Source organism: Primulina tabacum, chromosome 10 (assembly GCF_025594145.1).
Source record: "Primulina tabacum isolate GXHZ01 chromosome 10, ASM2559414v2, whole genome shotgun sequence".
NCBI classification, from domain to species: Eukaryota; Viridiplantae; Streptophyta; class Magnoliopsida; order Lamiales; family Gesneriaceae; genus Primulina; species Primulina tabacum.
The window spans coordinates 34,797,059-34,869,147 of NC_134559.1; the positions used below are offsets into that span (position 1 = coordinate 34,797,059).

Here is a 72,089-nt window from a genome sequence, read left to right on the forward strand (position 1 = left end):
GCGGGTGTGGATATCCTATGTGATCTGATGAAATTATAGTGCGTGGAATCTCTGACCAGAGTATGAGATGTACGTTAGAGAAGGAGTTCTCCAACCATACATGTGATGCCACTATTTATAGTTATCACATAGTTATCGAATTAATATGCAACCCTCCGTGAACCAATGGTTGCATATTCGATCGGGATATATGAGATGAAGGGACCGTACTGTATGCTAATCATAATCGACTGGTTCTTGCAGGCACTATCAGTGATACCTAGGAATCTTGGGGCGATGCTACTAGACGCTCTTACCATGGTTCGATGGGTTTAATCAGAAATATGATTTCTGACATTCTCATGATCAATTGTTGATACATAGAATGGGGCAAATAAGGGTAAGCCCGCATAAAAGATTATATCCTAAATCACAAGGAGTTGTGAACTCACGGCTAGCTGTATCCCTGAACCATTAAGGGTCACACAATCAGTGGATCGTTTGTTCCCGTTGAGAGAAAATAAATTCAAAAGTTAAATTTATATTATATAGTAAATTAAAGGAAGTGAATTTATGATAATTAAATTTTGGGAGAATAGATTCAAGGAGTTGGATTTGTAAAATTTGAGAATTTAATTTATAAAACTCAAAAGTTGGGTTTATTAAATATTAAATTTTGTAGGTGATAAATTTAAGAAGTTGAATTTATAATTTAAATAATAAATTAAAATGTTGAATTTATAATTGATTTAATTTATTAAACTCATAAGTTGAGTTTATTAAATTAAAATTGGTGGGAAGTATGTTTAATGGGCTTGTAGGAGTACAAGTCCAACGTACTAAATAATTAAAGTTCTTAATGGACTTTGATTAATTAATTAAACTAGTTGGATTAGCCCAATTAATTAATCAAGCCCATTAATGTTAATTAAAAAGCTCGTATATTATTTTATGGTAATTAGGTTATCACTCAATTATAAATAATGGTTGATGAGCTCCTAGCCTCCATGAGACATAATTTTCGAAATTCAACCTCCTTCATCCTCAAATATTTTCGGCCACTTCCCTTTGCAAAGAGGGTTGAGCCGCTTCTCATATTTTAATCTCCAATGTTAAAACTTCTTCCAAATTTTCTAGTGCAATTTGGAAGATGATCAAACGATCTAGCCGTGGACTTGATAGGAAGATTAAAGAAAGCAGATCTGAAGAACATTCGTAGGGATTCACGAAGAGCTATCTCCGCTAACCCCGAAATAGTTGGAGCCACGTGATTTATTCACCAAAGGTGTAACGATTTTAACGCCCTATGAATGTTGATTCAATAAACCATACAAGTGCCCAAATAAAACCTATTTTGATAGTCAAAATAAAATATAAAATTTTTAAAACTTCCGCTGCGTTTGGAGGCGTAGAAAACCGAGATCCAACACATTATTCATGTGAACATGTATCTCATTTGTGATAGTTATTCTCGTATAGTGATTCTATTAGGGTCGCTAAGTCGTACACTTTCGATATACGATAAGACATTGGGAGGTACCGCAATGGTGGGGACCAAGGCTACGATGACTAGGATACTTGATATCTAGCATCGAGATGAGTGTGTGTGCTACTCAGCGGATTTGATCCCAGATGGTACTGCTCAATCAAGGATCTTAGTTTGAGCAGGATTGATATAGTTAACCCAGTTCCTACTCACATCATTTGCATGTGTATGTAAGTTTGTATACTCATACCTTTCATACTGGACGTTAGTCACTCACGTCTTTGGTATTATATTGGACACCCCGTCGACATGGCAGCCTTAGGTTGGACAAGGCAAGAGGCTCGAGGCAAGGTTAGAGTCGGAGCCAGTGACTGATTATAGAGGTTATTTGTTTCTGTTTCTATTGTTTTCTATTGAGTTTTTAGATATTGTTCGATCTAGTTGTATAATATTGATTTTCGTTTTGTGATCGGTTGTATTCTGTTAGATGGTTTATCGATTTTACCGTTTGTTTAAGTTTCCGCAATTATTCTCTGATTAATTTTTTCAGTTTAAATTAATTTCATGCTTAAGTTCGGTCTAGCTAGTAGGTGATCTGGGTCAGGTCGTTATATTACATGAATGTGATATATTCATATTTTAAATTTATTTTCACTGATATTTAATATTAAAAAATAAAGATCTCAAAATATTATATTTTTTGAAATTCTTAAAGATGATTATCAAAATAGAAATTTTTTTAAAAATTAGTTTTTATAATATTGTTTAATAATAAAATGAGATATGATCAATTAAAACATTCAAAAGTGTTGATAAAGATGAAAAATATTTATTAATTATTATAGATATAGATAAATAAAAATATTGACTAAATTAGATTTTTATAATATTTGTTTATTAAATAAATATTTTTGTAATTTTATAAAGGTATTTTGTTTATCACAAATTATACCATGAATTGGGCCGGACCTTCTATGAGGCCAAGGAGGTCATTCCCTCAGGGCCCGATCTTTGAAAGGGCCCAACATTTATATTTTGAGTTGGCGGCCTACCGAAAGAAAAAAATTGGTCAAATATTAAATAAATGTTATGTTTATTTTGTGAATCCAATTCAACCTGGATAACGGCTTTCCATTTTATCCAGTCCTATCGATTTTTACATTCATCAAATGATTTTGGTTCATGATCATCATTGTTATTTATGATGTCAAATGCCATATTGTAAGAAAATATCTCATCAATTTCTTTTATATTTTTTCGGTTCCATATTTTTCCAGTATTAATATAATTGATAAAGATTTCACGATTCTCGTCAGTTTGTGGTGCTGAAGGAACATATTTATCAACATGTATTTCTATTGGAATATGATTCTCTATTTTGTGATCATCATGTTTCTCTATGCTTTTTCTTTTTCGAGGATTTTTATCCTTGGAACCTATTGGTCTTCCACGCTTCAGGCGTTTAATGACATCATGAGTGTCTTCAATTTGTTTCTTTGGAATTTCAATTCAAGCAGGGGCATTTACAGCATGTATATATGATTTAGTTACCCCTTTTGTGTCTGCAAATGCATCTGGTATCCGATTTGCAATTCTTTGCAAGTGCACAATTTGCTGTACATCTTTTTCAAATTGTTTAGTTCTTGGATCCAGATGTAACAATGATGATGTATACCATGTAATTTTCTTTTCGATATTTTTCTTTTCTCCCTCTAACATTGAGAAGATTTACTCATTAAAATGACAATCAGCAAAACGTGCTGTAAACACGTAGCCTGTCTGAGGTTCAAGATATCGAATTATTGATGGGCTATCATAACCAACATAAATTCCGATCTTTCTTTGAGGTCCCATTTTTGTTCGTTGAGGTGGTGCAATAGGCATATATATCATACATCCAAAAATTCTCAGATGAGAAATATCTGGTTCTTTACCAAATGCAAGCTGCAATGGGGAGTATTATTAATATGTACTTGGTCTGATGCGAATTAATTCAGCAGCATGTAAAATTGCATGACCCCATATAGAAACAGGGAGTTTTGTTTTCATAATCATTGGTCTAGCAATCAGTTGTAGACGTTTAATCAATGATTCAGCTAATCCATTTTGTGTATGTACATGAGTCACTGGATGCTCAACAGTGATTCTCATTGACATACAATAATTATTGAAAGTCTGGGAAGTAAATTCACCAGCATTATCAAGTCTAATTTTCTTGATTGTATGATCGGGAAATTAATTCTGCAATTTTATTATTTGAGCAAGTAATCTTGCAAATGCCACATTTCGGGTTGATAATAAATATACATGTGACCATCTGCTGGAGGCATCGATCAATATCATAAAATATCTAAGTGGTCCACATGGTGGATGAATTGGCCCACAAATATCACCCTGAATACGTTCGAGAAACATAGGTGATTCATTTTTTATTTTAGCTATGGTCTTATAATAAGTTTTCCAAGAGAACATGCTTCACACATTAAGAGACCTATTTATAGAATTTCTTTGAAAATAATCCAAAAATAAATGCATCATTACATACATTATCACACACTAATTTTGAATATTTACAACTCTTATTTTCAACATTCAATTTTCTTATTTTCAATATTCAAATATTACAACTCATTTTTTTCAACATTTATGATATTCTTTTATATTGGAAAATGATGCAACTTACTGTACTCTGTTTTTTTAGTAACATAGGTACGTTAATTAAGATTTGAAAAATATATCATGTTTTTTAAATAAATTATCTAAAAATATAATAAATAATTAGTCGTAAGATTTTTATGTTTTCAATAATTTTTTAAAAATGTGTAAAATAAAAAAACTGTAAATAGAAAAAAATATATTATCAGTTATCGTTTATTGAGATCGATTATATTTGGATTATTGGATTTTTAGTTAATGATGTAAAATAATCTATTTATATCAATTTGACAATAAATTTTGGATGGAATAATGCCTGAAACCGATAAAGTGATCCCAAACTGATTACTTATATTAATAATAGTATAGATAGTATAAAAACTTATTTTATTAAGTTTATAGTTAATCCATAATTACAAGATCTTGAAGGATCGAGTGTGCTAGTTCTTTCGAAGGCATTTCGAACACTATATTCTCCAATAAGCTGCAATATCTCGTGTTCTAAGAATATTAACACCGATGAATTAAATCGAGTTTGGTTAAAACCAAGCGGAAGAAATTCGAAGTAATCCTTCGTGAAGAAAACTGTTATATTAGAAAACATTTTAACTTATGTAAACTGAATAACCGAAAAAGGGTAGATTGGTTTTTGCATTCATCAGTTCAGTTATGGTGACAACTGATTTGACGGATACTCTAACTGATCCAAACAGTTTGAAAACAATAGTCAATCAGTTAAATACACAAGATATGTTTATGGATGTTCGGAGACTTCAACTGCTCCTACGTCACCCCTTCTACCGCCTCGGGTAAGACCACTAGAAGACTTTGATTTATACAAACACTTGTACAAATCCTCTCAGCTAGGACTTACATTACTGCCTAAACTGAACTCCTAGCTACGACTGAAGACAGCACCTTCCAGCCAACACTTCTTTAACGTCTATGTGTCAAAGACTACATACACAAGTTTAACGTCTTTGTGCAAGACTGTATTTGAGTGGTTGAGAGTGTTTGTGTGTGAGAACTGAACAAGGATGTTCCAATACACCGAGAGAAATAAGTTTCTTTTTGCTCACTCTCCTTCTTATTGAGTCTTCACTGCTCTTCTCTTTATATAGGCGGGAAAACTGAACGTACAGTGAGACTCATTTTTTGTATCTGTTGCACCTTGAATTCATTTCTTGGACTGTGTCTCGACTTTTCAACTGCCCTTCTGAAACTTTTTGTCTTTAATGCTCTGATTCAACGCCCATTATTGTCCTTTGACTAAACAATGGCTTTGTATCTTCACGTACAGCTGGACTCCACTGAAAGAGTTTGTCTTCATCCATAACTGAAAGATTCTGACTGATGCTTCGAATTGGTCAGTTGAACTGATCTTCAGCTGGGCTGGTGAAATCAGTTGAGTCGTCAGTTGAACTGATTTCACTTTTGTTCAGTTGAACTGATCAGCTGGGTTTCTTCATCAGTTGAGCACTCCTTCAACTGGCCAGGCTTCTGAGGTTCTCCTGCTGAACCACCTATCAACTGGACAATCAGCTGGACTGCTCAATTGATATAACAGTTAAACTGATTCAGTTTATGCGATCAGTTAGGTCTTCAGCTTGCGATGTAAACAGCTCGTGAGTGATCCTAGATGCTGCACACTAAGATAGATTATTAGTAACACAAATTAACAAGTTTTGTTATCATCAAAATCAAGATTGCGAACTTGAAAAGTTCCAACAGATCTTATCAACTTTTCAAGATTTAAAAAATACACACATCGTCTTTACAAAACTAAAAATATTTATACTATTAATTAAAATTAAATATCTCATACTAATCAACCTTTTGGTATGTTGGTGAAAGTTTTTCATAATTCTAAAAATGTCATATATCCATTCAATTTCATATTTTGTGAATCTCTTTTCATTCTCTCTTATATTAAATCATTTGTATTTCAAAAATTGATGAATTTTATTCTATTTGTTTTAAAAAAATTCTTTTTTTAGGATGACATGTGTCGCATGTGTCACGATGTATTAATATTTAATATCATTGAATCATTATTTTTCTTAAAAAATCACACACAATCCAATAATTACAAACCATAAAAAATTATCATAAAGATTTTCAATATCTATACAATAATTAAAGTAGAGAGGGGTGAAGCCTAATTGAAAATCACAGTTGTATAATCATTCAGAGTAGGTCTCTTGTGAGACGGTCTCACGGATCTTTATCTGTGAGACGGTTCAACCATATCGATATTCACAATAAAAATTAATACTTTCACCATAAAAAGTAATATTTTTTTTATGGATGACCCAAATAAGAGATCCGTCTCACAAATACGACACGTAAGACCGTCTCACACAAGTTTTTGCCTTTCATCTATACATGCAATATATATTAATAAGGTTATGGGGTTTGGAATAATTAACTTATTTGAAATTTATCTATAAATATAATATATTATCTAAAATGAGTAAATATCTTTATCTAAAATTTTAAATATTTAATTTATCGTATCTCTACCTGTATATCTCTATGCTGTATTAAGTGTGAGGATGAGTGATTTATAAGGATATTATTACCTCAATGTTTTTAAAAAACTTTCCATTTCTTTCCTTTTATTTTGGTTTTTCCCTAATTTCTTTGGCCTTTTTCCCCTCAAATTTTTGTATTTACTATAGGCTTTTTGTATTATTTTTTTTTACTTACCATTTATTTTTTTAGTTTTTAGTTAAAAAATGAATCATACAATCACACAACATATGCATCCGAGTACTAATATTTATAATTTGGGTATGTCTCATATGAGACGGTTTGACTCGAGTCATATTTACATTTAAAATAATACTTTTGACATAAAAAATTATAATTTTTCATAGATCGAGTATAGTAAAATATGTCTCACAAAATTGACCGGTGAAACCGTAACATATGAGTTTTTTATGTTATAATGCATCTATAATTAACATATCTTTATCTATTTTAAAATTTTCCAAATACTAAATAATTTTTTATCTTTATCTAAAATGTCGAAGAAGAGACATCAAAGAAAGCTATAGTTGGACAAAATTCGGCTGCCCAAGTAGAGTCAGACGCTCGAGTGTGTAGTTTCTAATTTGTCGCTACTATTGAAAAAAAGCCGAGTGGCAAGTAGAACCAGACGCCCGAGTGTGTAGTCTCTGATTCGTGACAAACAAGGTCAGTCTCTCAAACTGATCATGACATTGGACATTAAATGTTATGGGCCACCTTAGCACTCTGCATCGTAGCACCATTGGATGGCTCCCAGTACTTGATCGGACATGGCCTATTACCATCCCTACCAACGTACGAACTCCAACTATCAACATATCATCAACGCATAGTAGTCACTTGTAATACAGGTCCACTAAAAAGTCCAAATATCAATAGTAATAAGGGGTGTATTCAATGTAGGAGATTTATTGACTTTTAATGACTTTTATATTATATATTTAAAAAGTCTAGATGTATTCAACTTAGACTTTTACATACACTATAGAAGTCTAGTGGTATTCAAAATATACTTTCATATAGTTTTAAAAAGTCAAGTGGTATTCAACATTGACTTTTAAAAACTATATAAAAGTCTATAGGTATTCAAAATTTCAATAGACTTTTAATAACTTCATGAAATTAATCAACATACAAACATTAAAATCTAAGGTACAACTATAAATTGTCAAAAATTTTATTTGGTTCAACTCAAAGATTTAGATGGATTTTTAAAACTTCTAACTCATTCACAAGCTATTTATTTCTCTCTCTGACGCTTCACATAATCTCTTTTCTTATCTTCTCTCCTTTCATCTATCTCTATCACTCTTTCAAATTTTAGAAGTGTATCTCTATATATATTTTCATCTTTCCTTTTTTAATTTTTCATTTTTTGGTTGATTGTTCATTTAATAATTTTTTATTTTAATATCATAGAAAATCTTGAATTTCATAATTATTTTGTGATTTTTAATTTATGATTTATACAAATTAATGTAATATGCGGTAATAATAAAAGATGATCCAAAAAAATATTGCTTAATTCTTAATAATTGAATAGCCTTGCAACAACCATGATTTTTAAAATTCTTTTTAGCGTTTTAAATTTCAATTAATATGTAAGCTATGATATTTTTATACAAAATTATATCCACACAAATATTCTTTTGACATGTATATTATCAATTTAAAAACAAATTTACAAATTAATCAATTGATGTATTTTAAAAAAATTTACAAGCATACATACAAACTCACATATATATACATATAAGGATTAAATGATTTAACTTTTAAATAAGTAAATTCATTTATTAATATAAATATTGAAAAACTATTTTAAACTGAATATGTTATATATGTTAATTAATTATTGGTTCAAAGAAATTAATAAAAATAATATGTTATAATTAAGTACAAATTTTTTAAATTCTTTAAAAAAAATTTGAAAAATTTATAAAAATCTTGCAAAAAAGTCTACATGAATTCACATAAATAGGTTTATAAATATGTGAGATTCTGTAAAAGTCAATAAAAATCTATCAAATCCATAAAAATTTATCATTTGAAAAAGTCATTAAAAATCATCAAAACTATGAATTGAATACATCTCACTAATATAAACAAGTGTAAGTATAGTTTTAAAAAATCCTCACTCTCTTCCTTTTCGTTGTGTTTTTGTTTCTATCCACATCTCATAAGATTGCTTTACGAACTTCAAATATATATTAGCAAAATTAATCTCAATCTTAAATAGTGGTGTTTGTGTACATGAACTGAGCTTCCAACTCGCATCCAAGTCGAGCAGATTTTCCGATCAAAATCGATTGCTTGTTGAGCAAATTCTATAAACGATTTCATTTCTTAACCAACGGTGTGAACGAATGGTGCTTCCAACTCGTATATCTAAGTCGAGGATTTTTTTCCATTAAAATTTAATTGATTTTTGAGAAAATTTTTATAAATGATCTAATTCAATCTTTAACCAACGCAGTACAAGAACTGAGCTTCCAAAATTTTTATGCTCATATGTCACAAGTGTTTGAAAAAACATATATTGATCTGAGATAAAACTTGAGCTCAAATAAAACAGTTTCGGAGTCAACGTGGCTCATCTTATCCTATTCCTTCATCCCAACAGAAGAAAAAATAATATTTTCACACAACCACGATAGTAGGTCTCTTGTGAGACGGTCTCACGAATCTTTATCTGTGAGACGGGTCAACCCTACCGATATTCACAATAAAAAGTAATACTCTTATCATAAAAAATAATATTTTTTCATGGATGACCCAAATAAGAGATCTGTCTCACAAAATACGACCTTTGAGACCGTCTCACATAAGTTTTTGTCTTTCCACAAATGTCATTCAACTTAAAAAAATCCTAAATTTAATTTAAAATAATAAAAAAAATTTCATCATACAATGTCATCATGTAATTTTTATTCCTTACAATTACAATGATCACATTTATTATTATCACTAGTACTTGAGTGCACGTGTTCCGTGTTTATATAATATGGGTTTTTAATAGAAAAAATAAATGGTAAAAAAAATTCAAAAACGACGTTTTCATAAATAATAATCCACCAAAAGGAAAAAAAAGATAATTTCGTAATTAAATAACCATTAATTAAAGAGTTAAAAAATAGAGGATGTCATACTAACAAACCAACCCTTCACACTTAATCTATAATAGATAGAAATAGAGATAGACATTGAGGTTATTATTATTTTAAAATGAATAATCCATTCTTTTCTTCTACTGCTGGCCCCTACATCCCCGACTTTCAGTTTCCTTTTGTCCCACATCGTTCAACGTAGGTAATTGAAGAGTACTATGAGTTATAAAGGAAACGCAAATCCATAAGCATGGATTACTTCATCCTATACCTACCCCTGCTTGCAGGGGTACATCTAAGGATTGAAATTTTTTCTGGCCCAATTTTTTTTTTTAATTTTTTTTTCTATGAAGTGGAATCTCAATCATTTATATGGGGTGTGGACACTGCCCCCACACCCAGGATCGAACGAACCGATAAGCACACAGCGAACTATTCTTTCGCCTTTTACTAAAGAATAATGTGTGCTTGTCTGCTATAAAGAGCGGTATACGCTACTTTTTGGAGGGGTTATTCATACGTGGAATACCCTATCAATTGTTGTGTCATAAGTTTTTTTGTGTTTGAAACACATCATGAGTTATAAAAATTTTATTTGGTATTCTAAAAAATTTGTACGGTTAAAAAAATATTTAATCAGCAGAAATTATAAATATTTTATTTGGCATTCTAAAAAATTTTGTATGGTTATAACAAAATTTAATCATTTATTCTATTTAACATATATATCTTTAGTGAATTAATTGAAACCAAATATTCTGGAATTGGTGTAAATAGCTAGTAATTTTTATGAATAATCTTCTTAAAATCTTCTTTCTTCAAATACAAGTACGTGACTGGAATATTTGTTCCTTCTCTAAATTGCAATAGAAAGTATAGAATATATTTAACATTTGTGATCAAAAATTATTGACGGCTCAAACCAAAAACCCTTCTTGAGGTGGCCGATTTTTTTAGAGAAATTGAGAGGGTATTTCAAAAATCATCAAGTGGAGGCCAGGGTGTGTGTCTCCTACTTAAATCATGAGCCCTTGACCTATTTTCTCTAATTATAGGTTTATGGTTATTTAATTAATATTAATGAGATTAGTTTATTAATTTAACTAATCCAACTAGATTAATTAATTATACTATTAAAATCCATTAAAAACTTAATTATTTAGCATGTACAAGCTCATTATACATAATTCTCATAACATTTAATTTAATATTTTATAAACTCAACCTTTGAGTTTAATATTTTTAAACTTTCAATTTTCATAAATTCAAAATTTATTCTCTCAAATTTTAATTATCATAAGTTCAACTCATTTAATTTACTTTGTAATCATTTTCTGATTAAACTCATCGAATTATGGTAAGAGAGTCTAGTAGCATCACCCCATCTGATTAACATACAGTGCGGTCCCTTCATCACATAAATCCCGATCGAATCTGCAACCATTGGTTCATCGAGGGTTGCATATTAGATTTAATAGCTATGCGATACAATCATGCATGAAATATTCATAGTGTCATCGCATTCACAACTAGAGAATCTTTGTCCCTAATGACATCTCATACTCTAGCAAGAGATTTCATGCAATACTATTTCGTTAGATCACATAGGATATCTGCACCCGTAGATGAGCGGTGAATTCCCGACTACAATGCAATGACTCCTACACATGTCGCAATTGCACCCAACCTTGCCACCTTGTGACCCTCGCGGAGTCGGTAAACGAGTCAAAACAAAATCCTAGTATGTAGAGCCTCACTGTTGTCTCGGGTCGTAAGGACTAATGATGTACAATCACAACCACAAACTTTTTCTCTCAATGAATGATACACAATTGGAAATTCCGAGGGAGGGTTGTTCAATACAATCATCATATGATTATACATCTGCATGATTAGATATATATATGTCCTTACCATGAAACACGGTATACAACATCACAAATGCTAGTCTCAAGCTCAAGCGACATTTATCCTTGTTTATAGGCGACTGAATCGACTAGGAACGAATTTAAAATATATTGTGTTTACAAATGAGTTTCAAGATCGAAGTACGATTCATTTGTATTAAAATATAATCAAGTCCTTTATCTATGTCGATTGTATGAGTATACAGATAAAGTAAAACGAAATCATGAAATGTAAACTATATTAAAATAAAAATTGTTTATTACAAATAAGTCAATAAATTCCTTAGCCAGCTGTTGGCTTACAAGACATCTACTCTAACAATTCCTCACTTGTCCTAAGCCAACTACTCATAAACTTTAATCCAATTGTTTCTCGACGCTTCCAAAACAATGGTCCTGACAAGGGCTTTGTAAGTGGATCAGCAATGTTATCTGAAGAGACGACTCTCTCGATTGAAATATTTCTTTTTCCCATAATCTCCCGGATGATTTGGAATTTCCTCAGTATATGTTTGGATCGCTGATGAAACCTTGGTTCCTTTGCTTGTGCAATGGCACCAGTGTTGTCGCTGTACATCGGGACTGGATCAACTCTATTAGGAATAACACCCAACTCTTGGACGGAAATTCCTCATCCAAACTGCCTCTTTGGCTGCAGTAGATGCAGTAATGTATTCAGCTTCAGTGGTGGAATCTACAACGGTGTCTTGCTTGGAACTCTTCCAAGAGACAGCCGCATCATTGAGCATGAATACAAAACCAGATGTTGATTCCGGATCATCTCCGTCATTTTGGAAGATATAAATAATGTAGCCTTCCAATTTTAATTATCCACCCCCATAGACTATGAACAAGTTCCTAGTCCTCCTTAGGTACTTAAGAATTTCTTTCACAGCCTTCCAATGCATTGGACCGTGGTTCACCTGATATCTGCTTATAACACTCAGAGCGTAAGCAACATCAGGGCGTGTTGATATCATACCATACATGATAATACCAGTGGCTGACGCATATGGAATACATGTCATCATCTCTATCTCTTCATCAATTTGGGGCACATTGCTTTAGATATAGTAACACCGTGACACATTGGTAAGTATTCTCTCTTGGACTCTTCCATAGAGAATCTTTTCAGAATGATATCGATATAAGTGATTTGGGTGAGCCTCAACATCCTCTTTTACCAATCTCAATATATTTGTATTCTCAATACGTAAGATGCTTCACAGATGTCTTTCGTAAAGAATTTATTTGCTAACCATACTTTAGTTGACTGCAATAATCCTTTATCATTCCCAATTAGTAGGATATCTTCAACATAAAGTACAAAGAATTTCATTGCACTCTCACTAACTTTCTTGTACACACATGGTTCCTCAGGATTCTTAGCAAAACCAAATTTCTTGACAGTGTTGTCAAATCTGAGGTTCCAACTTATTGACGCTTGCTGAGACCATATATTGATCTATGAAGTTTGCATACATTATGCTCACTTTCTACTGATGTGCATCCCTCCGGTTGAGATATATAAATATCTTCGTTAATGTCTCCCATCCACCCCAAGCTTTCTTTTGTAGATCCATTTGTATCCTATGTGAATGATTCCATCAGGTGGATCCACTAATGTCCAGACTTGGTTCGAATACATAGAGTCCATTTAAGACTGCATGGATTCAAGCCAATTGGATGAATCAGTATAAGATATTTCTTCTTTGAAGTTCATTGGATCACATCCATCACAAAGCTCATCATGGCCTTGTTCAAAGTGTATATCTAGCAAGTGGTCTAATAATCCTATCAGACCTTCTAGGTGTGCATACTTCAACTATTGGCTGTTGGGAATTACGTTTAACTTCTATTGTTGCGGGAGTATCTTGAATTTCTTCAAGTTCTATCATCTCACATTTTTTTATCTAATAGAAATTCCTTCTCTAGGAATGTGGCATTTCTTGAAATAAATACTTTTGCTTCCTTGGGATGATAGAAATAATATCCAATAGAATTCTTTGGATATCCCACAAAGTAGCACAAAATGAATCGACTATCTAATTTGTCTTTTACTGTCTGCTTTGCGTAAGCAGGACGCACACATATTCTTAAGTACTAATATTTAGTAGTTTTTCCCATCCATATATCATATGGTATTTTATTCACTGCTTTTGTATGGATATTATTCAACAACATTACCGCAGTTCAAACGCAAAGCCCAAAACGATGTAGGCAATTCCGTGAATCCAATCATAGATCGAACCATGTCCATCAAAGTTTGATTATGATGTTAAGAAACACCATTCAATTATGGTGTCGCTGGTGGAGTCCACTGTGAGAGAATCCCATTTTCTTTTAGATAATCCAAGAATTCAGTCCTCAAGTTTCTCCATCTCGATTAGATCAAAATGCCTTAATAGTCCTTTCTAATTGTTTTTCTACTTCTAATCTAAATTCGTTGATCTTTTTAAATGTTCAGATTTGTGTCTCATCAAATAGACATAAAAATACCTCGAATAGCCATCAGTAAAGGTAATGAAGTGGGATTGCCCATATTTTGTGCTAACACTTAGCGGGTCACAAACGTCTGTGTGGATCAAATCCAGTAGACCATGTGCACATTCCACATTTCCATTGAATGGAATCTTGGTTATTTTACATTTTTGACATGATTTACAAGTAGGTAGAGAATTTATATCTGAAAGCCAAACATGTCTTCTCCCATTAGTTTGTACATCTTTCTTTGGGAAAAATGACCACTCTAGCGTGTCATATTTGTGCGAGAATTGGATCATCTAATTTTCTTTTGCTTCTTGTTGTTTTTATATGTTCTTGGATATTGTTCAACGTAATATATTTTAATTTTAAGTTATAGAGATCAATCATTAATTCGCCGCTTCCTATCAAACATTCATTCTTGTAAATATTGCAAACACCTTTAGCAAAAAAACAAGAATAATCATGTCTATCAAGCATAGAAATAGAAATAATGTTTTTAACCAACTCATGAACATTTAAAACGTCTCTCAAAAGTAACTTAAAATTATTGTTTAAAATAAAAGTAACATCTCCAATGTCAGTTGCAGCAACCCTTGCTCCATTCCATAATCAAGAAATGTCTCGCCATTTCTAAGTCTCCTGCTTTTCCCATCACCTGCAAATCATTGCATAGACGAGGAACACATATGGTATCTGATACCCCATGGAAGACAGGCCCATCAAGGGCCCTATTATCCCTGGCACATCCATAGCCCAAGTGGAAAACAAGCCCATCAAGGGCCTAGGTATTCTCCTATAAATACCATGTTTGAGCATATGATTATTCATTCACTATATTGTTTTCAGCAGCACCCTTAGCTGCTCCCCCCATATATCCTCAGTCACTGACTCGAGCGTCGGAGGGGCTACGCCAGGACACCCTCCTGGCCCCCTTTAACGGTCTTTTTCGTGATTTCAGGCTCAGGACAATTTCAAAATCCTGCGTCTGTACTAGTGACACTTGCTGGGAGCGGACCCTAAATTTCCCGTGAGTATCACTTGGCGCCGACTGTGGGAAAATTTGAGTTAAGACGTAGAGATGGTAGGCAAGAGAGGGAGTAGAAGAGCTACCTCAGCATCATCGCGTCCTCAGAGGGGACCCGAATAATCTCATGTTGAGACAAGACAGGAACAACCGCATCTTGAGACGGGACAAGAACAACCTCGTCAAGAGACAAGAGCTAAGCAGCCCCTTCATGAGACAAGGGTCGAGCAAACCCGTCCCAATGAGAATGTGGAGAACTTGACCCTGGAACAGTTGGGCCAATTTATCACCCGGATAGTGGATGAGGCAATGAAGAGGAATCAAGAGTTTATGTTTGCAGAAGAGCAGGCCGCTCGCCAGGAGCAAGAGGAGAATGTGAAGGGCCACCAGAGCCGGGTTGAAGAGACGCATCCCCTCCAAAGTGGGGAGATTAGTGAGATGGGGGAGATGTGGAAGGAGATATGGAGGTTGAGGGAGCAGGTAGGAAGCAGAGCGCCGGCCCCCAAGAAAGGAAGTCCTTTTTCGCTTGCCATTCTGGAAGAAGGACTTCCCCCGAATTTCCGACAACCGAATGTTGGAGAATATGATGGACATTCCGACCCCAAAGAGCATTTGGGGAGATTTGAGAATGCGGCTTTGTTGCATCAGTATACAGATGGAGTGAAATGCCGGGTGTTCTTGGGCACGTTGGTGAGGTCAGCCCAGCAGTGGTTTAACACCTTGCAGCCTAACTCCATATGTTTTTTTGAGGACTTTTCAGTCGATTTCTTGCACCGGTTCGCCTAGTAGCAAGAGCAACAGAAAAATTATTTGAGCCTGTTCGTGATGAAATAGCAAGAGTCTGAGACTTTGCGAGAATTTGTCCTGCGTTTTAACAATGCAGCGCTGGAGATACCAGCGGCTACCCCGGACATCATGATAAATGCCTGTAACGACCCGAAAAAGTAAGAGTCTGAGACTTTGGTTCTATTGTTAATTTTTTTTTTTTTGTCAAGTTAAGATTTATTGCATGTGTCACATATTAGTAGTAAGTCGCAGCAAGCCTGGGAGCAATCCAACTCATCCGGTAAAAATAAGGTTATAATTATATTACGTGCATAAAAATATAAAATGTTTATTTTTGAGATATATGCTATATGCTTGTGGCCACCTTATGCTTATGGGTTTGGAAGTCGGTAGGCGCAACCGAGGACCTCTCCGCCCGGTGACTTACGACCGGTTTATGATTATGTATGGGTACAGACATCCAGTCCAAGGGCTGTGATTGATCTCTACCGCCCAGTATACTGTGGTTTAGTCTGATCAGGCGCTTACGTTATATTATGGGCCACTTGCTTAGAAACATTATCTCTACCAGAAAATTATGATATGACATGACAGAGCTCTATTGAGCAAAGCTTTTACGTATGATTTTCAGATATGCACGTAGTTATAATTATTCATGATGCTATTTTCACCGTACGCTTTACGATACTTTATTTTTACGTTGCATGCGATTTTATGATATATTTACTTGTTATTCACGATATATACATGTTGAGTCTTTAGACTCACTAGACTTGATTGTTGTAGGTATTGATGAGGTCGGGACCGCGGACGGAGACCAGTGAGCGATCTTGGGACAGCAGTAGTAAACCCGAGGACCTCATGATTTAATCTATGCACCTTTTATTATTCAAACTCAGTTTTAATATGTTGGATTATTTTTAAGTTGATGTTTACGTTGAATTATTTTTAAATTGTTGGTTGAAAACAATATTTGCTTCCGCTGTTATTTTAAAGTTAAAATTATTTACATATTTACTTTAATTAAATGGGTCAAGATAATTCTTTATTTAGAAAAATTTTTATAATTCCGCAAAAATTATGAATACGAAATACGGGCCTTGACAGTGCCTTTACCCAAGGCCTGAGAGGAGGGGAGTTTTTTAAGTCGCTGGTCAAGAAGCCTTCGTCGAGCTATGATGATCTGTTGGCTCGAGCTGAGAAGTATATAAACTTGGAGGATGCCCAACGGTACAGAAGGATGGAGAACCGGCCCGGAGGAAGTAGAGTTGATGGAGTGGAGAAAGGGGGAAGGAAGAGGGGTGCGGGGGAAAGAGAGGAGGACAGAACTAGAAGTAGAGGACAATTCTCGTCACATGTTCCTCTCAATAGGAATCGTGATAAATTGATGGAGGTAAGGGAGCTAGAGGGAAGGTGGGAGAAGTCGCAGAGAGCGGAGGGCAGAGTTAGGATGCCTCCGATGGACAGACGAGAGGGATCCTCATCCGGGGGTCGACCAAAACCTCGCCTGTCTCCTACGCGGGTTCGAGGTCCTCCTTGGATCAACCAGAGGGTCGGAGAGCCGAGAAGAGAAGGGCAGGGTCAGGATGCTCCTGGGGAACCTGTCGAACCGAGGAGGAGAGCAGATGAAGATAACCACCCCACGAGAGGAATGATTCACATGATCTCGGGGGGTGCTACTGATGGAGACTCTGGGCGAGCTCGGAAGGCACATGGAAAAGGTTGGAGAAATTTGAGATATCTAGGGGTGAAGACTTACCACAAGATCCCATCATCGGCTTTGGACCGGAAGACCTCCGAGGCGTTGTGACTCCACATAACGATGCCTTGGTGGTGACGGCCACCATTGCCAACTATGATGTGGCGAGGATATTTATTGATAATGGAAGCTCCGTAAACGTCTTGTTCAAGAGCACGTTGGATCAAATGAAGCTAGAAGGATTCGAGTTTGAGCCGGTCTCCACCCCGCTGTATGGGTTTGCAGGACACGCCATCCCGCCTTTGGGTCAGATTGTGCTTCCCCTATCCTTGGGAACTGATCCTCAGCGGGTAACAAAGATGATAGCGTTCACCGTGGTGGATACTTTTTCAGCGTATAATGGAATTCTAGGACGGCCAGCCCTGAAGGATTTCAGAGCCGTAGCTTCCACTTATCATCAGAAGCTTAAGTTTCCTGTGGGAAGAGGAGTTAGAGTCTTGTGCGGGGACCAAAAAGTCGCGCGTCGGTGTTATGAAGGGGTAGTGAGGGGGGAGGAAAAAAGATCACGTGTGGAGCTTAACATGATTGGGAAAGGAAGAAGTGGGTAACTTTGTCCTATTGAGGTACAAGAGGAGCAGAAATGAAAGTTGGAGAATGCGCCGGGCAAGGCTCTTAAGAGGCTCGGGAACGCTTACCACCTTAGAGAATATTTATCTTTACTTGAATTTTGCTGTATTTCATTTCTGAATTTGTCTTGTATTATCAGTGGAAATTTAATAAAGTCAAGTTCTTATATTAAGTTCGTGGATGTTGTTGTATTGTGAGGATGAAATGAATTAAATTTTCCTGCTAAGGCATCGCCTAGCAGAGGATCAGAGTTGGGAAAGAGAAAAATTTTATTTTCCTGCTATGACATCGCCTAGTAGAGGAGTTAGAGGGCGGGGGTGGTAAATTTTTATTTTCCTGCTAAGGCCCGACCTAGCAGAGGAGTTAGAGGGTGGAGGTGTCGAATTTTTATTTTCCTGCTAAGGCATCACCTAGTAGAGGAGTTAGAGGGCGGGGGTAGTGAATTTTTATTTTCCTGCTAAGGCCCGACCTAGCATAGGAGTTAGAGGGTGGAGGTGTTGAATTTTTATTTTCCTGCTAAGGCATCGCCTAGCAGAGGAGTTAGAGGGCGGGGGTGGTGAATTTTTATTTTCCTGCTAAGGCATCGCCTAGCAGAGGAGTTAGAGGGCGGAGGTGTTGAATTTTTATTTTCCTGCTAAGGCCCGGCTTAGCAGAGGAGTTAGAGGGTGGATGTGGTGAATTTTTATTTTCCTGCTAAGGCCCGGCCTAGCAGAGGAATTAGAGGGCGGGGGTGGTGAATTTTTAATTTCTTGCTAAGGCCCGGCTTAGCAGAGGAGTTAGAGGGTGGAGGTGGTGAATTTTTATTTTCCTGCTAAGGCATCGCCTAGCAGAGGAGTTAGAGGGCGGATGTGTTGAATTTTTATTTTCCTACTAAGGCCTGGCTTAGCAGAGGAGTTACGAGATGATGAAGCGAGAGTTTTATTTTCCTGTTAAGACATCGCCTAGCAGTGGAGTTAGAGGGTGGGGAGGATGAAGTTTTATTTTTCCTGCTAAGGACTATTTTAGCAGAGGAATCAAGAACACGGGGAAGTGAGAATTATTTTCCTTCAAAAGCTTAGTAGAGGAGCAAAGTGGAGTAGAGAAAAAATTAAATTTTCCTGCTATGACATCGCCTAGCAGAGGAGCAAAGTGGAGGAGGAGAATTAAATTTTATTTTTCCTACTAAGGCATCGCCTAGTAAAGGAGCAGAGTGGAGTAGAGACAAAATTAAATTTTCCTGCTATGACATCGCCTAGCAGAGGAGCAGAGTGGAGGAGGAGAATTAAATTTTATTTTTCCTACTAATACATCGCCTAGCAGAGGAGCAGAGTTAGGAAGGAGAAAAGAAATCTTTATTTTCCTGCTAAGGTATCACCTACTAGAGGAGTTAGAGGGTGGAGGTGTTGAATCTTTATTTTCCTGCTAAGGTATCACCTAGCAGAGGAGTTAGAGGGTGGAGGTGTTGAATCTTTATTTTCCTGCTAAGGTATCACCTAGCAGAGGAGTTAGAGGGTGGAGGTATTGAATCTTTATTTTCTTGTTAGAACATCGCCTAGTAGAAGAGAAGGAGAGTTGGATATTTTATTAGCCCTGGTGGTTTAATAACATCAAAGATAAACTTGTGAGAAGCAGTAAATTCAAATGCAAAATACTCAAAGGACAGAACCGCAAGAACGAACAAGTGAGGAACCCGAGGCGGAAGTGCGAGCACTCGGCTGGGGCTGGGCGAGCGTGCGGAGGAGCTATGGCGAGCGGGCTGGGCGATCGCGCTGTGGGCGCGCTCGGCTGGGGCGAGGCGAGCGGCAGGTATGGGCGTGCGGCGAGCTGGGCAGTGGGGCGAGAGGCGAGAGGTAGTGCGTCATGTGGGGCTGTGGGGCGAGGGGCGAGCTGGGCAGAGGGGCGAGCTAGGCAGAGAGGCGGGGGGCGAGGCGAGCGGCAGGTATGGGCGTGCGGTGAGCGGGGCAGGGGCAGCGAGGCGAGCTGGGCAGAGGGGCGAGCTAGGCAGAGGGGCGAGGGGCGAGCTAGGCAGAGGGGCGAGGGGCGAGGGGCGAGGCGCGAGGGGTAGCGCGCCGTGCGGGGCTGTGGGGCGAGTGGCGAGCTGGGCAGAGGGGCTACGCCAGGACACCCGCCTGGCCCCCTTTAACGGTCTTTTTCGTGATTTCAGGCTCAGGACAATTTCAAAACCCTGCGTCTGTACTAGTGACACTTGCTGGGAGCGGACCCTAAATTTCCCGTGAGTATCAGTATCCAATACCCAAGAAGAGGAATTAATTGAGACATTTTACTTCAATAAAAACATACCATGGCCAGAACTAGGGATGTAATCGAGTCGAGCCGAGCTGAACTCTTGAATGTTTGAGCTTGGTTCGTTTATAATCGAGCCGAGATCGAGCTTTATTTAACGAATATATGCATGGCTCACGAGCTTATTCAAGACTTTATCGAGCCTAAACAAGCTTAATAAATATGAATTATACATTTAAATTTTCATTAAATTAATTAAAAAGTAAATTATATATTTAAAGAAAAATATATTATTCTTATTAAAATTTGTAAATTTATTATAATAAATAAATTTAATAGATTTTTCTATATATTTCATAAATAATATGCAAAATCAATAAATCAAATATCAAAACTATTATTTTTTCATCTAAAAGATTACTCATGAACTTACCAACGAACATGTTCACGAGCTAACGAGCCGAATACTGTAAAGCTTGAGTTTGGTTTGTTTATCTTAACGAGCCTCATTAAACGAGCCAAAACGAGCTTTTATCGAATCGAGCTTCGAATAGCTCACAAACGGTTTGGTTCGTTTACATCCCTAGCCAGAACGCTTCTGGGCAAGATACTCTGTGCAGTTATGCCTCCAATGTCTAGACGTGTTCCAGTGGAAACAGATATGTTCTGACTTTTCGGGCTTCTTGGGCCCAGAGTGGGTTTCTTGTATGGCTTCTTGTTGGGTTTGTTATTCTTCAGTAGGGCAGAACGCTTCTTCCCTCTATTTTGGGATCCTTTTTTCTTACCGGACGACTAGCCCACTAGAAGAACAAGTTTTTCCTTTGTGATTGTGGCCTCATAGGTGGTAAGCAAGTTGACCAACTCTTCAAGGGTGACCTCAAGCTTGTTCATATTAAAATTGACCACAAATCTATCGAACGAGGGGGGTAGTGACAGCAAGAGAATATTAGTCGAGAGCTCACTAGGAATAACCACGTCGAGTCCCATTAGCTTCTAAATGAGCTCAATCATTCTAACACCATGTTCATGGACCGAAGTCTCATATCGCAAGCAGTGTAGTCATGAGTTCTTTAACAGTAGTATGTCTTTTTGAGCAAATTTTTACACCATAAATTTCTTTCAGATGAAGGTGAATAGACATTCAGTGCCTCCTCAAATCTCATTTGAAGTTCATTCGACATAGAAGCTAACATGTAGCTTTTAGCTTGAAGATCATGGTCTCACAACTTCTCAAGCTTAGCCAATTCAGTCTTATTGACGTCCTGAAGGCGCTTCACTCAGTGGCTTCTTATCAAGCTCATACGCAATCTTTTCCGAGTTCAAAACGATCTTTAAATTTCGAAATCAATCATTATAGTTAGAGGCAGTCAACTTGTTTTGATCGAGAATGAATGAAATCGGGTTAAGAGTCGTCATCGTAAATATACTGAAAACGAAAACAGATAATGATTACTGATTATTTTAAAATAATTTTAAGATATAAAATATGATTTTTATTTTATAAATTTCTATCCCACTATTTTGATATTTCCACCACCCTCTTATGAAAAGAAAATCGGATTTTCTTAGTGGACATGTAAAGCCCAATTAGACAATTATCATCCCGAATAAATATAAGCTAATTATAATTTTTAAAAGGTAGAATCCAATTGCATCCCTATGCAACCTCTCTGTGTTTCGCCTTACGTTTAATAAGAACCCAATAATATGACGCCATTTATTTTTACGTGTCAAACCGACCCATGAATATTGAATTGTAGTGGACGATTGCCCTGAGTTTCCTCAATAATATGAGTCGAAGTCATGTGAGTTCCACTCAATTCACATCATATGTGTAGAACCCGTTAAATCAGACTGCGTATAAGCCATGCATAATTACTATTATTTAAATTAAAATGATTTTTATGCATGAGGGTTTAAATTCATTCTTTTTAAATTTGTTGAGTTATGATTATTTATTTTACGCAGAGGTTTAGTTTTATCTTTTCGGTTAAATAAGCGAGGTCGGACTGGAGTTGGAGTATTGAGATAAAATTTAATAGTAAGAAAATATTCCTAAATTTAATTTAAGCAAAAGAATAAATTATTTTAATGTAAAAGAATGTTTAAGGATTTATTCACTTAATTGGAGTTAAGTAGTAAATAAATTCTTTTATGTCCAATACTTAATTAAAAGCATAAATTAAAATGTGCAACCAATTGTGATAAATTAATCTAAGCCTATTTTATTCAAGAAAATATTACCCTTACATGTTAGTAAATTTAATTTAAGAATTAGCCATGCATGCAAGAAAATTACTATCCTAAATCAATTTATTAATTCACTAAAATACATACTAAGTGTTTAAAACTTTAAGGAGTTAAAATTCAATAATTAAGCAATATTTTTCCTCCTTTATCTAGCAAGATTTCGGCCACCCCATTGTAGACTTAATTTTGCTTGGCAACCCTACATTTTTTATTCTTTTCTTAACCCTTCATGGTAGAATAATTCCCTCAATTTTTAATCACCAATAATTAATGATTTAAGCAATATTCTCCCTTGCTTTTGATAATCAAATTTTGGCCATCCCCTCCCTCAAATTTCCCTCAATCCCTTGATAGCACATTTCATTCCATATCTCACTAGCAACTAAGATGGAATGAATTGAATTGCCATTCTACCACCCCATTTAATTAGTAGACTTCCCATTCTTTTCCCTAGCAATTTTCCCCTCCTCTCATTTGAATATTCAGTAGCAAATCAGCAGAAAAATCGAGAGAAGCACAAGAGAAAATAAGAGAGAAAACAAGAAAGAAAGGAACTCCGTCTCCGTCGCGCCGTGTCGTCGTATAGTTTGTTTTCTTTTCAAACAAATTTCCAGGCATGTTTATATTGTTCTTTACTCTTCAATCAAGTCATATAAATATTTTAAAACATCACATGTACATGATTTAAAAGGCAAAAACCGAAAATATGACAACAACTTGAACAAAATTCTGCACAGATTTTTCGGCCATCCCTTCATGCTTCACGGGTGAATTGTTTTTGTGATTTCAGGGTGTGGCTCGGTTCCAGGCGCTCAAAGCTGCATATAGACACGTACTAGGGTGTGTTAAGATCATGTTGGTTTGGTTCGTTGGTTCCAGCCCATGCACGTTAGAAAGAGACTTGACTGCAACTTTCCCCATAGTTGCAATATGTGTCTCGATTTTTGTTGTTTGGATGCCTTAAGTTGGGGTTTGGATTGTGGTTGGCCTAGGACCTGTAGCCATGGTTAGAACCCTTCCCTAGCATGCCTAGGACGTTACCAAGTCAGCCTTTAGAGCTTGGTTCATGGTTCCATCGATTTTTGAAACAAAACAACACAAGTGTCCCTCGGTTTCTTTTCCTGTTTTGGGTGAGTGAGTTTCGATTTTATGGTGTTGGGTGGATCTTGGTTAGCTTCTAGACCTTAGCCATGGTTCACACAATACCTCATGATGTCTAGATCGAGCCATGGTTGATCAAATGACTACTAGAACGACCCGAGACAGCAAGCAATCCAAACCATCGCACAACACAGAATTTGTTTGGCATTCTCGGTTTCAAGCGTTGGGTTGTCTTGGGTGTTGCTTGGATTGTGCTTGGCCTAGGGCCCTTAGCCATGGTTCAAGCCACACCCTAGGATGTTGGGAAGAGGCTCTGGTCAGTGGTTCAAGCCCCAATGGCCAATAGCCTTGTAAACGAAGCGATGCAAGCACAAGTGCCGTGACTGTAATTGGACTGCAGCTTTGTCATCGGTTCAGAGGTCATGTACGAGTTCTTGGTTGGCTTTTAGCCTATGGCCTTGGACTGGAGAGTACCTCAACAAGTTAGGAAGGTCACATTTTTGGTTGTTTGTGATTTGGTTAAGTTTAGAAGTCATACGAGAATTTACGGTGCAATGTGCCAAAGTGACTCTCGAAAGAGCGTTTCACGATTTTGGCCTCCATTCACTATTTTCGTGTATTAAAGCCCTATGGTTATGTTTTCCAGTATTTTTGGAGTATTTTAATCATGGCTAAGCGTTGGTTCCATGTTGGTTCTGGTTGGTACGAAGCCATGGTTGAATACTAAGTTTGTTTGGCGTAATTGTCTCGTTTCTAGTTCGATTATGAAGTGTTGGTCATGTTAAGTTTATTTGCATGTTCTCATGTTAGAAATAGGTCGCAGCGAGCCTGGGAACGATCCAACCCATTCGGTAAAACAGGGTTATAATTATATTACGTGCATAAAATATAAAATGTTTATTTTTGAGATATATGCGATATGTCTTGTGGCCACTTTACGCTTATGGGATTTCTTCACCTGGTGACTTACGACCAGTTTACGATTATGTATGGGTACGGATATCCAGTCCAAGAGCTGTGATGATCTCTACCGCCCAGTATACTGTGGTTTAGTCTGATCAGACGTGCATGTTATGTTATGTTATGTTATGGGCCACTTGCGTAGAACATTATCTCTACAGAAAATTACGATATAATATGTTATGACAGAGCTCTATCGAGCAAACTTTTACGTATGATTTTCATATATGCACGTAATTATAATTATCCATGGTATGATCTTTTTACCTTACGCTTTACGATACGATATTTTTATGTTACGTGAAATTTTATGATATATTTACTTGTTATTCACGATATATGCATGTTGAGTCTTTAGACTCACTAGACTTGATTGTTGTAGGTACTGATGATGTCGAGGCTGAGGGCGGGGACTAGTGAGCTAGCTTGGGTCGGCAGTAGTAGGGACCCGAGGACCTCATTTTTATCATTTACTATTTATGCTCAAACTCAGTTTTTACTTTGACGAATTATTTTTAAGTTGTGGTTTGAAAACAATATTTGCTTCCGCTGTTACATTAAACATTATCTTTTTATCAGTTTATTTTATGAATGAGGCATGTTATTTATTTAAAAAGAAATTTTTTTAATAATTTCGCAAATTTTCAAATACGAAATACGGGCCTCTACAATATGTCTGGTGGAAGTCACACCTTTCGAGCATTCAGGCATCCTCAATAATATGAGATAGACACTGATCATGCATAACGTTCATCATGCAACCACGGTTGATAGAAGGAAATAATAAATTAAACTCTTTTAATTTTTACTTTTGGGGTTTGATATAAAATTTGAATCTTATTCCAAATGAAGGATTTTAATTTGAAAATTGTCTCATCATTTTAATTTAAAATCGTGTGTGATGAGTTTGTATGTTTGCAGGATTTATGCAACTGTATTATTTAATAATATACACACATGCATACTACTATATATATATATCTCATAATATGACATTCAACAACAAAAATTAATAAGGATGAACGATCACCAACACTATTAGATCCATGTGAACGAGACATGGATCCAGACCCATAACTTAGGTGCATCACTTATTAAAATAAGTAAATGTTTTTTTAGTTGATATATTCACTAATAGTGGTAACACAAAAATCTCAGAACTAATTTTGTTAGATGAATCTCTTATAATATTTGATCAATAAAAAAATATATTTTTGTTAAAATTATTATTTTTCAATTTAAATATAAATCGATCAATTTTTCTCACGAATATATTAGTTCTCACACAGACATACTTGTATTAAAAAAAATATGATACAAGATAAGAAGATTTCATTTAAATATTAGTCTTGAATGGTGTTTGCATGGTGTGAAGGCCCAAGAAAGCCCAAACACAATCTGGTGACATAATAGCCTTACACGTGTTCCCCAAGCTGCCCGCAAGATGATATACAATAACATGGCCGTAACATGGCATGTAATTTACACGGAACAATTTTTCTACATATTTTGTATTTCGTAAATTGTTATTATTTAATTCCCAGAAAAAAAAACACCCATTTTCTTCTTCTCACTCTGTTTTTTCACCATCACCATCGTCATCATAATCGCCAGAAATCACGAATTTTATAACGCTGGCGAGATTAGTTTTCCGGTGACCTTTTGCAGGTAAAAGTGAGACAGAGCGCGTGTGAAGGGAAAGATTTCCGGGTTTTTGATATGTTTGTCGGTGCTTGGATTCTAGCTTTTGTATTTATTGGCTTGCTTTTGGTTATGGGTTTTTCTTTCTTTGCGTTTAAAGATTGGTGCTTTTTGAATGGTTGATTGAATCTGATGTACTCTGTTGCATGATCGATGTTTAGTTGGGTGCAATTTTCCATGGGTGTTGTTGAACATTGACGTGGTTTTATTCTTCGGTTTTGTGCTGTTGTTGTTTCTGTGTTTTGGTTTCATCTGTTTCTTAAGTTCTGGGTATTCTAAAAATATTCTGTTCATTTTCGGGTTGTTTGGTTTTTTGCTGGTATAGTGGTGTATATGGGATGATGTTTGATTACTTGACTTTGTCTGTTGTTATGGTTTTTTACTGTTTTTTTTTGTGAGACGGGTTGATTGAAAATTGATATCTTTATGTGCAGTAGTGTTGGATTTTTGAATGGAAAACAGAGGTCAGAAGAGAACTGAAACAGTGGATGAATTGCCAGCCGACAAGAGAGCGTGCAGTTCATTTGAGTTCCGTCCGAGTACCTCAAACTCGTCTGCCCAAACACCAATGAGCTCTGCTCATGAAGCCCATGATGCTGAAATGGAAACATCGTCTTCCACTTCTGGGTCAACAAGATCAGAGGTTGACGGAGAGAAGGAATCAACTAATGGCTCGTGTGATTCAGATAGTAGTCTCCGTGATTATTATAGGCATCAATCAACCAGTGATCACACTAAATTTAAGAAAGTGCTGTCGAGTTTGAGTGAGCAGTTTGAAGAATCAGTACAGTTGGCTCTACTCACCGAGCTTTGCGAATTGCTATCCTTTTGTAGTGATAGTTCTTTATCGAGCCTAATGGCAGACTCTTTTTCCCCATTACTCGTCAAGCTGGCGAGACATGAGGGCAATCCTGATATAATTCTCTTGTCAATAAGGGCGATAACTTATTTGTGTGATGCTAATCCTCGATCCTCTGGTTTTCTTGTGAGGCATGATGCTGTCCCTACTCTTTGTCAAAGATTAATGGCTATTGAATACTTGGACGTTGCAGAGCAAGTAAGCTGCTGAAACTTTATGTGTTTAGAATATAATCGTAAAACACTGGCTCGTGTAAGCTTGTGAATTTTTGTCTATGTAATTTGTAAATGGTTTCTTACGTTCATCTATGTTCCCAATGTAGTGTTTGCAAGCTTTGAAGAAAATTTCACGTGAGCAACCTCTTGCTTGCTTGCAATCTGGTGCAATCATGGCTGTTTTGAGTTATATTGATTTCTTCTCAACAAGCGTGCAGGTATTTAGTAGCTGTTTAGGCAAAACATTTTACAATAGTGTGTCAATATGGCGCTATGCCATTTAAGACTTATCCTTCTTTCCTTCTGTTTTCTCGTATCTTAGAGGATTGCGCTTTCAACTGTGGTCAATATATGTAAGAAACAAAATTCTGAATCTCCTTCACTTTTCATGGAGGCAGTTCCAATTTTGTGTAATCTTCTACAGTATGAGGATAGACAGGTATACATTTGAAAATGAATCATCTTTGAACGATAACTGCATGAAAATCGCTTATTAGCGTTTTCTAATAATCAATTTATCTCCCTTTTTAGCTTGTTGAAAGTGTGGCCACTTGCTTGATTAGAATAGTTGAGCAAGTCTATCATTCTCCAGATATGCTTGATGAAATTTGTAGGCATGGGCTGGTACAGCGTGCAGTACATCTCATTGGCTTAAATAGTCGCACTACCCTTTGCCAATTGACAAATACAGTAAGCAAAAATTTTGAACCCAATGTTGAGAAATATTACTGCAGCGAAAGATTTCATTTGTAATTTCTTTATGAGTTATAATTCTTTTAAATGACTTGCAGGGCTTAATTGGATTAATTGCCAAGATGGCTGCTGGCTCTACTATTGCATTTAAGGCACTTCTTGAGCTAAATATAAGCAGCACAGTGAAGGACATGCTATCCTCTTGTGATCTGTCTCATGGAACACACTCTATTCCCATGTTGGATGGACATTACAGTCAGGTATGCGGTTGTGATGTTTCAATGCCAGATTATCGCTAAAATATAGCTTAATTTGAGCAATATTTACTGTATTCTTCGCTACGACTAAGCAGGGATCTTTATCTTTTGTTCACAATTCAAAAGTAACATGCTGTCACCTATAGTTTGGATATTTAAATTGAGCATTAGCGAATCTATGTATTTGGAATTTAATCACTCTATTAATGGATAATTAGAGTTCGTTTGCAATTTCAATACCAGTTGATTCAAGCTTTCTTGTTATTTAGTAAAGAATTATTTGGTAGAAGTCCATCTAAGTCTGTCCGCTTGTGCTTTATCTTTGCCACTTACTCGGGTCTATGTTTCTTAGATACATGAAGTTTTGAAGTTATCGAATGAGCTTCTCCCGGCAGTTTGTATAGAACAGGATGGTCAACTAAAGTCAGACAAGGAGGATTTTCTTTTGAGCCATCCCGATGTTCTCCCCAAGTTTGGAGTTGATTTACTTCCTATATTGATTCGGGTTGGTTCTTTCATAAGTGATTACCTTGAGTTGTTCCTAGTTTTCCCTTCCTAGTCTTTCACCTGCCTGTTTTATTTTTAAGCAGGTGGTGAGTTCTGGCGTCAATCTGATTTTATCTTACGGCTGTCTCTCTGTTATCTATAAGTTAGTTCATTTCAGCACATCTGAGATGCTTCAAAGTTTGCTACAAACTGCTACATTTTCAAGGTGAAATAGTTTCTTTTCTACTTGGCGATATTTTTTGTCAATGTTTATCTATTTTAATCTGAACATTGCATCCTCTTGTGTGGACCAACAGCTTTTTGGCTGGAGTATTTGCGAGAAAGGATCATCATGTAATATTATTGGCTCTTCAAATTGTTGATACTTTAATGCTCAAGCTTCCACATGTTTTCTTGAATTCCTTTATGAAGGAAGGTGTCCTGTTTGCCATCTTGGAACTGATTTCTCCAGATAAAGATTTGAAACTCTTTCCAGTTTTTGATGGCATGTGCCTGGAAACTAATGGAGCGCAAAAATCAGCTTTCCGAGAAGTATACAGATGCCTGTGTTATGCATTTGATAAGGGTCAGTCTTCAAAATCTCCAGAAAATGGATGCTGCAAGCTTCAGGAAGACACTGTACATAATCTTGCTAGGCATATTTGGAGTACATTCTTTGAAACTGAATCGATGAACCGTGAGAAAGGTGTCACTGATATTCTTCAGAAGCTCAGAAATTTATCAAGTGCATTAACAACCCTGTTAAGTAACTCCCAGGAGGATGCTACTTGCAGTCAACTGGAAGAAGAGATTTATGGTGTATTGCATCAAATAGTCTCAGAGCTTAATGAGAAAGACTCCATTTCCACTTTTGAGTTGGTTGAGAGTGGGGTTATTAAAGCACTAGTTACCTACGTATCAAATGGGATGCATCTTGTAGGACAAGAAACCAATGATACAGCTAATCTATGTTACCGTACTGAAAAAAGGTTTGAGGTGTTTGGACGACTACTATTGTCATGCACTGATCCAGCTTTGGAGAAATTCCCCCTTTTGACAATTGTACGAAGATTACAAAGTGCTCTGTCTTCCGTTGAAAATTTCCCTGTTATCTTAAATCATGCATCTAAGCTGAGAAACTCTTATGCTACTGTTCCATATGGGCGTTGCACTTCATATCCAAGTCTCAAAGTTCAGTTTGAGAGGGAAAAGGGGGAGATCTCTCTTCGCGATTACTCTGAAGATATTGTGAATGTTGACCCTTTCTTGCCTCTGGATGTAATTGAAGGATATTTGCGGCCTAGAGTTTGTAACACTGACCCCAAGAATTCGACTGTGTGGTCAAAGGATTTAAAGGAGAATGATAGTGCAAGTTCTCATTCACCATCGTACTCGAGTGATTCAATATACAAATTTGCTGATGGTATCTTGTCTACAGAAATGGTTGTTGATGTTCATAAACCACAGGTTTATTCTTTTTTTAGCTGAAGGATTATGGATACGCTTACATCTTATAATTTCTTCGTGGAAAATGAAATTCAGTTATATTTCTCAACCTTTCCCTTAATTAGACACGAGTATACATCTGATTTGTTCTTTCTTCTTTACAGGATGGAAGGTGGGATATATTGTTGCCTTCACCCAGAGATACAGCAAGTACAGCAAGTTCTGGACGAGAAATTCTGGATGCAGAGAAAATAACTGGCGTCGATATGGTATGGTGCCTTCTTCTTCGTCATTGCTTCATGTTTGTGTTTATTATCTGTAATTGATATATATTTGTGAAACATCCCTTCCTTTTTAACTTTAAAATATAAAAAATACTACTAATTTTTTTTATAACATTTTCTTCTAAATTTCGAAACCATCCAACATAAATAAACTAATATTTAAAAAACTTAAATGCATAAAAATCCATAAATCGTTAATCATAAAGCGTAAGTCGACTTGAAATAATCCAACAATTTGAGCTTCAAAATCAAACATAAAATTTCCGTAAAATAATCATCAAAATTTTCTTAAACTTTAAATACTAAGCTAATGCGGAAAATAGATATTTGTCCATCAAGAGTGTACTGTCGGACCCGATCCATTCAAACATAGTGAGTTTAATGACTCATCACGTTCTAACCACACGTACCAAATAATAAATATACAGGTACATGCATTTAAAAATCATGCTTTTATTTAAAATAAGTTGGCATAAAACTTGTAAGTGTAAATAAATCATAAATCATTAAACCATAAAGTCTTTCATCATCGTATATAATTTTGGGTGAAGTTTGATCCTTGAAAGTGACTATCCTTTATCATTCATCCTCTAGTTGACTGATCAGTCTATATACACCAAGTACCTGGGCGCGGGGCATCAGCAAGTCTCGTCACTGGGCCGTGGCCAAATACGAAAATACGATCGTTGGGCTCCTTCTAGGGCCTTCTCCCGTAAACGGGCTCCTTCTGGGCTTTTTGCCTCACGATGTTCCCACTTGTAAGTTCACTGTTCCTTCTTAAAACGGATCCCCCACATATCATCTATGTCACGGTCAATTCACCTCGTTTAAAATTTTTTTCTTTTCTTTTATTATGAAATATCGTATCCTTAAAAATCGTAAAATTGCATTTTTCGGGAAAATCGTTTAGCCTTAGCATATATCGTAAATATATCATATTTTTATCATAAACATTTTAAAATATCATTTAGCATGTATTATGATTCTTCGGAATACTGCCAGACCTTTCGAACTACCCGGGACGTAAAATGACCGTTTTATCCCTGGACCTCGAACTTCTTAATTTTGACCTTTTCTTGCTTTTGTTGATTCGAGCCTATCCCATAGCATCTTATAAGTTTAAATTTGACTTCTAATATTTTTCTTAGACGTAAATCTGAGCTTTTCGATTTAATTACTTAATAGCTAAACCGTAAAACGTTTCGAACCCGAATTATTTCAAAACTTAATATTTTCTTCCTAATCTTAAACTTTTCATCTCTAAACTACCCCCGTGAGTCATGAACCATCCCCCGTGAACCATGGTTCGAGCCTTATCTCTTCCCTAAACCATATTCGAACCCTTATTCCCAAATCAAGCCATCGCACCCAAAACTCTCGAGCCACCTTCAACCAGCCCCTAGCCAAACCAACTCCAGCCCCTTAGACACCCTCTTAGAACCCTACTGGACCGCTCACGCACCAGCTCTCGCGCCCAGCCCACCATGCGCCGTCTTTCTCCCTTTCGTTCCCCAAAACCGTGCGCCCTAGGCCCCAACCGAGCCCTCAACACTTACCTATCGTTCTACCCTTGTTTCCAACAACACTAGGACTCTCTAGGACCATGAATCGACCCAACACAGGGCCTTGATCACTGCTGGACAGCCTGCACGCAGCCTCCCCTCGCAAGTGCCTAAACCGAACTCAACACATGCAATAATCTTAACCAAGGCTCGGCACTTTCCACTCTCGTTCCAGCCCTTTTCTATCCTACATGGGACTCACTTTAGGACTTTTAAACATCATCCCCCTTCCCCTTAATGGCAGCGAGTCCCTAGGAAGTAGGAATTATAACGCGACTCAAACGTGCATTAAAAACTTCGAAACGTTAAAATAAATTACTCAAAACGTCAATAAAACTTGATCATCATGTTTTTCATTCAAAATATCATAAACGTGCATAATATGGTTTGAATGGTGCAAAAAGAAAGGTTTAGAACGGGTCTTTGCGTTTAAAACGTGTCCTTTGCATTTAAAACGCTCGAAATACGAATATTGAAGCATAGGAACGTTGGTGACGAACGGAGGACTATTTCTTACCCTTTTTCTACAAATTTTTTCTGGTCAAAACCCCACCGAAAACCCACCTTGAGATGCAAGGGAGTCGGGTGATCGTTGTTGGATGAAAGAACGAAGAAGAACTAAAGAGGAAAAAAAATCAAAACTCCCTTTGCTAGCCTTCCTTGTTTCGGCCGTTCCTTGAACCTTACGTGACTGTGCGTGTGCGTGTAGGTGTGTGTGTGTTTAGGTTTAGGTTTAATTTTAAAAAACAAAAAGGCTTTTAAGTATTTAATTAATGAGCTTAATTAACCCTAGTTATTAATTAATAATTTAGGCCCATTAAGATTTATAAAATCATTAGGCCTCAAATTAAAAGATTTAAAAATATATATTTCTAAAAAAATCTCTTATAAAATACATAATTCTCTTGCTCCCACTAATTAATTTAAATTTGACCTTAAAAATGCTGAAATTCTTAAATTGTTTAAAATAAATATTTTCTTAACTAAAAATAAAAATTTAGCTTTAAAATTTTTAACGCCTTAATTGTCTCCGATCCTCCATCCCCGGCCAACCACGATATTCACATGAAAATCTTTAAATTATGCAATCGAACAAAATTACACAATTAATCATTTAGTCACTCGAAATATATCATTCATGTATCCAAAATCATTTGATTAAAATATTTTAGCAATTTAATAATTTTAATGCATGTGGTCTACGTTGACTGATTTTCGGGTGTTACAATTTGTCTTTGTTATCTTTAACCATTTTTTCCGTTTCTTTGGTCTCCCATTTAGCTATTCTTGTAGAAAATAGTTGTACTTCGGTTTCTCTTCTTCATGTCGAAGTCTGTCTGATTCTTTTCTCCCTGATATTTAATCACTTTAAGGCTTTGTCTCATATGGTTCTATCTGATCATGTAAAAGGCTGGTTTTCAGCAAGAGGTGGATAATAATCTTCAAAAGGATGATGCCGTAAAAACAGATCAACCAAGACGCAGTAACAGCGAAGATACTTCACAGAAGTTATATTTTTGTTTAGAAGGGCAGCAACTGGACTGTAAATTGACACTGTATCAGTCTATACTCAAACAGCAAAATGAACTAGAACATGATATTATACCGAGTGCAAGTTTGTGGACTCGTATTTATAAAATAACTTATAAAAGTTCATTTTGCCAGCCATCTTCATGTAATTCAGGACCAGTTTTTTCTGAAGTTGATGTGGGGAAATTGCGGTCAGATGATGACATATTATTCCTTCTGAGGAGCTTGGAAAGAATAAACAGAATGAGACTTCACCAGATGTCTTGTCATAGAATGCACGTGTTTGCTGAAGGAAGAACGGGTGATTTGGATAAGTTTGATGTAGCGGTTTATGATGTTTCCCAAAATGAATTTGTCAACAGTAAGTTGAGCGAAAAACTAGAACAGCAGATGCGAGATCCTATGGCTGTTTCTGTTGGGGGTATGCCTGCATGGTGTACCCAGTTAATGGCTTGGTACCCATTTTTATTTGCTTTTGAAGTAAAGTGTAAATATTTCCATATTGCGGCACTTGGCAAATCACCAGCTCAAATTCTTCCATCATCTCAAACTTATGATGGACGTTCTAGTGGCAGGCAGCAAAATCACGGGAATTTTCCACGCAAGAAGTTTTTGGTTAACAGGAATACAATTCTAGAATCTGCTGCTCGCATGATGGAACTCAATGCCCATCAAAAGGTTCTTCTTGAAGTGGAATATAATGAGGAGGTTGGTACTGGTCTTGGTCCAACTCTGGAATTCTACACACTGGTATGCCACGAGTTTCAGAGAAATGGCTTGGGAATGTGGAGAGAAGACCATGTTGACTGCGTGAATGCTGCAGAGGCTGAGAATCCTGGATTTCTGGATTCTCCTGTTGGACTCTTCCCCCGACCTTGGTCACCTTCATTGAGTACAGAAAGTAGCACACCATTTTCAGAAGTGATTAAAAAGTTCAGACTTTTGGGTCAAATAGTTGCAAAAGCACTTGAAGATGGAAGAGTTTTAGATCTTCCATTTTCTGATGCTTTCTATAAACTTGTTCTGGACAAGGTATGCTAGTTTTGGTGTTGACAAATGACATGTATGGTTAATGATACATATAACAGTGTATTTGATGCATTCTCTTTTATATAGGAACTTACTGTGCATGACATCCGGTCAATTGATCCTTTATTAGGAAAGGCTTTATTAGAGTTTCAGGGTATGGTTAATGATACATATAACAGTGTATTTGATGCATTCTCTTTTATATAGGAACTTACTGTGCATGACATCCGGTCATTTGATCCTTCATTAGGAAAGGCTTTATTAGAGTTTCAGGCTGTAGTAGAAAGGAAGAGGTGTTTGAGATCCCTTTCTGAAGAAGAATCACAAGATCCTAGCGTAGGCGTGTGTTTGCGGAGCATAAAAATTGAGGATCTCTGCCTTGATTTTACTCTTCCAGGGTATCCAGATTATGATCTTGTCTCTGCACCTGATTCAAAGATGGTTAGATTTTCCACTGTCATTCTTCTTTGCCTAAAAATTTGGTTGATAAAATTGGATGCATTCATTATATTTTAAATTGATATTATAGGTAAATCTGGACAACATAGAGGAATATATTACCCTCATAGTTGATGCTACAACAAAGTCTGGAGTTTCTAGACAAGTGGAATCATTTAAGTCAGGTTTTGATCAGGTTTGTTATCTGTCCATCATGAATGGTCGTTTGCCTTATTTTGTGAGATGCACTTTGAATATTTCCTTCTCTTTTTTTCGTTATGTGCTATTCACGAGAAATATTGTGTTGATTTTGTTGATGAATCTTTTGCACTTATGAAGTGGCAATGCTTCAATTTTTGTTCTATGTAGGAAGATCTTGGAGTGTAATATATATATAAAATATGTTATCCAAAATATTTGCAACTTGAGTAAGCTTTGTGATAATAGAACACCCTTTTAGAATACCCTTTTCCACCCGCTGACATACAAAGATACTCGGTACATCTGTGATGAGTTTAGTTGTTCCTGCCATTATCGGTAAATGATCTGTGTATTGCTTCTTTAGTTTAAAATTGTCTCTCCCCGGATTTTAAAGAGCATCCTTTCATATCTTTGCAAGATCCCTTTTTTGTGGACTTGATTTTTCATGATATGATATATTAATGAGTTTCTAATATTTGCTTCTCTCCATCTTCTGCAATGGGTTTCAGGTCTTATCTGTCCAGCATCTTAAAGTTTTCACCGAAGAAGAGTTGGAACGCTTACTGTGCGGAGAACATGTACTATGGAATGTATGTATTGCTAACAAATCTAGCTTCCCCGTGAATGTCATACTTGTCCTGGTCTCCAAATGATCTTTATATATTCTATTCCTTTGAGACAGTCGGACGAGCTTTTGGATTACATTAAATTCGACCATGGATACACTATCAGTAGTCCCCCAGTTGTCAATGTTAGTACGGTGGAATCTCTTGATTTCAGATCTTATCAATCCTTCATTTGAGCTAACAAGTATCCTTTTCAACTATCAGTTACTTGAAATCATGCGAGAGTTTGACCGTGAGCAGCAACGAGCATTCTTGCAGTTCGTGACTGGTGCGCCCCGCCTTCCCACTGGTGGATTGGCTTCTCTCAACCCGAAACTGACTATAGTTCGGAAGGTCGGAACTAAGACATCCCTCGTGTGCAAGCATACACCTTTCTCCACTAGACTGTATTTACTAACATTCTGTTTTTTTTTACTTTCTTGACAGCATTGTGGCAAGTGGATAGACGCAGACTTACCCAGTGTGATGACCTGTGCAAATTATCTGAAGCTCCCAGCTTACTCAACGAAAGTCGACCTCGTTCTTTCTATTCTATCCGCGATACCATTTCTTCTTTCTTTCCTGGATCAAACCGGCTAACTTTCGCTTGTACTTCATGCAGGAAGTTATGAAAGAGAAGCTGCTATACGCCATAACTGAAGGGCAAGGATCATTCCACCTTTCGTAATCTTCTTCTTTTCGAGGAAACAGGTATGTATATATCTATAGGGGAAAGCATGTGAATATGGGATTAGGGTAGCTGGTTGAAAAAATTGTGGAGCAAATTGAATGATTGGAGGAAAGAGAGCTGATTGAAGTATACCTGTGAAGATGGGTAGGCATGGTTGATGTATGGTCGTTTTCTATTTCTTTACAAAGATTGTTTAGATTTTAACTTTATTATATCCATTAATAATTATTCTTCATTCAAGTTTACATGATTCAAATATAATAATATGCATCTGTGCGCATTAAATATTACTAGGTAGGAGCACCTCAAGAATAGCACCTCAATTCTTGAGGTGTCTTACCCCGGTTTGTAGTACAACATATTTGTGTTTATATTTTTATCCAGAGTAAATAACCAGGTGTTCGTATTTGTGTAGGTCTTATTTAATAATTTAATTTTAAAAGCTAGAAATATTATGAGCATATCGATTTTTTATTTTCTTTTATATTTATAATCATACAGTTAGTATTTCAAGTTGGCACTGTGTTTAATAAAGTAAAAAATATGAAAAACTAGTCTTGTCCTTTCCAACTAGAAGCTAGTAACTTTGTTGTTGATCTTTCCTCTTCCCAACCGGTTGCTCAGCTTGGTCGGCTGCTAAGCTCAACTGGTTTGGAACGCACGTACTGTGTTGCTCATCTCCTTCTAAACTTAAAGGAAGTCGATTCTATGCCGTAAAGGTAAAAGAAGCGGGTGCCAAATCACTAACCAGGGGGTGGTCTTCATCAAGCCATTTCTGTAGTAACAGATGCAAGTATGCGCTAGCTATGATATAGACAAACAATCAGGAGAGAAGATAAAGTGGCTAAAGCTACTATCTCTCTACGTTTACCAACCCTCCCTTGCTCACTTGAGTTGAATTGAAAGGAATTTATAAAAGTGAAAATAGTTAAGAAAGAGATTGAGTTGGTGTTCAAATGGGAGAATTTTAAGAACATGTCTCAAATTAGATATAAAGTATTTGTTCATTTTAAAATCTAATCAGGGATCTACTCCATAAATAAGTTGTGAGGCCCGGGGCCGAAGAGGGCGGGGGTGATCGTCGTGTCATGAGGTTGCAGGGACAATGAGCGGCTCTTGGCAGGCTTCTAGGCGAAGGGAACATTAATGAACCGATCATACATTGGAAGGAGAAGGATTCCGAAAACTGCTCAGGTATGAGACTGTGTAGTTGAGGAGGGCTTAAAGATTTGATAGGTACTACTCATATAAAAAATGTGCATCTTCTTTTTGGCAGCTCATTACATAAGAACTTTAAAGTTAAGTCTGCTTGCCTTGGGGTAATTCTAGGATGGGTGACCCCTGGGAAGTTTTTTAACGTACGTGTGAGTGAGGACATAAGCACGCTGGAAAGACTCGTCTTGGTACAGTGAGTACAGTCGTCGAATCTGGGGTATTACAGTTGGTATCAGAGCCGATCTCTCTTAGTACGGTGTGATTCGGGGACGAACCAAGCGGAAGCTGGTGGGCATGTGGGGCCGGGGGCCGAAGAGGCTGAGGGTGATCGTCGGTGCCATGAGGTTGCACGGACAACGAGCGGCTCTTCGCAGTCTTCTAGGCGAAGAGAACATGAATGAATCGATCTAACACCGGAAGGAGAGGGATTTCCGAAAACTGTTCAGGTATGGGACTGTGCAGTTGAAGAGGACTTAAAGATTTGAGAGATATTATTCATATCAAGAAGGTGTATCTTATTTTTGGTAGCTCTCATAAGAACTCCAAAGTTAAGCGTGCTTGACTTGGGGGGTAATTCTAGTATGGTGACTCCTTGGGAAGTTTTATAAGATGCGTGTGAGTGAGGATATAAACACGCTGAAAAGACTCGTCTTGGTACAGTGAGAATAGTCGTCGAATATGGGCGTTATATAAGTTATTATAAATTTCGAAAATAGAGTGTCCAATTAAATCATGTAGTGGTTGTAAGTGTGTTAAACTTAATGACATGGTTGACGCTAATGGATTTACGAACGTGGTAATTTTAGCTTAAATATTAGTTGTAGTTTGAGCTATTAAACAATGGATAAGAGCACTTAAAATCTTAGTGTAATCAAAGAAATTTGAAAACTTGTAATGTGGACATGATTTCAATAGATTTAACATTTTTTTACTTGAGAATTTAGTTGACGCATTTATGAATTTTGTAACTTCGAGTTTTTAAGACATTTAAACATGTGATTTAATTTAATTCTTAAGATATTTAAACATGTGATTTAATTTAATTCACAAGACAAGTGAATAGATGACTACAACGAGTGACTAATAAAAGAAATTAAAGTATATGAATAGAAATTGTTTGGAACTCATGTTAAGAAGAAAGAGCTTGTCAGTAATATGTAAGAACTCGTATTGAGAAGAAAGAGCATGTCAGTAATTTGTAAGAAAAAGAAATTAATAGGGAGGTGATTGATGTACTATGAAGAAAATAAAAAATAAATACACAGAGTAACGAAGTGGGGAGCAGTTTTCATATACGTTGATTTGATCAAGCATAAACTAAAACTTATAATGCGTTTACACACATGGACTATGACTAAGCTTTTTCGATACTATAAGATAAATGTTTTATTATTCATTTAAATTACATGGTTGTTTTGATGGAGATCGTTGGTATTTAGGGTTGTCTTAATGTCTGTTGCATAGTCTAGAAGGAGCAACAACTTTGATTCCATGTTAAGCACTCTTCATAAGATGATAGCTCATACTGTGTTGGAGTAAAATAATCCTATTAGTTCTTCAAATTCTTTCATAAATAGATAGTTGTATTGACATTGTCTACAATTGATATATGTACAATAATGATTGTTTTACATTGAATTTGGTTTATATATTGAATCTGTAGTTAGCAAAGGATGGATATTGAGAAATTATAACATAACAAGTATGTTAAGCTTTAGGTAATTAAACATATAAGTATATACAAGGTAAGATAGAGAGTGTCAAGTGAATTTTCATATATTATATGAAATGTGTTGAGTTATAGATAATTTATAATAAATGGTTTGGTTATTTTTGTCGATTGCAATGAAAGCGTATTAGTCAATTGTACATGTTGACAGGCGACAAATTACAAAAAAACCTGAGTCACCACAGTGTTTGGTGTATTTTTGACACACGTGATGTTCAAAAAAAGGTAGTAATCATTTGTTTGTGTCATGTGTCAATGAAATGAACATTGTTTTAAACAATAGAACAGTTTTGAAAACGTACGTATGTTTTCGTAATGAAAAGAATTTATGCACTTAGCTAAATTTAAAAATAACAATACATGTTGATTTAATAAGAAAGGGATGGATGATAGACTACGAACTTAGGAAGAAGCAACAAATAATATAATTATATAAATATTTTATATAAAGAATGCAACGGTAATTAGTTATGAATAGAGGGGAAAGAAGATATTATTGTCATGTATTTTAGGAAAACAAAGTATTTTAGAAGGAAACAAACATGTCAATATGAATTTATATCATCTGGTCGAATAGTGTAATGTTTATTTATGTGTAGAGACAATTATGGACTATAGTTTAAGGAATATTAATTGATATTTTTATGTTATAGGAAGCATTAATTAGAAAGATTGAAAAAGTTGGTAAATTTTATATATAATCAGTAATAATATATAAAATATAAGGTAGATTTTTGAGCTAATAGTTTTAATATAATATTACATATATGAAAATTATAGATTTATTTAGTTTGTATAATTTGAAGATTTGAAATTGGGAAAGTTGCACACCTACGCGCACGCACACACACATATATGATATTCTGCGAAAAGTTTGTTGATTTATCCAAAAACTGATTTAGCTAACTACGTAGAATATCATTATTATTATTTATTGTCTAGAGCTAAATTCATTTTAAGTATAGTCGTTTTTACATTTTCTCATGACCTTAGTAATGCAATTATTATCTCGGCTTGAAATTACGCGTAAAGAAATAAGTATTAAAAGACAAGAAGGTGTTTGTGGAGGTAGAAATAACAAAAATACATGTTGATTTTAAATAAAAATTGAAGTTACGAAGTTGTCTTATATTTAACATGAAATATATGTCTGAGTTAAAACCTTTATTCGATGACAATAATATACGTGGGTTATCACAAATTTGCAAATAGAGTATCAATATTGAATGAATGATAACAAGTATAAGATTCCATGTTTAACTATATTTATGTTGGTTGATTTATGAACGTCTTAGTTTTTTCGACATTTGAAAATATCAATTGTGATTTAATCTATTGGATATTAAAGCTAATTGAAACATCCCATAATAAAATAACTAATACTACTTAAAATTTGCTGAAAATATAAATTTTTCTAATTTAAATAGTAAACATCCCTTCTGAATTTAAATAAAATAATCGATTAAATTTTTGAAAATAATCAAAGCATAAAATATTTTCATGGCATAAAAAAATATCATTCATCACTACTGTAAAAGCATTATCCAAAACGAGCATTTGAAAATACGCTTTTGTCAACAAAATTTTGAATAAATAAAAATCAAGTAAAAATTTTAACGTGCATAAAATTCTTTCATAACAATAACGGTCCTCGAGTTTGCACTGCACACTTTATTGCTGGTCAGCACCTCCTGTCTCCTCAAAAACATCAAAATCTGCATCGATCAAGTCTAGTAAGCCTAAAGACTCAATACGCATAAACCATGAATAACAAATAATACTTAATAAAATCACATGCATTTGAAAGTAACGTGTACGAAATAACTGCTGAAAACATACACAAACATAGACGTGCCACAACTGCATAAACATTTTCATAAAAGTGCTTCCATCATAACATACATAATAATACTTAATTTTGCGTAGAAATATGTTCAAAGCAAGTGTCCTGTCATAAATCGCATGATCAGACTAAATCATAGTATTGGGCTGGTAGGGATCACCATAGCCTTTCGACCGGATGTCAACTCCCACATACATAAATCCTCGGTCATACTTTACAGGGTGGAGAGGTCCTCAGTCATGCTTTACCACTTTCCAATCCCATAATCATAAATCTCCTGGCATACTTTACCCGTGGCCACAAGACAAATCACATGCCTCTAAAATAAAATATATTTTTTTTGCACATCAATCATACTTACAACGTCGTGGGCTTCGTTGGAACGCTCTGGACATGCTGTCCCAACCGCAGCAGCAAAGATCCAGAAGATCCCAACGAAGCCTGCAACCAAAAACTTGAGACAACGTGAAGAAGATGCACAAATTTTTACATCTTGAGCTGTTTTACGATAAAAATCATATCTCTCATTTCTTATCAAAAAATTACGAATTTTCTATCGAATCGAAGGTAACACAGAGTGCTACAAATCATATTTTGAAAAGTTTCCAGAGAACCAACCTATATATCGCAGAATCCGAAATAACATAGGGTAACGGATTTTGTGACATAGAAATTTCACAGCTGGTGCGGTTTTACGATACAAATAATATCTCCCTCGTTTCTTATCAGATAATTACGAATTTGTTATCGAATCGAAGGTAACACAGAGTGCTACAAATCATATGTTGAATATATTTCCAGAAAACCAACCTATAAGTCGCATAATTTCGAAATAACAGAGGATGACGGGTTTTGTGACACAAAAATTTCATAGCTTATGCGGTTTTATGAAAAAAATCATATCTACTTCGTTTCTTATCAGAAAATTACAAATTTGCTATCCTATCGAAGGTAACACAGAGTGCTACAAATCATATGTTGAACATGTTACCAGAAAACCAACATATAAGCCGCAGAATTTGAAATAACAAAGGGTGACGGGTTTTGTGAAAAATAAATTTCACTGCTTGTGTTGTTTTACGACAAAAATCATATCTCCCTCGTTTCGTATCAGAAAATTACGAATTTCATATCGAATCGAAGGTAACACAGAGTGCTACAAATCATATATTGAACACATTTCCAGAAAATCAACTTATAAGTCGCAGAATCCGAAATAAAAGAAGGTGACGGGTTTTGTGACAAAGAAATTTCACAGCTTGTGCGATTTTACGACAAAAATCATATTTCATCGTTTCTTATTAGAAAATCACGAATTTGCTATCGAATCGAAGGTAACACAGAGTGATAAAAATCATATGTTGAACACGTTTCTAGAAAACCAACTTATAAATCGCAAAATTCGAAGTAACAGAGGTTGACGGGTTTTATAACACATAAATTTTATAGCTTGTGCGGTTTTACGATAAAAATCATATCTCCCTCGTTTCGTATCAGAAAATTACGAATTTGCTATCGCATCGAATATAACACTGAGTGCTACAAATCATATGTTGAATACGTTTCAAGAAAATCAACCTATAAGTCGCAGAATTCGAAATAACAGAGGGTGAAAGGTTTTGTGACACATAAATTTTTCAGAAACCGTTTAAACCATAATATATCGAACTTTGCATATAACGAACAAATTTTCATGCATAAAATACATAATATTATGAGATCGATGCATAAAAGAAAAGTTTATACATGCATTTACGTCTAAACGCTCGAATAAACGAATACCGACGCGAGGGTACGTGGAGGATGAACGGAGGACGATTCCTTGACGTTTTTCTTGACAAAAACTCACAAAAATCTCCAGAATATTGCTAGGATGAGTACTCAAGAGGCTGCTGCTCCAGGGAGGCACAACCCTAGCTTTTTCCTCCAAAAGTAACGTGTATGTGTGTGTGCATTGGTGTGTGTGTTTAGGTGTAGGTGTGTGCGCGCGCGTTGGTTAAAGTCATTAGGGTTAGGAAAAGTCTAATAAAATAAATTAATAAGCTAAACTCATACTAATTTAATTATTTAGACCCACTCAAAATAGCTAAATGAAGTACTTAAAATCTTAATTTAACTTAAATACTAATTAAATAATTTAATTAAGGTATAAAATTCATTATAAAAATATTTCACCCAATTTAATGATTATATCATCAAATTTCAAATTTACATTTAAAGCGCTTAAAATTTTATAAATCATCTAATAATTTAAATTGAACTTTAAAATGTTAAAATTCATCCATCATTTAAAATAACTAATTTTCTTGGTTTAAAATAAAAATATAACATTTAATTTTATCTCCTTAATTGTCTTTGGTCTCATATCCCTGGCCAAGTATCGAATATTCGCTTGAAAAACTCAAACTCAAGAAATTCATTTAAATCTCATAAAAATAAAAATATAAATATTTAAAATAAATTAAACATGTTGAATTCATCATTTAATTCTTTTAAATCAATTAAATTAATTAACCTATTAAATTATGCATCATTTAAATCTCATAAAAATAAACATATAAATATTTAAAATAAATTAAACATGTTGAATTCATCATTTAATTATTTTAAATCAATTAAATTAATTAACCTATTAAATTATACATGCAATTTACGTGTACTGATTTTTGGGCACTACAATTCCGCCCCCTTAAAAAAATTTCGTATTCGAAATTCGTATATTAATCTTGTTAATAAAAAGCATAGGCTCACTTATTCATTTCATACTTAATCCAATTGACTATAAAATTTTTTGTCGATCTATCACGCTTTTGTTGTATACTCTGATAAGACATCTTCTATTTTTATGCATTTATACAAAATTTCTCGATCTCAAAAATCAAAGATTTAACTAATTCAAGATCATCTATCAATTATAAATTCTAAAATACCCTAAGTTATTCTAACCTCCAAAAATTTAAATAATTAGTCAATTTTACCTTGAGTCGCCATAATCGTATGTTTAATTCACCCAAAATATATTTATGTTGTTAAATCCAATATCGATCCGTAGTCATCATATCATATCCATGAGTGTAGGAAATAAAACACTTTAATAACTGTTGCTTAACTAAACTTCATTTCTATATATGCTAAATATATAGTTCTTGACACTATCATAAACTTTCTTAATTCCAAAGCACTAAAGTACTTAAATGATTCAAGATACCGAGTCACAATTTCATATAATGATTTTGTTTTAAATCTCGCTATAAAATCGAACACTTATATGTAACCTCGAAACTCAAGATAATGTCAAATAACATTACATTTACTAAAATCTTAAAACACTAGGGAGGAAAAAAATTAATCCACCTTCCAATATAATTACTAATTTCATGATCATTTTGGCTAAATCTTATATTAAATTTCTCATGGGTAAATCATGATATGAAAGTAGGTTATTGTGGTTAATTTTTTTTTTACCCAAACTTTGAGATTTTTCTCATCATTCTTAGTAGCGTATGAATAACCAATATTTATTATGCTACTCTTTCCTCGATACTTATCAATATTTTGTGACTTACCTTACATAAGGTAGTTGTTTACTTGTTATGCCAGAAATAAGAGTAATTTTTTAACCTCAATATATTATTTCTTAAATTTATTACAGTCAAGATAATCCAAGGTTCTACATATCCAATTTAAACGCTAAGCATTCTTAAAATCTAAACTTATTCATAAGGTTAATTATTGACCCAAAAAAATACTTTCTATATTAGAACATGAAAAATTGATTATAAAATTTTGTCCAGAGATTTTCAAATACCAACTTTCATAAAGAATTTATTATTCCCAAGTCAAATTTTCTCTTAAGTCGTAAGTTTAATTCAACTTATTCATTTAGAATTATGTTCCCCATCTAAATTCTTAAGTAATACTAACTCATAAAATCTAAAAGAAATCTAATGAAAATCACAAAAGAGATCATAAAATTCTACTAACCACAAGAATACGCGTAAGTGTTTATTTTCTACGTATGAATTTAATCGAGGGTTAAAGCTAGAATTTCCAATTTGAACGAACATCTTAATAAAACACTTAAATCCCTTAAGAAAATAGTAACACCATTATATATAGTTTACAATATACCAATATAAATACCCAATTGACTTTATTAAATATTTGTTTTTTAAAAGAAACTTAAAATCTGTTATGTTAATATCATCATCATTTCATTAATCAATGAAACTTTAGTTTCATCTAATTCTATAAATCTCATAGTCCATATAACCTAGCATCTATAAAATCATATATTATTTACTTAATAAAAGTTACTACAAAATTCCAATGCATATTTCTAATAACTCCCATAATACAAAATAAATGTCTCATGACAACAACTATACTTTTAATCACCAATTAAAACCTGGATTCAAATTTTCATAATCTCCAAAATAAATATTTTATGACACTATCAATTATTTCTTAATAACTTAAGACAATTCTCCAAATGTCCTCGTCTTTATAAGGTTTAGCGACCAAATTCTAAAATAGAGGTTTCTGGACCATAGAAATCATAGCAATCCCAAGTGTCAATCAATTTAACATAATTTATAATTATTTTACCTGATTCCAAAATTCGCAATTAACTCATATAATAATCCTGACATAATATTTTCTCAAAATCATATAAACTGAAATTTACAAAAATTATACGAACTTCTGTATTCTTAGTTTGTATTCAATGATTTTTCATAGCATTAATTCAATAGTTTTATGTCTAATAAATCCAATTTATAGATGAGTCTTTGTGCATATATTAAACTTTATTCTTTTATCCCAATATTTTTAAGCCTAAAAAAATATCACTTCAAAGGTCTATAATGACAAATCTCAAATAAGTCATTCTAGTGCTAAATTTTTACTTTCTCTGCAAAGTCATGAGTCTAATGTTCTAACATAAGCAAATTTCATTTATCGTTTCTCTACTTCCGTCATCTGATACTTTAAATGTCTTGCTAAAATTTTAAAAATCTAAAATATAGACTCCCCATACTTTCAAAATAATAGTAATCGTTGAACCAAAATTCTTATGTTTTACACGAAAACCCAAAATAAAAATATTGTTGATTAAATCTTATTTTTAACACTTTTGTCTTTTGTTTTTCACGACATATGATTATTCCACATGTAATAAAATTTTAAATCTCTATACTCCATAATAATACCCAAAATTATTAATTTGACAAATGTTACATCCTAATCAAAATCATTAAATACCAATATTTCGAAATAACCTTAAAAAATTCCTCGATCGTCTTCATTTCTTATAAAATATAGCATCTATTTTTTTTTAATACCATATTGGTTTAATTGCAAATACCATAATTCTTAAAAGACTTTTATGAAAAAATATTATTACACTCCCAAAACATTACAACTATTCAATTTCTTATATCAATCTCCAAAATAATCTATTAATCAATCATATACTATTAGTATTTAACAAAACTCTACTCTACTCTAACAAACCTATAAGATTAACTCTTAAGGTCATAGCCAAAACTTATTTCATAGACTAGACATAAAAACTCTATACAATACTATGGTGTCAAACTAGAATCCAATCACAAACACATGCTTGTAAAATTTACTTTTTCATCCCAAATTTCATGACCTATGTGAATCAAAACTTAAATTCACAAAATATGCTAACTTAAACATCAAATCCCATAAACTTAATTTGATAACTTGATAATATGAATTATTACCTCATACCAAAGTTCATTCAAATTCATTTTCAAAACTGACTCAAAGAAATATTTTTCCAAATAACATAACTGCTGCACTCGATTCACTCAAGCGTCAGCGCCTTCTCAAATCATCAAATCATGTATCATACAAACCTAGTGAGTCTAATGACTCAACACGTTCTAAACATGAATAACAAATAATACATATACGTTCACATGCATTTAAAAATCATACTTTTATTTAAAATAGCCTTTGGAGCATAAATAAACCATTTAAAATTATTTTTACAATAAATAAATCATATATCGTAAAATCATTTAATCTTAAAGCTTTCAATCCTTTATTATTTTAGGTGAAGTTTGATCCTTGAAAGTTACTAGCTTTTATCTTTTTTTGACTGATCAGTCTTTAGCTCCACGTGGCCCATGGGGGTGGGCACTAGGCAACACCGTGGGAATACGCTCGTCGGGGTCCTCTGGGGCCTTGTCCCTCACGATATCCCCACAAAATAGTAAGTTCACCGTTCCTTCTTGAAACGGATCCCCCACATAGCATACATCGTTTGTTACAGTTAATTCACATCCCTCAAAATATTTTTCTTTTATTTTAAAAATATAAAATAACATAGCTTTTCAAAAATAGCATTTTAAACAGTAAAATTGTATCGCTTTACCATAAATCATAACATATCATATTTTAATAAAAATCATCATTTTAAATCATAAAATATCATATGCGTTATGATCCTTCGGGACGCTGCCAAGCTTTTACGTATTACCTAATTGTAAAATGACCGTTTTGCCTCTATACATAATATTTCTCGATTTTATCTTTTTCTTATGTTTAATGACATGGGCTTATCCCAAATAATTACTTAAGTTTAAATATAAATTTTCAAAATTTTATTAATCTTAATTTGAGATTTTTCGATTAATTCTTTAATTAACTATTCGTGAGGTGTTTAATTCCCGAATAAATTCAAAACTTAATATTTTCTTCTCAAATTTTAAACATAACCTTTATAATACCTAATCTACCCTTGTGAGCCATGAACCACCCCCGTGGACCCATGGTTCCAATTTATGTTCATTAAATTCGAAATATGAACCTTATTAGAACCTACTGAGCCATCTCCCTATTCCACCGAGCCACCTCGAGCCAGACCCTAGCCAACCTACCTAGGCACACTCTTGACTAGCCTTGACCCATAGAACCTGACCCTAACTCACGCAAAATCTCATGGACATAAGACCCTTGGCTGCGCACAAGATGCTACTCACGCCCAAGGCTCCTAGCCAACTTAGGACTCTCCTACTCGAGCCACCACCGAGCCCACTTTACCCTCACCGTCCCTGGACCACGCCCAGACCCAACCAAGCCCCTGAACCCACGCACAAGGCGCTGCAAGCCTGCTGCAAGAAGATACAAGGCTGCGCGCAGGTTGCTCTCTCACGTTTCCACGAGCCATCCCCGAACCTAGCCACACCAGACCATGTTCCAAACCCTACCCCTCTACCCTGGACCCTACTTGACCAGTGGGGCCAGCCCCTAGCCACGCTGCACTCTCTCCCAAAATGCACCAGCCGCGAGCATGCTTTTAGCCACTCCCTCGAACCCTATCCGCCCTAGGACCAACCAGACCTAGACTTAGACCAACACTGCCCCTGCACCAGCCCTGGACGAGCCCAAACTATCAAGCCACCTAGACCACAAACAAGCACACAAACCCTTGGTTCCTATCCTATCCTATACCTTCGGTTCCCCGCATTATTTTCCTTTAATTTAATCATATTTTAATCATAGTTCATCTTGTATTGGCAACGTACTCGTTTGAAATCATAATATTTTTAATATAAGCATAAAAAAATCGTATTTTTGAAAATAAATGTTCTACCGTAAAAGTCATCAAAACCTATAATTTTTCATGCATAAAAAATTAAATCATGAATATTATGATTTTTATGATGTTTAAAAGAATTTAGAAAATGTTTTTTTGCGTTTATAACGCTCGAATAACTGATCATTGGCGAGGGTGCGAAGTTGGACGACCGGACAACGAAGAATCCTAGCTTTTCTTCCTCCTCTTAATTTCGAAAATCCTAGTGTGTGAAGGGTGTGTTTTTGGCTGATGGAGATGTGAATTATCGTGTTTTGAAAGCCTAGGTAACATATTTATAGATTTAATTGCAAATTAATGAAGCTTTGGTTCTGGGCCTTTATATTTAGGAGCAATTGTACCTACTTAAAATAATTAAATTGGGCCCACTAAATCTTATTTAATTAAAACATAAATGTTTATAAAAATTATTTTTCATAAATAATGCATTTGATATTTTAAAACTCTATTGTTTGCCCAAAATCGGTTTCTCAGGTAAAATCGAGCTCGACTCGTAAAATAATTCGAAATCCAACATTTTAGAAAAATTAAATCATTTTTAATCATATTTATAAGTCTTGAAAATATTTAGTGAAAAATATTTATTCTAGTCTTGGTTGTCCCCGGTCTCCTTTCCCCTGCCTATTATCGAATATTCGGGTAAAATTCTTCAATTTAATGAAATAATCATATAATCATTTAATCATGCAATTATACCTCTAGTCATTAAATAAACATCATGCAAGCATTTAAACTCAATTAAATAAAACAATTAAGCAATTTAAACAATTTGCATGCATGTGGTTTAATATATATGATTTTTTGGACGTTACAAAAATTTTCATAATTTGACATACATTGATTGTTTTTTTGACATTCCAAGTACACAATATTAAATAAAATATTGATAGCATATAAATGTATTATCCAATTAACTATAAGTTACTGAATTGATAAATCAGATATTCTTGAACCAAAAAACAAGAAGAATATAAGATTTTAAAAATTTGTTTTATGTGTTAATTTATTAAATATGGTATAACTATCAATAATTCAAATAGGGACTGAATCGTAATATTTTCTGGATTGAAAAGGTAATTATAAACGTGAGTACACGACTCTCAACATTATTTTTGCGAAGATATTTAGTGAGAAATTTTTCAGAATATACAATTATGAGTAAAAAAATTTTAGTTAATTAATTATTAAATGCCTCTAATCAACTACTATATCATTGATTTTGAAAATAAATGTGCCATATTTCAGGGATGTGATATTTTTCTTGTAGCAAATATTGTGCTAACTAATTACCATTAATTATTGGCTTTGAGCTAAATTTTATGGTTAAAAGTTATTGACCGTGCGTTAAATGAACCATAAGAAATCTCCTAAAGAGATTGAAATGTGTTGGAAACACTTTGAACCTTATGATTCAATATTTTGAAATCAATAACTAGTTTTTATGACACAGTTTCTCAATATTTATTTTAGTAAATCAATGTTTTCCAACTTTTAGGGGGAGAAAAATAGAAGCTAAGTATATATTAATGATAATGTATTATCCTTTTCGATCCATGTGAAATATAAAGTGAACCCAAAGTTTAAATTTTAGTTTTCCAATACTTTCTTTGATACAACTTGTTAATAGATGATATCTTTTATCTCTTATAATTATTTCTATCGAAATATTTCTTCTCTTGTGTGAAGCGTTGTAGTTTGATTGGTTTTTAATTTAAAACAGAGGACCCCTTGAAAATAAATTCGAGAATAACTAAGATGTCAAAACTAAGGAGACTGATCGTCCTGAAGAGATCGTGACGTAAATAATTAAAAAACTCCATAAGAGGTTTAGGTATCTGCAAAAAAATTATGAAACTAATGTCCCTATAGGACATCTGATTTTCAAATAAATTTAAAATACGTAAGAAACATAGTCGGCCAATAATGAAACGTCTACTACTCATTTTTCTTTAAAATATACTAGATTTTTTTTTCTTCCTTTAAAATCCTTCGGCCGAACTACTCATACATATATATATATAAATATACTTTGCACAATTTAAAATAAATTCACCAACTAATTATTTGAAAATCCAAAACTACACAGTGCAAAACATAAAATCGCAAACCGTCAAACCAAACTTAAATTTAACATTTTTCAAAGATAGCAAAAACTCTTAAATCCTCTCAAAACACTCAAAAGTATAAAAGTCATAAATGTCATAAAATCTTTAAAATCATACTAATGTGGAAAACTAGCAAAGGTCGGTCATCGGGTTATGTGTACCATCAGTCCAGCCAGTTCAATCATCAAGTCTTCCAATATCATCAAAATCATGCTCACCTGCATCGATCACACCCGGTGAGTCTAATGACTCAACAAACCTTAATCGTTATAAAAAATAGTACATATACTATATTCACATGTAACAGTGAAAATACTTTTAATATAAAATAACTTTTCATGAACATGCATAACTTTAAACATTTTCTTTTCATCATATATTTTTCCATTAATCATATACTTATATGTTTATCTTTTTATTGAATTAAGATCATTAATTGTGACTTTCGTTTCAGCTGTAGGTCGATGGATCCATCTACGTATAACCATGGTACCAGGCGGCGGGATCATCAGCGACACTCTCACCCGTCAACCGAGCCTTGACCTTACATATCATTGGTAAGGCCAAATCTTACAAAGATTTTAGGGATTTGATTTTATAACATTTGCTCTTATTTAGAATTTTTATCCCTAATTATGTGGTTATTTAAATTAACAATTGTAGATTTGAATAAAAGTGAAAATTGTTTAAATTGGGAGATAAGATAAATTTACGAGACTTTTATTCCTTGATGATATTGAAATTTTGGAAAAATCTATGTAAATCTTGATAAAGATCTTATAAATATTTTTACTTGATATGAGCTTAAAAAGATTTTAAGGATGAGGTACATTTAGGAGGATAAAAAGAGGCGTGAAGGAGAGGCACAAGTACGTACGGAGAGAAGAGAGCAGAAGAAAAAGAAGAGAAAAGAAGCACATAAGACAAAAGGCTACAGTGAAGTAGCAACAGTGTGGAAGAAGAACATAAGGGGAGGAAGATTTGAGGGCAGAAGCAGAAAGAATTCCTCACATACGCCAAAATCACATTGGATTCCTTTCATTCCTTCTTAATTATGTTTTCTTCATTGAATTTAAATATGGATTTGCACTTTTGTTTTGAATTTATGGAGTAGATATTTATAGACTAGGGCAACGATAAGGCCGAGACAAATTATTTTTGATGATTTGAGTTTGATTCAATTCTATTATTTATTTTATTCATTGAATGATGTCATTTATCACGTGTTCTCTTAATCTGGCCAATTAAATAGAATATTTGTTGGTTAATCTAAAACCGGAAGACGATAGATTAATATTTGCTTCATACATCAATCAACACATGGTTAAACCAACTAGAAATAGTATTCGGCTTCAGTGTGCGACTTTAGGTTGAAAAACTGAAATTTCACAAGCGATCTAATGCGGTTGAATATAATTAAATTTAGTTATGAATAATTGGACTGTTATATTTAATTAGGTTTATTAATTCGAGAAATCGTTTAATAAATAATTTTGGGAATTCCATCGTGAATTAAATAATTAATTTATTGAATAGGAATTTGAAACATAGATTATAAGTTATCTCGATACCGTTGTGCGCCTTAGTCGTTTCTAAATAATTTGAATTTTCGTCCAATTTAATAATTTGGATTTTTTGCTTTAGTTAATTTATTTAAATTGTTTAATTTAGTTTTAATTAATTTATCTCTCCTCATTTGAATTTTATTAGCATAAATTAAGAAAAATAATTCAAATTATAGTATTTAAATATCGATCTATGTTGGTACGATACCTGGACTCATCATCCAATTAAGTATTACTTGACCTAGTCCGCTTGCTAAATTTATTCCCAACCAAAATCGTCGGTCAAGTTTTTGGCGCCGTTGCCGGGGATTGAATTGTTTAATATTAGGATTTATTATTTTCTTGAGATTAGGTTCTTATTTAATTTTGTTGATTTAACGCATATTCGTACGTTTGAAGTTTGTTTCTTATCTTCAGTATTTATCTAGTTGTGGATGAGCCGTGCTAGAGGAGATACAGAATTAGAGCCTTTTGATCCAGAGATTGAGAATACTTTTCGACGCAGACGTAGAGCACAAAGGGAGCAATCCTCATACTCTGACGTAGAAGACGAATTCAAACCAGAGGACAAGGTTGAAACAGCAGGGATGAAAGCAATGGACAACGAGGAGGATGATCGCATTGCCTATGATCTTACTAGACAAACTACTGGAAGTTATGGTTCTAGCATCACTCGTCCTACTGTGGAAGCAAACAATTTTGAGTTAAAGCCATCCATCATTCAAATGATACAATATCAAGTGAGATTTGGAGGATCGCAGACTAAGGATCCTAATGCACATTTGGAGGGATTTTATCTATCTGTGACACAATCAAATTTAATGGAGTGAGCACTGATGCCATAAGATTGAGACTATTCCCTTTCTCTTTGCATGATGAAGCTGCCGAATGACTTAGAGATATAGTAGCTGGCTCTATTACTACATGGAATGTTTTGGTGGAAATATTCATGAATCAATATTTTCCGCCCACCAAGCTAGCACAACTGCGTATGGATATTTCATCTTTTCGCCAGAAGGATGAGGTGACACTATATACAGCTTGGGGAAGATTTAGAAAGATGTTGAGGAGGTGTTCTCAACATGGTTTCTCTTTATCTAAGCAAGTTCAGATTTTCTATAACGGAGTTGATCCTTCCGTGCGCTCCATGCTAGATCCGGCAGCCAATTGTAGCTTATACAGGAAGACTCCACGAGTTTCACTGGAAATATAATTTCAAATATGGATGAAAATAGTGCGGATTGGCCAGACATTAAATGAGAAAAGAAGGCTGGAGTCCTTGAAATGGACGTGTTGAATGCACTTACTGCTAAAAAAGATGGGTCGGCCCATAAATTCTCTCAGCTGCAACCGAATCAAGCAAATCAAGTACAAGGAATAGTTATCGAGGAACAACCCAATTTTGATGAGGAATCAGTGAATTTCGTGGGGAATCAATGGAGACAACAATCAAATCCATACAGTTCCACGTATAATTCAGGATGGAGGAATCACCCTAATTTATCTTGGAAGAATACTGAGAATTCCATTAATCCAACACATATTTCTCATCTGTCCATTCCTCAACAAGTGAGACAACAAGGATTATTGGTACCTGCAGCACTCCAGGATTCAAGCAAGAAGATCAAAGGCCAATTTATGAGGATTTTGTGATGAAACATGTTGCGGGGATGGAAACGAGGCTGCAAAATGATGATGTTAAATTGCGAAGGTTGGAAGCTCAAATGGGTCAAATATCCAATCTGTTAGCAAATCGACCCCTTGGAACACTACCAAGTGATACTAAGAAAAATCCGAAAGGAGTGAATGCAGTGAGTACAGTGATCAAGGTCGAGGAAGAAGAACCAAAGGAGGTAGAATTCTACAGATGTGGAGGAAAAGAATGATGGAGGAATGAAATAAAAAAATGCAAGATTCTAAGGAACAGAACACTCACACCACCACTACACGGAAGACGAGTAAGAAAGGTAAGGAGATTGATTCTAATGATAATACTGATATTAATACACTTCCTTTTCCTCAAAGAGCAAGTAAGCTATAGTTGGATCAACAATTTTCAAAATTTCTTGAAGTTTTTAAGAAATTGCACATAAATATTTCTTTTGCAGAGTTTTTGGCTCAAATGCCTTCTTATGTTAAATTCTTGAAAGATATTTGACTAAAAAGAGGAAACTTGTTGATTTCAAAACTGTTAAGCTTTCTGAAGAATGTTCAGCTATTTTGCAAAATAAATTACCTTCAAAGCTTAAGGATCCTGGTAGTTTCTCCATTCCGTGCACGATAAGAAATTCTAATTTTAACAAGGCATTGTGTCAGAACCCGGATTTTTCGAAGCAAATCACCTCAAAAAGCTCGGAAAGTAGCTCAAAAAGAAACCGAGGCAATGCAAAACCTTGATAATTGAGGGTACGTCGCTCGGAAGAGGAAACCCTCAGCTCACAAGCTAAAACCCTCAGCTCAAGGAAGCTCCAAGATTCTTGGAAAAGAAACTCTCAACTCAAAAGCTAAAACCCTCAGCTCAAGGAAGTTCATTCATTCTTGGGGAGAAAACCCCTAGCTTATGAGCTCGATCTTCCAGCTCAAAGAAGCTCAACCATGCTTGTCATAAATAGGACAAAAAGAGAGCTAAAGGAGGAGTTAAAGGTTTGGACAAAGTTAGTATGCATGAGATGACCATTGAGATAACCAATGAAGGAGCTAAGGGAGGAGCTAAGAGGCTAGGACAAATTTATGATGCAGGAAATGACCTTTGGTGCTTGAGATGCTTTGATCACAATTATGGTTTCATTGGATCCCAAGATTTCGGCCAAGGCTAGTGGAAGGGTCTCAAATTCCTCTATAAATACTACACCATGGATGAAAGAAAAGGCACTCAAAAATTCAGCAAGAAAATCGGCTCCTTTCCCCTCCAAAACCACCTCTCGGCTGTCGCTTACAAGAAGAAATGAGGAATTGTTCCGGCTTTTCAACGCTGTGATTTGCTGTCCACATTGTTGTGAAGATCCTCTCCAGGTTCGGTCATGACTTGGCCGCAATTCAACAAGTTTCGTTCGCTCAAGTTCTGCACATTTCGAACCGTAACTTCGAGAGTACGGTAAGTGGGTTTTTGATATGTATATTCGTTTGTATTTTTAAATCTTGAATATATTAGTTATGACATGCATGAATGTGTGTCCTCATTTTCGAAAACAGCATGATGTCCATCTTTTAAAATTTCGATCGATTACGTGTTTTCTTCTATGCTTCGAAATTCTTTGATTCCGCTGAATCCGTTGAAACTCTTATATCTGAAAATTCTGATAAGTTATGTCCGATAAATCTGAATTCTGTGATGCACTGTTACAACTCGATTTGAAATGGGACGAGAATTGTGATTCTGTCTGGCCCCCAATGGTGGGTATAAAACCATTTTCGTTTGGCCCCCAATGGTGGGTATAAAACCATTTCTGTCTGGCCCCCACCGGTGGGTATAAAACCGAGTTCTGGCCTCACCCCTTAGAGGACTAACATATTGGGGACAATTTGACCATGGAAATGAGATGAGTAACAGTGTTCTGTTTGTTCCGATCTGTTCTGTTCTGAATTGTTCTGATCTGTTTCTGAACTTCTCTGAATCATCTGATAACCTCTGTCTCATATTTGTTTCGTTTCTATTATGATGAGTTAAAAATAATAAGATTTGAAAGTTTGTTAAAGAATTGTTTTAAAGATTAAGTTCTATATGTATCATTGGAAATCGATCGACCCCCACTTGCTGAGTATTTCCCAAAACACTCAACCCTTACAAATTTCAGATAAAAACGAGGAGCAACTAAATGAGGAAGAGCAAGATGCTTTTTGGGGATGGTGAATCAAGGATCGAGATCAAGATTCAAGAATTTTATTTTTTTTCTTTGTTTTGTTCCGCATTTGCAACTCTGATTTATTTTATTCTATTGTCAATGTAAAGACAATGTTTTTATTATGAAAAAGACTGGTTTTTCGCATTTCGATACGAGGCTTAATTGTTTTCAAGAAATTGTTAAACAATACCGGATGTCACCGACGCTTCGGACACGGGGCGTGACATTTAAGTGGTATCAGAGCCGCCAAGTTCATAATCCCGCTGGGATTTTGACAGATAAAATTTGAAGAAGTCAAATTTTGGCAAAAGCCTAGTACATTCTGAAACAAAACTCTCATTTTTTCCAAAATTCTTTGAGAAATTCGAATTCCATTTTCTTCAATCGTTCTGAAAACTCCTAGTATCGAAAATCCCACGACAACTTTGTTTATGCATTTCTATCCTTTTTTCAATTCTGAAATTTTACCTAAACGGATGCCTTAATGTCATTACCTTAGGTAAATAAGAGATTTATGAGATATTGGTGGACATCGAGGAAAGTGTAGCATGCGTAATAGGTTCTGACTCTTCTTATAGTAAAAAGAAAAATAGGGGAAAGATTTGTGGAGAAAGACATCCAACGAAAATTGTTTGTATTAAAGCATGTTAGGCTCATAGTTTTGATTAAAGACAGATTTAGTAAAAGAAGAATTGTTTGAGGAATTAGTTTCTTCCGTACAAGGTTGAAAGAAATTTTAACTAGGTTATTGGGACTTAAGTCAATAGGCTGATAAGTAGTTATGTTTTAAGATTCTATATTGGTTTTAAGTTTTGAGATATTAATCGTGATAATTTTAAGATAGAATAAAATAAGTATGGATACGCATATATTCAGTGCCGATTTTATTTAGTGTACTATGGTAAATTTCAATGTCATTCTGAGAATTGGTTGGTTGGAAAAGAATCATGCAATGGTAGATGGTCGGGGTAAGAATGCCAAACTCCAATCCAAGAATAAATCATATTTTATGGCAAGGATAAGGAACATAAATCTTTCCTTTCTGCTTCTCAGATCTAGAAAGGCATGGAGTGTGGCGAAGAAGTCTAACTAGCAATAATAAGAGAAGAAAAAGAAGGAATTAAGCTCAAGATATAAAATATTCCTGTGGTAGCGAGCTTCGGAAATGTTACTTTGAATTATCTCAGACTGTGAAGTAGAATTCAAAAGTAACTTGATAGCTCGTGCTACACTAAAATCTAATGAACCCTAGCAAATGGCTTCAGTTGAACTCAAGAAGCTAAAAGATCAATTCCAAGATTTGTTAGTCAAAAAACAAATCAGACTAAGTGCCTCTCCTTGGGGAGCTTCAGTCTTATTGACACAAAAGAATGGTGAAAGCACAAGATAGTGTGTCGATCTATAAAGAACTCAATAGGATCAAGAACAAATGTCATCTTTCAAGAATAGATGACCTATTCTATCAGTTAAAAGGAGCTAAGATCTTTTCGAAGCTCTATCTAAGGTCAGACTACCACAATTGAAGGCCAAGACAGAGAATATTCCTAAAACAGCCTTAAAACAAAAGGGTATGGACACTATGAGTTCACGATAATACCTTTTTGCCTGACCAATGCTCCAGCAACATTGATAGAACTTATGAACAGAGTGTTCAAGAAAATTCCTCGACAAGTTTGTGGTAGCATTTATTGATGACATTCATGCATATTCAACAAGTGAGTAAGACCGCAAGGAAGATCTTCGTCTTGCTCTACCGATGCTCAGAGGAAAATAACTAAATAATAAATTTAAGAAATGTGAATTTTGATTAAAAATTGTCACATTCTTCGGTCATATAATCTCTTAAATGGGCATATCAGTGGATCACCAATAAGGTGGAGGCAATCATAGACTGGCCTTGATCGAATACTGGAAAAGAAATTTGAAGTTTTTGGGATTAGTTGGATATTAAGAATATGTGTTGATGGATTTTCTTCCGCTCACCAAGCTTACTCTGAAGAATGTGAGAAGAGTTTATAGATCATGAAAAAGAAACTCGTTTCTATGCTAGTATTAGTACTTCCCGAAGAAGGCAAGAATTTCACAATTTACAATGATGCATCAAAAGAAGATTGTGATGTGTTCTCATTCAAGAGGGCAAGTAATTGCCTATGCATCGATGAAATTAAAACCATGTGAGAAAAATTATCCAACACATGATAGTGAATTAGCCACAATTATATTTGAGCCAAAGATCCAGAGAATTAATTTCTTTGGTGTCAAATGTGTGAAATTTATCGATCATCAAAGCCTCAAATACTGTTCACACAAAAGGAATTAAACATGAGGCAAAGACGGTGGATCGAACTATTGAAGATATTTTAGGGTGTGTGCCATGGACCTCGGAGGAATTAAATAAACACCCCCATTTGATTGAATTTGCCGATAACAATAATTATCATGGAAGTATTGAAATAAGAGAGAAAGCTATCATGGTACTTGAACTGTTGATAAAGTAGCTATTATCAAGGAAAAACGCAAGGCAGCACATGATCGATAAAAGAGCTGGACTGATTTAAAGTGAAAACCGTTGGAGTTTGAAATCGGTGAGAAAGCTTACGATAAAGTTTCCCCCTATGAAAGGAGTGGTTCGATTCAACAAATCTAGAAAGATAACTCCAAGATATGTTGGACCCTTCGAAATACTGAGAAAAATGGGAAACCTAGCTTATCAGTGGGCTTTACCACCAGGCATGTCAAGGATTGACAACGTCTTCCACGTCTCACAGCTAAGGAAGTATGTCTCATATCCAAGTAGCATTCTTGAAGTTGAACCGCTACTAATCAAAGGAAATGGGAACGAGGAAATGAAATATGAAGAAGTCCCTTTTCGAGTAATGGACACCAAATACCGAGTGCTGAGATGCCGAACAATTCCATATGTCAAGATACAATGGTCAAATCATATGGAACGAGAAGCAACTTGGGAATTTGAAGAACGTATGCGCACTCGGCACCCTCACCTCTTTAAAGATTTAGCTAACTCAAGTTTCGAGGACGAAACTTCCAATAAGGAGGGTGGGATGTGAGAACCCGGATTTTTCGAAGCAAATCACCTCAAAAAGCTCGGAAAGTAGCTCAAAAAGAAACCGAGGCAATGCAAAACCTTGATAATTGAAGGTACGTCGCTCGGAAGAGGAAACCCTCAGCTCACAAGCTAAAACCCTCAGCTCAAGGAAGCTCCAAGATTCTTGGAAAAGAAACTCTCAGCTCAAAAGCTAAAACCCTCAGCTCAAGGAAGTTCATTCATTCTTGGGGAGAAAACCCCTAGCTTATGAGCTCGATCTTCCAGCTCAAAGAAGCTCAACCATGCTTGTCCTAAATAGGACAAAAAGAGAGCTAAAGGAGGAGTTAAAGGTTTGGACAAAGTTAGTATGCATGAAATGACCATTGAGATAACCAATGAAGGAGCTAAGGGAGGAGCTAAGAGGCTAGGACAAATTTATGATGCAGGAAATGACCTTTGGGGCTTGAGATGCTTTGATCACAATTATGGCTTCCTTGGAGCCCAAGATTTCGGCCAAGGCTAGTGGAAGGGTCTCAAATTCCTCTATAAATACTACACCATGGATGAAAGAAAAGGCACTCAAAAATTCAGCAAGAAAATCGGCTCCTTTCCCCTCCAAAACCACCTCTCGACTGTCGCTTACAAGAAGAAAGGAGGAATTGTTCCGACTTTTCAATGCTGTGATTTGCTGTCCACATTGTTGTGAAGATCCTCTCCAGGTTCGGTCATGACTTGGCCGCAATTCAACAAGTTTCGTTCGCTCAAGTTCTGCACATTTCGAACCGTAACTTCGAGAGTACGGTAAGTGGGTTTTTGATATGTATATTCGTTTGTATTTTTAAATCTTGAATATATTAGTTATGACATGCATGAATGTGTGTCCTCATTTTCGAAAACAGCATGATGTCCGTCTTTTAAAATTTCGATCGATTACGTGTTTTCTTCTATGCTTCGAAATTCTTTGATTCCGCTGAATCCGTTGAAACTCTGATATCTGAAAATTCTGATAAGTTATGTCCGATAAATCTGAATTCTGTGTTGCACTGTTACAACTTGATTTGAAATGGGACGATGAATTGTGATTCTGTCTGGCCCCCAATAGTGGGTATAAAACCATTTCCGTTTGGCCCCCAATGGTGGGAATAAAACCATTTCTGTCTGGCCCCCACCGGTGGGTATAAAACCGAGTTCTGGCCTCACCCCTTAGAGGACTAACATATTGGGGACAATTTGACCATGGAAATGAGATGAGTAACAGTGTTCTGTTTGTTCTGATCTGTTCTGTTCTGAATTGTTCTGATCTGTTTCTGAACTTCTCTGAATCATCTGATAACCTCTGTCTCATATTTGTTTCGTTTCTGTTATGATGAGTTAAAAATAATAAGATTTGAAAGTTTGTTAAAGAAATGTTTTAAAGATTAAGTTCTATATGTATCATTGGAAATCGATCGACCCCCACTTGCTGAGTGTTTCCCAAGACACTCACCCCTTACAAATTTTAGATAAAAACGAGGAGCAACTAAATGAGGAAGAGCAAGATGCTTTTTGGGGATGGTGAATCAAGGATCGAGATCAAGATTCAAGAAATTTATTTTTTTTCTTTGTTTTGTTCCGCATTTGCAACTCTGATTTATTTTATTCTATTGTCAATGTAAAGACAATGTTTTTATTATGAAAAAGACTGGTTTTTGGCATTTCGATACGAGACTTAATTGTTTTCAAGAAATTGTTAAACAATACCGGATGTCACCGACGCTTCGGACACGGGGCGTGACACATTATGTGATCTTGGTGCTAGCATAAATCTTATGCCTTATTCTTGTTTTGAGAAATTGGGGATTGTAAAAGTTAAACCAAATACTATTTCACTTCAACTTGTTGATAGATCTATTAAATATCCTAGAGGAGTTATAGAGGATGTTTTGGTTAAAGTTGATAAATTTATATTTCCAGTTGACTTTGTTGTGCTAGACATGGAGGAGGATCATGAGATCCCCCTAATTTTAGGTCGTCCTTTCTTAGCTACTGGAAGAGCTCTCATAGATGTGCAAAAAGGTGAGTTAGTTTTGAGGTTGAATGATGAGAAGGTAACTTTTAATGTTTTTCGTAGTATGAAGTATCATGTTGGATCTTCTGTTTGTTATAGAATAGAAGCTACTGATGATATTGTTGAGTGCAGTGTGCATGATACTTTTATTGAAGACCCACTGGAGATGCTTTTGGTGAACCCAAAGTCCACGGAATCAAACAGAGAAGAGGTGGAGGAATGTATGAACTACTTAGAGGGATCAAAGCCTCTGCCAAGATCGGTAAATTCGAAGATTGGGGAGCTTGGACATACTCCAAAATCACTTAAACCTTCCATAGAAGAATCCCCATTCCTCGAACTCAAACCACTTCCTCCTTATTTAAAATATCTATTTTTGAAAGAAGAAGATGAACTGCTAGTAATTGTTTCTTCCTCCTTGACAGGTGATGAGGAAGATAAGCTCTTGAGAGTGCTGAAGAATCACATATATGACATTGGATGGAGCATAGCTGACATCAAGGGGGTTAGTCCACCATGTACAGGAAAAAATTTTAATGGAGAAGGAGCACTCCCCCCGCTACTCAACCCCAAAAGAGACTAAATCCACCTCTGTGACTAGGTGGCGTGTTTGTATTGATTACCGCAAATTGAATGATGCCACAAGAAAAGATCACTTCCCCATACTGATCGAGCAAAACTTGCACTGTGGAATCCTCAAAAAAATATGATTTTGAATGCTCGAAAATTAATCGCAAGTGCACGATGTCAAGTAATAGTATAATGTACGAGAGTACGAGTATCGTTCTACTGGAGACTGTATTTTACAATTATTATATTCAGTTATCAAATCTTTAGCAACGAAATTGGATTGATTGTTTATTACTACTATACTAAAAAAAACATGCAAATAAAAAAATTCAGGAAATAAATAATAAGATATGATATCTAGAATGGTTGATTAAAATTCAATGAGAAGTGGATTTGTTGGGAATTTCAGTTCACCTACCCCTCGTTAATTAATTAATTCGTTCGATAGTAATTTACGCTTCCGACGGGGTTTCCTATTCAATTGAACACGCCCTCTCGATCTATGCCAAACTAACTCTACTCAATGAAGTAATTAAATGTCTTTAATTATTTATCAAGAGTGAATCGCATGTCGATCTATGAAATCCCTTAGTTTTCGTCCTACCAGACTATGACTATCGGCGTGTATCCAATTTCATATGTCTATGTAAATTTTAGATCCACGGACTATGCTACTCGTTCTTATCACAAGCTATTCTCTCGAACTCACTCGCAATATAAAACGTTGTTAAAGTTAGCTACACTCTAACAACACAATGAAAAACAGTAACACAATCAAGAATAAACCAACACTTGAAATATGACTAAATCAGAGTTCGGGGTAGGATCCTCTTAAATCCCAACAAATATTTTGTTTAGCTACTCGAATTTATAGAGAAAATAAATAACACAATGTTTAAAGGATAAAAACTAAATTAGAAATACTAGATTTGACGAAAAACACGAAGAACGATGCCCGGAAATCTTCGAATCTTCAATCCAAGCACTTTCTCCAAGCTTTTCTCTCCTCCTTGGCTCCTTGGCTGCTGAATAATGAATGATTTTCGTGCTTAGGTTTTCTCCTTTTGCCATCCACCTTCCAATTTGAATAAAATCCAAATAGGAAACTTTCATATTTTAATTCGCGCTAGCGCGCGACCTACTGTACTACTGGTGTCTTCCGCAGCCTCTTGCGCTGGGGCGGTCAAGTTTGACCGCCCTAGCGCGAGGTCTTCTATTCTTTTTCTTCAGCCTCTCGCACTGGGGCGGTCAAGCGCGACATCTTCTGTCCCCAGCCTTCTCTTCCAATTTCTTTTTTTTCCATTTTTCTGCACATTAACATACTTAAGTGAGCGGTGGTCAAATGCAATAAAATAAGAAGAAGTAAACAGAATGTAGACTCTAAATAACCTAGAACGATGCAAACTACGACTCACACAATGTATTAAAACAAGTAAATATTACCTCTATCAACCCCCTCATACTAACCTTTTGCTTGCCCTCAAGCAAAATAGGTTACAGACCACAAACAACACGTGAACCAAACCACAAAGTGAAAATACTAAAAACAACTAAACTGATGGCGAAACAACAACTTGGCATCTTATGCCTCAACGGGTTTTGAACTACAGCCAATTAGTCAACTCACATCATCTATTAACACCCCATTTTTAAAGCACCTGATAGCATTTTGATTTGACCAGAAAATGTGGTCGTGTGTGTGTGCTGTGGGTTTCACCAGCACGTGCTTTAGATAGTTTCATTCGCGAATCATGAAAGTCACCAAATCAACAATTCAACGCAAGTTTCTCTATCTTGAGTTCTGTTTCTGTTCGTGACCAACCAGTAAACACCCAGCTACAGAGTTTCATAGTTGTCCAGCAGGAATTAGGGAGTCAAAATCCATAAACGTTTCAAACGGTTCAAAAATATGGGGAGCACACAGATCATTTTCATTATGCACTTGTCGGCATTTTTTGCTGACAATCCTCAACGCCTTACATCTCCATATTTTTAGCCTCGGGATAGGATTTCATCCCTTTTTGGCTCTCCACACCTTCTCCTTTTTTTAGTGCATAATTTTTTTATGTATACTCCCTGGGCTTTGAATATAAGGTATGTTCATTTATTTGGCCTAGGGGCGACTTTTGAGGTTCGATGCACGATTGGACGAAGATTATTCCAGGGGGATTAAAGTTGTCTACTCGAGTGTATGCCACTGGTTAGTCACGACTGTCAACCAGAAATTCATTCAAGTTCTACTCGCATCTCATGTTTTTCTAGTTTCCCACAGATTTTTAAACTCATCTGTCATTAACATTACTTCCAAAACCCACTATGTGTGCATATACAAATTCACCATTTTCCGAGGGGTTCATAATGAGTGACAAGACTAAGCAACATGCAGTTCATCTAACCTAAAATCATCATTGGCTACCAACTCACTTGTTTCACCATCAGCTAACATACATGCAAGACACAAACGGAAATGACCCCCGCATACCAAGAGTGTGCCATGTCCCCATTGCACAAAAAGAAAAAAAACTGAAACACATAAACGAACAAATGAATGCAGAACATAGGCACAAATGCAAAATAAATGACGGAAGGAAAGAACAATAAGAGCCAAAAATAGAATGCAGTAGCAAAGAAAAAAATTGAAATAAAAGAAGGGGAAACAGTGAACTCCCCTGATCACATCTCATCTTACTCGTCCTCGGGTGGTACCACGCCAAGCTCCTCATCGTCGGCCTGTGGATAAGCATACTGGAATGGGAATGGAGGCGGGAACGCCGGTGGTGGTGGGTAAGTGGTGGTGTCAAGGCCCATGTGCGATGCCATCCCGCGTACTAGAGACTCTATCGATGCCATGTGTGCACTATTGACAGTGTTATACTGATCTTGATGGACCGCAAATGCACATAACTCGTCAACCTTATCAATAATGGACCGTCGGCGGGGCTGTGGGGGTAGTGGTGGGTGGTTGGCGGCTGCCTCCTCCTCAGGTACCTCTGGGAAGTCGATAGCACGCTTGCCTCTCTTTGTCTTCACCCAGGAGTCGTGAATGGGCCTCATTGGTTGTAGCCATTCGTCCTCCACATTAACGACTACCCCGGCTGGCACACACAGCTCGGTAATAATAGTAGGAAAGAATAGGGCGATGCTCGAGCTGTGTATGGACTGTTGTATCTGAGAAAAAATGACTCGGCCCACATTAATGGGAATGCCCTCCATTAGTGCGTAAACCAGGATGGCGCGGTCCTTCTGAACGTCACTGTTATGTGACAATGGCATCAATCATTTTGATAGGAATGCATACCACATCACGGGCTTGAACAACAAATATTTTTCCAGAAAACAACTCGGAGTCTTCCACCTAGCCCCCGGGTAACAGATAGATTGCAAAATGACTTCGAAATTCGGATTGGCGATTAACGCCTTAAATCATATTCATCAACTACAGGGGTAGCCAATAATGCATTTAGTGTGGTTGAGTCGAAAGATACTAGCCTACCCCGTACCATAGCCGCTCCATCAGTCCTCTCGGCGACGTTCGCGTAGAATTCACGCACAAGCGGAACCACTGCTGCCTTGGGTGGAGCACAAAAAGATTCGCATCCCCGGTTCGCAATTGCACGCCTTAAACCTAAGGATCTAGAGGATAAATCAAACCCCCGCTCCGGAATGGGGCGCTTATTAACTTTGGCATGTTCATATCTATGTCGGGCTTCCTCAGTGACAAATTTATCTCGAGTACCAGACGATGAGGAGGAAGAGGCGTGTGTTAAATTTGATTTCTTTGGGGCCATGTATGAATGTGGGTGTGGAGAAATGCCAAGGTCAATCCGCGTAGCTGTCCAGAATTTGAATGAAGAACGGAGTCACCGGCGGTTTGAGTGCTCTGGGAGTGTAAGGACTCGAGTACCTGCAAATCAATATGGAGAAATTGGAGGTGATGGGTGGATTTATCAGAAAATTCGAAGATTTGGTGTGGGGGAGGGAATTGGGGCGCGCAGAGTGAAAAGAGGAAGGGGAGGGGGCGTTTTTATAACACGGCGCGCTGGGGCGGTCAAGTTTGGTCGCCCGAGCGCGCCGCGTTATGGTGAAAATTGAAAGGGTTTGCACTGGGACGGTCAAATTGTACCGCCCTAACGCGATGCCCACTGTCCCAGCAGCCACAAAAATTTTGTTTTTGTTTTTGTTTTTTATTTTTCTTTTCTTTTTTTTATTTTTAATATTATTATAAGAAAAACAGTAAACATAACGAATAATAATAATAAAAAAATAACTGACATAAAAAAAATTCCGAATTAAATGCAAGATAAGGGAAAGAGAGCTAGTTCTCAATTTATGGTCGAGAGCTTGACTGTCGGTCAGTCTCAGTTCGGCTTGTCTTGGAACCGGGTGATTCAAAGTTGTGGCTCAATTGTGCCACCCATGTAGTGCTTCAGTCGTTGGGCATTGACCGTAAACGACCCATCCTTTCCATCTTGCAGTTCTACAGCTCCCAATGGGTATAGTTTAGAAATCACGAATGGACCAGACCATCGCGACTTCAATTTTTCGGAAACAGTCGCAACCGGGAGTTGTAGAGCAGGACATTTTCACCTTCTTTGAATTCTCTTTCGATGATCCGCCTATCATGAGCCTTCTTTGTCTTTTCTTTGTATGACAGTGCGAGATCATATGCCAGATTCCGGAATTCCTCCAACTGATCCAGTTGAAGCAGACGTCGTTCACTTGCATCAGTAAAGTTAAAGTTTAATGCTTTTGTTGCCCCATACGCCCGATGCTCTAACTCTACAGGTAGGTGACATGCTTTACCAAACAATAACCTATATGGTGTAGTGCCTATAGGTGTTTTGAAAGCAGTCCTATATGCCCACAAAGCATCATCTAACCTCACTGACCAGTCTTTCCGATTGACACCAACAACTTTTTCCAAAATCCGCTTGATCTCTCGGTTCGACACTTCTACTTGACCACTCGTCTGGGGGTGATAGGGGGTAGAGATCTTATGTGTGACACCGTATTTGCTCAAAAGTTTTTCAAAGATTTTGTTGAAAAAACGGGTGCCACCATCACTAATGATTGCTTGTGGAGTCTGTTAAAAATATTTTTCTTTAGAAATTTCAGGACCAATTGAGCATCGTTAGTGGCATATGCTTTTGCCTCTACCCACTTAGATATATAGTCAACCGCTACCAAAATATATTTTTTTGTGAACGAACTGGGGAACGGTCCCATGAAGTCTATCCCCCATACATCAAAAACCTCACACTCAAGAATATTGTTTAATGGCATTTCATGACTGTTAGAGATGTTACCTGTCCGCTGGCATTTATCACAGGTAAGCACATAAGAGCGAGCATCCTTAAATAGAGTTGGCCAATAGAAGCCACATTCGAGTACCTTAGATGCCGTCCTTGTTGGTCCAAAATGACCACCTACCTCACGGTCATGGCAATGGTTGAGAATTTGGCCAAACTCCTCCTCTGCAACACACCTTCTTATCATGGAATCTGTACAAATTTTAAACAAAAATGGTTCCTCCCAAAAATAATATTTCACGTCAAAGAAGAATTTCTTTCGTTGGTGAAACGATAAATTTGGTGGTGGTGTGCCTGTGACAAGAAAGTTGGCGAAATTTTCATACCAAGGACAGTGTCTCACCTCAAATAGCTGCTCATCAGGAAACCAATCATTAATAGCATGATCAACACAGTCATTACTAATAACTTCTAATCTAGATAAGTGATCTGCCACCACATTCTCAACACCCTTCTTATCTTTTATTTCTAAATCAAATTCTTGTAACAATAAAATCCACCGAAGTAGGCGTGGCTTTGCATCTTTCTTGGCAAGTAAATATTTAAGGGCGGAGTGATCAGTAAACACAATTACTTTTGACAGAACAAGGTATGAATGGAATTTGTCAAGTGCAAATACTATTGCGAGTAACTCTTTTTTAGTGGTTGCATAGTTTAATTGTGCTTCATCTAGAGTCTTGCTTGCATAGTATATAGTGTGAAATAGCTTGTTATGCCTTTGCCCAAGGACAACACCAACCGCAATATCACTGGCATCGCACATGACCTCGAAGGGTAGATTCCAATCAGGTGCCACCAAGACAGGAGCCGTCACCAAGCGCTCTGTCAACTTCTCATACGCCTGCAGACAGTCAGAATTAAATTCAAAGGGCACATCTTTCATAAGTAAAGAAGATAGAGGTTTGGCAATCTTAGAGAAATCTTTGATAAAACGCCGATAAAAACCGGCGTGGACTAGAAAGCTTCTAACTCCATTTATTGAGGCTGGTGGTGGTAGGTTCTTGATGACTTCTATTTTAGCTTTGAATACCTCAATCCCTTGTTCCAGAATCTTTTGCCCTAGGACAATTCCCTCTTGTACCATGAAGTGGCACTTTTCCCAATTAAGCACCAGATTCGTCTCCTCGCACCTTCTCAACACGGAGCTCAGATTCTGCAAACACTCATCAAACGTTGCACCAAAGATAGAAAAGTCATCCATAAATATTTCAAGAAAAGTTTCAATCATATCATGGAATATAGTAGTCATGCAGCGCTGAAATGTAGTAGGGGCATTACAAAGACAAAAAAGCATACGGTGAAAAGCAAATGTTCCATAAGGACAAGTGAAAGTTGTTTTCTCATGGTCCTCAGGTGCAATAGTGATTTGGTTATACCCTGAATACCCATCTAGAAAACAGTAAAACTCACGTCCCGCTAGTCTCTCCAACATCTGATCAATAAAGGGAAGGGGAAAGTGGTCCTTACGGGTGGCATCATTCAACTTCCTATAGTCAATACATACTCTCCACCCCGTAACAGTCCGCGTGGGAATAAATTCATTCTTTTCATTAGTGATCACATTAATCCCACCTTTCTTAGGCACACATTGAACAGGACTTACCCATGCACTATATGAAATAGGATAGATAATACCTGCATCGAGAAGCTTAATCGTTTTGGCCTTCACTATCTCTTGCATCTTTGGATTGAGTCGTCTTTGAGGTTGCACGAGGGGTGAGTACTTTTCTTCCATCAAGATTTTGTGCATACAAATTTATGGACTTATTCCCTTGATGTCCGCCACCTTCCAGACAAATGCCTTTTTGTGCGCTTTTAGAACTTGCAACATTTTTTCCTCCATAGCATCTGTCAAAGCTACAGAAATAATGACAGGTAACGTGTTATTCTCACTCAGGTATACGTACTTTAGGTGCGGAGGCAATGGCTTGAGGTCAAGCGTCGGTAGTTCCTCGATGCTTGACTTTGGAGGGGTCAAATCTCTTCGCTCTCCAAAATCCTCCAGTCTCATTCTCATTGGCTTTCTCCATGGATGGTTGGCATTAAAGTATATTTCAGATTTTTCTTCGTCCAAGTCTCCCTCCTTCAATTCAGTTGTGAGGGTGCTTCCAATGGGTCTTTCATGGCATCCTGCACAAAATTACACACAAGTGAATCCACAGCATAAATTCTAAAACAGTTATCAGTGTGCAGTGTGTGCTAAGAGCATTCAAGACGTCAAAAGTAATTTCTTACTCCCGCACTCACAATCTCAACTTCCTTTCTTGAACATCAACCAGGCCTTGCCAGTCGCAAGGAATGGTCTCCCTAGAATCAAGGGCATCTCCATGTCTTCCTCCATGTCAAGTACCACAAAATCTGCAAGAAATATGAATTTGTCCACCTTGACGTCCTCTATGACTCCTCGCGGGTATTTGACAGATCTGTCTGCTAGTTGCAAGGACATCCTTGTTGGCTTAGGTTCTCCTAATCCGATTTTCCTGAATACAGATAACGGCATAAGATTAATACTCGCACCAAGATCACACAAAGATTTATGAAAAACAATATCACCAATCACGCAAGGAATAGAAAAACTCACTGGGTCCTTCAGTTTCGGTGGGATTTTTTTTTGCACCAAAGCGGAGCAATTTTCGGTTAGATTTACCGTCTTGTGATCCTCCAATTTTATCTTGTTTGCTAAGATATCTTTCAAAAATTTAGCATAACTAGGCATTTGCATCAAAGCATCGGCAAAAGGAATATTGATATGCAATTTTTTAAATACCTCAAGAAACTTACCGAATTGCGAATCAAGTTTTGCTTTTTTTAGTGCTGCAGGGAAAGGAGGAGGTATAACAATTTTAGATTGTGCCGTGGGTGCTGGTGTAGAGTTAGGGGACTTACCTTTAGATGTCTCAGTCTGTTCATCCGGGACTTGACTTTTTTCCTTTCCTCTTGACTCTAAAATTTTTCCGCTCTTCAACTCAATGGCCTTCACTTGCTCTTTTGGACTGATCTCTGTGTTACTTGGCAAGATGCCTGGCTCTCTACTTGCTATCATTTTTGCTAACTTCCCAATCTGACTTTCTATCCCCTTTATCGATGCATCTTGATTTTGGAGTCTAGTTTCAGTGGACGAGATAAACTTAGACATCATTTGCTCAAAATTAGACTTTTCTTCTCTAGGAGGGTCAGATCTGTACATTGATTGTTTCCCATATTTTTGTCCTTCCTGTGGTCGATTTTGACTGTTTCGACCACCCATGAGAAGTTGGGGGTGTTGCCTCCATCCAGGATTATATGTGTTTGAGTACGGATCATTCCTTGGACGGTTTTGGACTCCCACTTGATTCACTGGTGCCCCTTCTTGCACATAAAAGGGATTTCCATCCTGACAGTCCTTAACATAGTGTTCTAATCCGCGTTTTTCACAAAATATCTCTTGAAGACGCATAGCCGTGCCACCCATATTCAAAACATCCAGTTTCCTGTTCAAAACATCAAGCTGTGCAGTGATAGCAGAAAGGTCAGTTACCTGTTGGACTCTTGCACTTCTCCGCTGGTTGTTCCTTTCAGATTGAGGATGATAGCTGCTAGCAGCCATCTCCTCCAACAACTCATATCCTTCCTCAGCAATTTTTCTCAAGAGGATTCCACAAGCAGCAACATCTATCATAGTACTATTAGGAGTAAGCAAGCCATAGTAAAAGGTTTGAACAACTAACCCAAGTGGCAGTTCGTGATGAGGGCATCTTCGTAATAGATCTTTGAAACGTTCCCATGCTTCATATAAAGACTCCTGCTCGAATTGAGCAAACGTAGTGATGTCTGCCCGCAGCTTCATGGTCTTAGACGGAGGAAGGTATTTAATGAGAAACGCTTTCGCCATGTCCTCCCATGTGGTAATCGAACCTACAGGCAAACAATTTAACCATGCTTTAGCTTTGTCACGTAAGAAGAAAGGAAATAAACACAACCTAACAGCATCATCAGAAACTCCATTAAATTTGAAAGTGTCGCAAATTTCAAGAAAATCTGTGATGTGCGTGTTTGGGTCATCTACTGCAGATCTTCCAAACTGGACTGTATTCTGAATCATCTGGATTATGGCTGGTTTGATTTTGAAGTGGTTTGCCTGCACAATGGGCCTCACAATGCTGGGGCGTGCACAATCCAAAGAAGGCTGGGCATACTCTAGCATCGGTATGCGGCGTGGCATCTCAACATGTCTATCTTCATGATGTTCCTCCTCATGCTCATGCTCGTGCCTCTCCATCAGTTCCTTCAGTCTCTGCTGTTGTCATCTGCTGCGGAAAGTTCTTTCAATTTCAGGGTCAAACTGCTCAAGTTCCACGTCAAGTGACTTTGGCATGCACTGGAAGA

The 72,089-nt window shown here is 36.0% G+C and overlaps 1 protein-coding gene and 2 non-coding genes across 4 annotated transcripts; all 3 read left to right on the forward strand.

Annotated features, from left to right (window-relative positions):
- Positions 1-10,165: 10,165 nt before the first annotated feature.
- LOC142512983 (U5 spliceosomal RNA) lies at positions 10,166-10,286 on the forward strand. The gene has a single exon (XR_012808954.1). It is a non-coding gene; the product is annotated as a U5 spliceosomal RNA (small nuclear RNA).
- A 16,062-nt stretch (positions 10,287-26,348) lies between these two features.
- Positions 26,349-37,112, forward strand: LOC142505580 (E3 ubiquitin-protein ligase UPL4-like). Of its 2 annotated transcripts, none has more exons than XM_075618622.1 (18): positions 26,349-26,491; positions 26,959-27,581; positions 27,706-27,816; positions 27,921-28,037; positions 28,130-28,288; positions 28,390-28,551; positions 28,901-29,053; positions 29,139-29,260; positions 29,352-30,501; positions 30,645-30,749; positions 33,749-34,888; positions 35,093-35,326; positions 35,415-35,519; positions 36,034-36,114; positions 36,207-36,275; positions 36,355-36,483; positions 36,577-36,660; positions 36,752-37,112. In XM_075618622.1, exons 2-18 carry the CDS (start codon positions 26,976-26,978, stop codon positions 36,815-36,817), a joined length of 4,593 nt encoding a protein of 1,530 aa, XP_075474737.1. In that variant the 5' UTR covers positions 26,349-26,491; positions 26,959-26,975; the 3' UTR covers positions 36,818-37,112. The 2 variants fall into 2 exon arrangements, with proteins under 2 accessions (XP_075474737.1, XP_075474736.1); XM_075618621.1 differs by having other exon boundaries at positions 26,350-26,491; positions 33,737-34,888; positions 36,752-37,111.
- A 34,328-nt stretch (positions 37,113-71,440) lies between these two features.
- LOC142512991 (small nucleolar RNA R71) lies at positions 71,441-71,546 on the forward strand. The gene has a single exon (XR_012808961.1). It is a non-coding gene; the product is annotated as a small nucleolar RNA R71 (small nucleolar RNA).
- The last annotated feature ends 543 nt before the right edge of the window (positions 71,547-72,089 follow it).

Coding starts and splice junctions, on each gene's coding strand:
- LOC142505580 (XM_075618621.1), top strand. CDS start 26,976: ATGGAAAACAGAGGTCAGAAGAGAACTGAAACAGTGGATGAATTGCCA. Junction 27,582..27,705: donor ACTTGGACGTTGCAGAGCAA/GTAAGCTGCTGA, acceptor TTCCCAATGTAG/TGTTTGCAAGCTTTGAAGAA. Junction 27,817..27,920: donor TCTTCTCAACAAGCGTGCAG/GTATTTAGTAGC, acceptor CTCGTATCTTAG/AGGATTGCGCTTTCAACTGT.